General features: G+C 36.9%; 1 protein-coding gene and 1 pseudogene across 1 annotated transcript; both read left to right on the top strand.

Moving 5' to 3' along the window:
- Window positions 1-12,768: 12,768 nt before the first annotated feature.
- LOC116593612 lies at window positions 12,769-26,133 on the top strand (annotated as a pseudogene).
- A 4,827-nt stretch (window positions 26,134-30,960) lies between these two features.
- On the top strand, window positions 30,961-39,075 carry LOC116593611 (casein kinase II subunit alpha'-like). Its single transcript, XM_032347887.1, is given in 6 exon segments — window positions 30,961-31,010; window positions 33,133-33,203; window positions 37,403-37,750; window positions 37,834-37,878; window positions 37,881-37,910; window positions 37,913-39,075. Coding segments are annotated over 6 exon segments (1,467 nt in total). The 3' UTR covers window positions 38,836-39,075.
- The last annotated feature ends 33,014 nt before the right edge of the window (window positions 39,076-72,089 follow it).

Here is a 72,089-nt window from a genome sequence, read left to right as displayed (position 1 = left end):
CAAAGGCAAATGCATAACCAACTTACCCACCTGGGGAACTCCTTTTAATACTGTATGAACTGAGTTCAGAGCCAAGGGAGGAATCTATGGAGGGACTAAGCCATGGATATACATGGTTTATAAACAGCCTTTAAGATTCATTCCCCACTTTGACATCCAGAGCCTGTAACATCTCAAACCCTAGGATGCACGGCCTCCAGTAGAAATGACACAGGGATTTGTCCCACAAGGCCTCTAGAGGCACACTTCATCAAAAGCGCCTTTATTTCAGGAACTTGCTGAAAGTGGTTCTCCTGCTGAAATAATTCTGGGGATGAACATTTCCTGGGAAGCTGGATTCACAGACCTAAGATGTTCCACAAGGAGCAGTCTGCATTGTGGCTTGGGACCAAAAACACCGGTTCTTGGGAAAGAATGCAGGCCCTGTCACGACGTGGGAGCCCACACTGACAGAGAAAGATGGCCCTCAAGGGGACGTGGAAACTGAACAGGAAGAGCTGCTTCTCAGGGTCTGATACCGACTGCTTCCCTTGCCAGTTTAAAGGAAAGAGAGAGAGAGAGAGAGAGAGAGAGAGGAATATCTCAAATGACAATCCCTGAGAAAAGAAATGAAAGACTCCCAGCCCCTACCACATCCTCGTCCCACAAAAGTGGTAAACCTTATATTATCAAATGCAACCTCTTTTGAGGTGTTCTCTCAAGGGTTTTAAAAGGACTCATTTACAAAAACCAGGCTCTGAACTATAGAGAGCAATCAGATGGTCACCAGAGGGGAGATGGGTGGGGGGATGGGTGAAATAGGTGAAGGGGATTAAAAATGCTCTTATAAAATTTAAAAAAAAAAAGGAAAGAAAGAGTGCACTTATCATGAGCACTGAGTAACGTATAGAAGTGTTGAATCATTGGGCGCCTGGGTGGCTCAGTGGGTTAAGCCGCTGCCTTCGGCTCAGGTCATGATCTCAGGGTCCTGGGATCGAGTCCTGCATCGGGCTCTCTGCTCAGCAGGGAGCCTGCTTCCTCCTCTCTCTCTCTGCCTCTCTGCCTACTTGTAATCTCTCTCTGTCAAATAAATAAATAAAATCTTTAAAAAAAAAAAAAAAAAAAGAAGTGTTGAATCACTATCTTATACACCTGAAACTAATTTAACTCTATGTTAATTACACTGGAATTAAAATTTAAAAAATAAAATGATTGAAATTAAAAATGACTGAGCCACCAGGTGCCTGATTAAGATATATATATATACATATATGTGTATGTATATATATATATATATATATATATATATATATATATATAAAATTCATGGTTTAATATCAGTGATTTTCAGTATATTAACTATCACTATTGCCTGTTTACCATTAGCTAAAACCAGTAACAAATTCCAGAATATTTCCATCACACCAAAAAGAAACCCCACATCTATTAGCAGTCAGTCACATTTCTCTCCACCTTCACTACATGGTAATCACTAATCTTCTTTTTATCTCTACAGATTTGCCAATTCTAGATAGTTCATATAAATGGAATCATACAGTGTGTAGCCTTTGTGACTGACTTCTTTCACATCAGGATAATATTTTCAAGGTTCATCCTTATCGTAACATGTAGCAGCTCCCATTAGTTTTTAGCAGAATAATTTTTCATTGCATAGATGTGCCACATTTGTTTATCCACTCATCAGTTGTTGGCATTGGATTGTTTACATTTCTTTTTAGACATTTATTTATTTATGTATTTGAGAAAGAGACATCAGCGGGGAGGGGCAGTGGCGGAGGGGGAAGGAGAGAAGCATACTCCCTGCTGAGTGCATAGCCTAGCAGAGCTCAGTGGAGTGATCCTGAGACCAGGACCTTAGCCAAAAGCAAGAGTTGAGTACAACTGAGCCACCCAGGCACCCCTGGATTTTTTGCATTTTTTTTGGCTGTTATGCATAACGTTATGAACATTCTTTTTTTTTTTTTTCCAAAGATTTCATTTATTTATTTGAGAGAGAGAGAGAGCATGAGAGGAAGGAGGTCAGCGGGAGAAGCAGACCCCCCACCAAGCAGTGAGCCCAATGCGGGACTCAATCCTGGGGTTCCAGGATCATGACCTGAGCCGAACACAGTCGCCCAACAAACTGAGCTACCCAGGTGCCCTACTATGGACATTCTTGCGCAATCCTAATTGGGTTTTGGGGTCATGATCATAGGCCTCAGACAAGCAACATAGGTTGACTAGTAAAGTTGAAAGAAATACTGTTCGGATACTTTTGAGTTTCTATTATGACTTTTGATGACACTAAGTGCTGAGATTTGGAACATAATTCTGTTTGGATTAACTATCCTAAGATTTGGGGATTGTTTTATTTTTGTTAATGTGTAGGTGTGAAAAATGATTGCTGTGTAATTTTATATGCTTTAGATCCTTCATAGTGAGGCTAATGAGCTGTGAAGTAAGGAAACAGACACAAAATCTGAGGTTCTGAACTGTAGCCACTCTAGAGAAAGACAGTACAGGCTGCAGCCGCTTAAAGAATGAAGACATGGAAAATTTATCTAACAAATTGAGCAGAATGAGCAGTTGATGAGAATGTGAGAATGATTATTTAGACTTTAAACAGAAATTTGGGACTTTAATTTCTTGAATTCGTAATGCACAGGAACAGCAGAATTTTAGCCCTTTACACTTTAGCCCTTTGGGACTTCAACTAAAAGATTTTGGATTTTAATTTTTTAAGATTTATACCTTTTAATTATATCACTGGGAAATTAACAATGGGAGGGTTTTTTAATTGAATTTAGGAGTATCACGGTATGTTGATATATGATTTTTGGAATATTTTAATTTAATTTGGAATATTTTATTTCATTTTAATGTTTTAATGTTGTTATTTAACCTCATTGTGGAAACTCTGAGAGGTTATGTTGGGCAATATAGCCGGGCAAAATTTGGAAGAGAAAATAGAACAGAAGTGAACGTTCATCTTTAAATTCAGAACGACCACTGAGATCATTCAATTAATATACCATTCAGTCCCATTTCAGAGCGTAGAGCAAAATCTAATTCTATTAGCGGTAAGAAAGGTCCTAGAAAGTCCCAGAGAGACCCACAGATGAGTGTGGAAGGGCAGTTATTTTCTTCTAACAAATATTTTCTTCACTATGGTAAATGTATATTAGTTCTATGCTAATAATGCCTCATGAACTAATTTTTAGAAGATATCTAAAAAAAATCATATACCTACATTTAGAATAAAAATTTTTAAAAATGCAGCACAAAATAAGTCTTCTATTCAAAGGTAAAGAAAAAATACAAGGAATGATGGTTGTATTATCACTTACTCTTCCATCTGGGAGATGGAAAATTTCTTTTGCTGTAGATTTTTTAAGCAGTTAGATTACAGAGACATTCAAATGTGAAAAAAATAGTTCTGGATTTTCCTCTCTTAGCTGAATCACTGCTACTTCCACTGCCAGGAGTGTAAAAATGGTGATTGGACTTTGGCCCTGCAGTTTTTTCTCCTTGGGCCAAAGTGGAAGATAAATTTGGTCGTTTTTCCAAGTGTGGGTCTTGAGCCCTTTCCTGCCAGCCTGGGAAAGAGGCTGGAAACCAGCTATGCTCTTTCTGCCCTGACCTGTCAGCACTGAGTGTTTCCAGAATTTTCCCACTGGCTGCTACTTTGCATACTCTTCTCTGGAAAGGGAGTCACTTTTGTGACATTATATCTTAATTGGTGCAAGGTTGTGGTATAAGATTGGACCTTTTGTTTGTTTGTTTGTTTGTTTCATCATGGAAGACCTGTTCTTTACTGTGTTTATTTTTTAAGTTCATGTCATTCACTTTTAAGAGTGATTTCAAAAGGGATTTCAAGAAGGGCGCCGGGGTGGCTCAGCTGGTTAAGCATCTGACTCTTGATTTTGGCTCAGGTGGTCATCACATAGGTCGTGATCTCATGAGTTGTGGAATTGGGCCCCATGTCAGGTTCCATGCTCAGTGGAAAGTCTGCTTGAGATTCTCTCTCTCCTTTCCTCTCCTTCTGCCCCTCCTCCTGTTTGCACGCACACGCACTCTCTCTCTCTAAAATAAATAAAGAAAGAAAGAGATTTCAAAAATTTGTGCGTATATGGCCATTTTATCCTGTCTTTAGAACATTTAAAAATGTTTCAGTGTCTCCTTTTTAAAAAGTATGGCATATTTGTTTTGTTTAGTTAATGTACAGACACAATGCAAGGTTTTGAAGCAGAATGTCATATACATTAAAAGCCATCTCTGGAATTTTGAAGTTAGAGAAAAATTCTGCAAAAAATCCCATCTAGCCATCTAATTCTAGTAGTGTTAGGAAGCTCACCTACTTTTTTTTCTTTTTCAAAGATGATTAAATATTACAGAGTCAGAATTTCACATTCTACCTGGCATATGGTGAGTGTTCAACAAATGTTGGCTTTTATTGTTACTACTCTTTAATTTGCTCAGCCACATGTGATCATCAAACAACGATTTTACCGATTTTACCCTATGCTTACGTAATACCTTTTTGCCCTCCTTCTCTCTGCCCTCCCTGGCTCTTTCATTCTTCACTTTTTTTCTTTTCTTCCTGCTGTGGTCAGCTCCACAATCATCCTTTAAGTCTGCTACTATTTCTATTCTCATTGTTCCTTTCAATAACTCCATCAGGCAAATAGTGCAAATTTGTATGTTTACTTTAAAAAAAGATTTTATTTATTTATTTGAGAGAGAGAAAGAGAGCAGATGACTGGTGGGGGTTGGGCCGAGGGAGAGAAAGAAGCAGGCTCCTGGTTGAGAAGGGAGCCCTATGTGGGGCTAGATCCTAGGACCCTGAGATCATGACCTGAGCTAAAAAGGCAAATGCTTAACTAACTGAGAGACCCAGGCACCCCGTATATTTACTTTCTAGTTTTATAAAGTACAAATGTGTTTCTTCTTTTTTTTTTTTAATATTTTATTTATTTATTTATTTATTTGACTGAAAGAGACAGCAAGAGCAGGAACAGAAGCAGGCAAAGTGGGAGAGGGAGAAGCAGACTTCTTATTTTCTTATTGAGGCATATTATTAAATTTAAACATAAACTATTTAAATTACTATATCAACTTACACTAGGAGGTCCTATATGTTAGTATAAACACAGACCACCCAAATATTATTGCTTATGGGCTATGCCTTTAGTCTTTCATGGACTGATGTGAAGTACCAGATTGCATTTATAATGCAGGAGAAGGCCTGCTTCTGCTTTCCATGGCACCATTTTGTATTTAAAGTAAGGATGCTTGTTAGTTACCTCATGGCATTTTCCTTTGGTCTAGTCTATAAGATGTGGGGCATTTGGGATGACATTTTGGTTCATGCTCACTTTATTTCTTTGGTCACTCCAGACATTTCTGGGAAGAAGGATTTTAACACTTCTTATAGCATAATGTTTTCTGGAAGTCAACCTATACTATCATGGACTCTTCAAAAATCAAGTCATATGTTGTTTCGAATGCTTGGAATCATCTCTCAAAGACATTTGCTAATTACCATGTTAATGCCTAAAAAATGTTTTGAAGTTCTTTTCCATGAATGAATTACCTTAGCATTCAGAATTAAGATGTATCTCTGATTCAAAATCAAAGTATAATCATGGAAACTATTTTTTCAGGAAATTAGATTTTCCTGGCTGAGATAGCAATAAGTCTGATTGTCAAGGAAAACCCTCCACATGAACAATATTCTAAAGGAGGAATAAATAGGTTTTATCTGAGAATTTCAGAACACTGAAGGAAACTATTGTTTAAGGAGAGCCTGATTTTGGCAGTGATTCTTTAATATATTGAAAAAGTGAGATAAAATTTTTATTTTTACTTCTTCATAACCACAAGATGGCACCAGTTTCCTATTTTTAAAAGTTTGACACTGTTGTTTTTCATTTTTAATGTTTTCTTTTTTTAAAGATTACAAGCTGTTTGGGGACATCTGGTTATAACTTTCCCTCAAATACAGGCTCGTAGATTATAAGGCTAGAATTACGGCATTAAATAAGAATTTGTAGGTGGAATAAGATTTCTAATATACGTCACTTATAACAAAGCTTTAATGTGGAGAGAGTTACTCATGAATAAGCTGGGGTACTGCAGTAATTTTGTCCACAAATGTTAAACTATGGAGTTTCAAACTCAAAACCTCATACTGGCAATTTTATGAGCATTTTCTCATACAAAGTCACATAAATGAGTATAAACTAGCAACTAAAATGCAATAAATAACACAAATCTATTTACATGCTTTAAGATCTGGCTATGTTAGGTCTTGTCTTCGTTACCAGAATTATAATGCATTTGTGAGTTTGAATGGCCAAGACCAAGAATCAAAGCAGATTGTATCTGATTGCTCCCTGCTAGTTTTTTCTAGATTACCCTATAAATAGATTTCTCAAAATGACTACAGAATAGATTTTGGCTAAACATTCCATAGTCACACATTTTTTGTGATGTTGCCTTGAAATAACTTGAAGTTGAACTTTTGAGACTCTAAGCCCTGGCGAGTTTGGGATAGGTCCCAGGAATGATAAGATGGCATTGATGATGTGTGTCTGTTATAATCGCTTTCCACATTAGTTTACAAGTGTTAGAACTGTTCCAAAGGACTTAAGGCTAAGTTTATTTTATAAAGGGTCAACCCATTATATTAACATGATAACTGTGCTTTTCTTGTGGAAAACTTGGAAACAGACTAATAATAAAATGTCCCCTTGCCCCCGACTATGAAAACTAGATTGCTTTAATTTGAGAGAATTGATCATAGTCTTACAATGACAGTTTCTACACTATTTTACACAACATTCTCAGTGTATTTAACATTTACTTTGACAGCAAAGCTGTGGAAAGAAAGGTTCTGACTGCATGGTTATGAACCAAAAACCAGGTAAGAAGTCTGACTTTAGGGAATAATTTCTACCCTGTTAATTGTCCTATGGGTCTTAAGGAAATGAGATAGACAATAATCCATTCTTAGTGGGTTAATGAGGCACAATGTCTGAAAAGTTAGCACGTATATTGGAACTTCCTTGATGATGAATGATGTCCAACATCTTTTGTGTCCAACCTGTTGGCCATCTGTATGTCTTCTTTGGAAAAATGTCTATTCAGAGCCTCTACTCATTGTAAAATCAGACTGTGTTTTGTTTTGCTTGGCTATTGAGTTGTATGAGATCTTTATGTATTTTGGATATCCACTCTACTCCAAGTCCTATTTCTATGTTCCCTGTTCCTTGACTGGCACCACCATTCATTTGGACAGGCTAGTTTATCTCTCATCCTAACCACTGAATTCTGAAATTTTTACCTTCGAAACATCTTCTTCTGTCAGTTTCCACCATAGTCTGAACAACATTTTTTAAAAATGTGGAATACTGCATTATTAGCCTTAAAAATGGCTTTCTTGTATGCAATCTGACCTTCACTCTGGCAGAATAACCCTTTCAAATAAGAATCTATTGATACCACTGATTGGACAAGACACTACAGAAATTCCCCTTTATGTTGAGGATAGAGACTCTATTTCTAAACATACATCACCAGTGCCTGTATGATCTGGCTCCTCCCTCAGACTCTGGATTTCTCCTGCACCACCTCCCTCACTCCTCTATGCTCTGACCTCTCTGGCCATGTTCTCTCTTGACACAGAATCTTCTTACATGAGGCTTCTCCTATCTGGACTACTCTTCTACCTCTCCACTACATACCAAGTTGTCTCCTATCTTCCCGCAATATAAGCTCAAGCTTTAGCTCCTCAAGCCTGCCTTCGTGGACCTGCCTTGCAGCTCTTTCTTGGCTCCTATCACTGATAATTTTACATTTGCTTCTATTATTATTCTTAGCCAATAATGCCTGTCTTCCCTACGAGGTCATGATTTATGTCTGCCAATCATTAATTCCATAGTCCCAGGCAAGAGAATGTAATAGGAGCTCAATAAATAGTTGTTAGATGAAAGATTGCTTATACTGCTTTACAACTTACTTTTCTATCTAAAAGAAAGCGGTGTGTGATTACTGTTAGGTTTGGGCTGTCTTGAGCATTGTTTTGAAGCGGCCAGCAGAAACTTCAATGGCATACATGAAAGGGATGTAGCAGGCTACTGTGTATGTTCTTTCAGAGGAGGTTGTGGATAGAGTAGCCCAATTTCTCAGAAGAAATAGATGTTGCTCCCACCTTATTTCCTCTCTAGCCACACAAAAAGCAGACTAAATGGAGCAAGTTAATTTCAGATGAAGTCTCACACTGTTCCTGGGTTGAGATAGCATTATAGGATAGTCAAGGTGGTCTGAGATTGGCTGTGGACAGTTGCAATTGGTGTTCTTCCATACATATTGGGAAGCATGAAAAAGTTTCCAGAAGTGTTACTCGAAATAAAAATCTTGTTTGCTTACCTAAAAGCTGTTCCCACCTTTTCTTGGGATGTAGAACCTTTATTGCGTTCCAGTGTGTAACCCTAACTCATGTGCCTTGAGAAAGATACAGTATCCAGACCCCAGCAAGAAATTCTAATGGATCTAAGCCAGTCATTGTGACCCAGTTCCCTTGTCATTGAATCTGATACGGGCATGTCACTGCATATGAGAGGCCTTTGAGTGTTCTTGGAGAAAAGGCTCTTCTCTTGTCATCATAGGCATGTGGATAAGCAGTCTCCCTCCTTCTGCTCAATGCTGTTGTGTCTGAATGGGGTCCTGAGAAGGCTGCAGCCAGCTTGTAACATGGGAACTAGTCTGCAGATGAGAGACATGGTGAGCATGGCAGAGAGGCAATGTAGAAAGCTCTGAGCTGCAGGCTAGTTCTCCAGACTCCATCCTCTCCAGACTGCAACCAACCCACCATCTGTCTAAAATGTTTTAATGTAATAATTGTATTCCCCTGCTTTCTTGTCAGTTTCCTGCTATAGTATCCATTTGGCCTCTGCCAACTATCTTTCTGTTCTCATCTTTAAATACGGCACCCCCCCCCAACCTCTACTCCGCTTGTTTCTTGGCATTTAAAGTCCTGTCATACAAGATCACTTGCAGTTCCTGAGTGCTAAAGCCTGTTATTTCATGGTTCTGTCAGATTGTTTATGCTTAATGTTCCCTGTGGTTTAGAAATCCTATTCTCTGTGATGCCTCTCTTGACTTCTGAGGTAGCATTTATTTTACCACCAGACCTAGAACCTCTTTTTTTTTTTTCTTTTTAAGATCTTCTTTATTTGAGAGAGGGAATGCATGCGACCAGAGGAGGAGCAGGATAGGGGAGGGAAAGAGGGGAAAGAATCTTCAGCAGACTCCTTGCTGAGCTTAGAGCCTGATGTTGGGCTTGATCCCATGACTCTGAGATGATGACCTGACCTAAAACCAAAAGTCGGTTGCTTAACCACCCAGGTGCTCCCAGACCTAGAACTTCTAACATAATATCAAAATGATTTCAAAAAATTAGTTATTTGTTTATCTCTCCCCAGTAGACTGAGAACATTCTGATCATTGGTTATTTATCTTTACATTTTCACAATCTATACAAGTCCAAGTTTGTAAAAGGTACTCAGTAAACATTTAATAAGTTAATGAGGTTTTTCCTCTAGTAGAGATAAAGGAGTGTGGTCATCAAACCATTGGAACCCTAAGTCCACATGCGACCTACTGTTTCCAGTATAGTGTTCTTACAGACAGTTTCTTTATTAATCGATGGATCAAGTGTAAGTTCCAGAGTTAGTTTACTTGCCATTGAATAAGTAATTTATTTTTGAGTCTTAGTGTAATTCTTCTGATGGTCAACAAAAACTAGAAATTCTAGAATTTTTGAAAGGATTTTTTTGTAAGTGATCATTATATTATTGGGCAGTGTTATCTATATAATAAGTTAGTACTGATGCCTTGTTTGTGTATTAAGGAGTTCCTGTTGCGGGACAGGGGATCAGATGTTGAGAGTTTGGACAAACTCATGAAAACCAAAAATATACCTGAAGCTCACCAAGATGCATTTAAAACTGGTTTTGCAGAGGGTTTTCTGAAAGCTCAAGCCCTAACACAAAAAAAACAATGGTAAGTTGATTAGACACCATCCATATTTGGGAAGAATATCTAAAAGGAAGTCATAGTCCTAACTTTAAGTGGTTACACATACTTTTTCTAACACATATGCACCTTTTTATTGGTTATATTCCATTATATTTGTAAGTTAAGCTGTGTCAAAATGGAAATACCTGTTGACACTCTCCCTTTTCTCAAATGAGAACCAAAGTCAAGGACAGAAGCATGAGTGCCTTCATGAGGTTTTTGAAAATAGGGTGCTGAAGGAAATCATGGCAATTATACAAAAGAATGCCAGGTTCCAAAATTGCATTCGATGGAATATGATTACTGTCAATAACCTAATTATTGCTTTTCATCAAGGTGTCATTTGTCATTGTCGTTATTTAAGTTTTTCTTTGTTTTCCTCCTCCAGATTCTCTGAGATGAACTCATCTGATTCTCTTCATTCTGCTGTTGTTTGGCATTTACAGACTCTTAAAAAATCCATTTTTATCTGGTAAAGGCACTTTTTATTTATCTGGCTTTTTAATCTTTTCAATACACGACTTTTTTTCATAGTCTGTCTTAGACCGGAAAGAAAAAAGCATTTCCTGTTTTGTTTTTGTTTTTAAAATATTTTATTTATTTATTTGACACAGAGAGAGAGAGAGATCACAAGTAGGCAGAGAGGCATGCACAGATAGAAGGGAAAGCAAGATCCCTGCTAAGCAGAGAGCCTGATGTGGGGTTCAATCCCAGGACCCTGAGACCATGACACCCCTTTTGGAATGAGCCCAACTCTGATTATGAAGCTAAAGAAAACATATTGATAATACTAGAAAGGGGTCATTACAAAGTTTGTAGATTAAATTTTCTATGCTTATCTAAACAAATATTATAATTGCTATTACAATTTTATATTGCCATCATCGTTATAGAATCTAAATTTATATAGACCAATGTAATTTATAACATTTACCAAAATAGGTGGGTCAGTAGGTGGTAACTGTGATCAGTTTTACCAACTCTTGAAGAGCTAATATAGGAATTTCTTTTCCTTTCCTTTCCTTTTCTGGTTCTGTAGGAATAATTTTACATATAGTTGCCTTAAAAATACTAATAAGGGCTTTTATACCTTCATTCATTGTCTTGATCCCTCAACTCTATTCTATATAGATTTTATATACCTCAGTTGGGAATTTTTTTGACACAAAGTTTGGGCAGAGGAAATGTAGCTTTAGTAGTAGATGACACCTAATCTGTTTCCCTTTTTCCTACAATTTAAAGTTATTGATTACCTTGTCCAAATGTCTTTTGTCCTTCTTTTAGCATATGGATATCTTTGAATATTTAAAAAATGTATTTTAATAGATGAAGGGCTAGATCTCTTTTTATATACATATTTGTTTTTATTTTGGGGGGAATGCTATTTTTTTTAAGATTTTATTTATTTATTCAAGAGAGAGATCATGCGAGAGCACAAGCAGAGGGAATGGCAGATGGAGAGGGAGGATCAGGCTCCCTGCTGAGCAGAGAGCCTGATGTAGGGCTTGATCTCAGGATCCTGAGATGGTGACCTGAGCCGAAGGTAGCCACTTTACTGACTGAGCCCCCAGATACCCCCAAATCTCTGAATAAACATAAATTTTGAAGTTTAGCATTCGCACAAAACTGTACAAATCACAAATCTGTACCTTTGTAAGTTTTCACACAGTGAACTCAGTATATTATTGGCACCCAGCTCAAGAAATGAAATATTACCAGAAATTTCCTAGTGTCCCTTTCTTCCCACCGCAAGCATATTGTTGTTCTGACTCATAAGACACATTAATTGGCCTGAGTTTGAATTTTACATAAACATAGTACATGTGGTGTATATGGCTTCTTTCATTCAAGGTGATGTTTATGAGATCCATCCATGTTTATAGATGAAGTTTTACTTCATTCATCCCCACTGCGGATTATTCTATGAATCACAATATTGTATATTCCCCATTAGGTAGACATTGGGTTGTGTCTAGTTTTGGCCTAAAAAGTGCTCTTGTGAATATCTCTTATGTTTCTTGGTGAACATATGTATACATTTCTCCTTAGGGGTGGACAGAGCTTTACTTATAACTGTTAACTTTACAAACATTTTATTAAGTTTTAATAATTTAATCAGTAGCTTTCAAAGACCATTCTAAGCCTAATCAAAAAAACTCGTTTACTCTTTAATGATTGTATACATCCTAGAGAAAATCCTAGAAAATGATTTAGGAATCTAAGAGAGTCATGAGTTTAATTCTAGATTTTCATAATGCCCTTCAGCCCAGAGATGTTTCATGTTTTAGTACACTTCTTGTCAGGTAGTTTCTTTTTAACCCTGACCAATGTACTTGAGTTATTTTTTTCCCCACTGAGAACTATTTAAAGTTGTCTAATACAGGGTTGCAAATTGGCTGCAAACGTATTATAAGACCAGTGTAATTTATTTTTTTTTAAAGATTTTATTTATTTATTTGACAGAGAGACATCACAAGTAGGCAGAGAGGCAGGCAGAGAGAGAGAGAGGAGGAAGCAGGCTCCCCGCTGAGCAGAGAGCCCGATGCGGGACTCGATTCCAGGACCCTGAGATCATGACCTGAGCCGAAGGCAGCGGCTCAACCCACTGAGCCACCCAGGCGCCCAAGACCAGTGTAATTTAAAATAAATACATAAAAGTACACACATAAATGCACTTTTAATTTAAATTGATAGCTAATATTTTTAATGATGTCTGTTGGATTCTTGACAAATCCATAGAAATTTACTGTGCTTGGAGGTAAACTTCCAAAAGGCAAGGTACCTTCCCTTTACCATGACTTGACATTAAAAACAAAATACAATAATCCATTGCTAATTTAATTTTTACCGATTTAAAAGCTTAAGGTTTAGTTCTTAACAGCTATTTTACAAATAAGTCTTCATTCTAAACATGCCATTGTATAACCTTTTTTTTGAGAGGAAGGGGATTTTGAATTTTATTACAATTTCAGATTTTAAATTGTGAGAATAGTACAGATAACTCTCTGCACTCTTAACCAGACTGAGTAGTTTTTTAGCATTTTGTCCCATTTGCTCACTTTCTTTACATAAATGTATTTTTAAACTGTTTAAGAGTAAATTGTAGAGCTCATGCTCCTCTAACCCCAAATACCTTTTTATGCATCTCCTAAAAAATAGGAATATTCTATTACATAACTCCAGTATAGTTATTAAAGTCAGGAAATTTCACACCATTCCATAACTAATTATGAAATTTAGTTATATTCAAATTTCTACATTTCTCTTATTAATACCTTTTGTAGTGAGGTCCTCCCATCCCCCACCCCAAATCCAGGTTTAGGACACAATCCAGGTTTACACATTTAGATTTTTCTTTAATCTTTTTTAAAAAATTATTTTAGAGAAAGAGAGAGAGGGAGAGCAGGCAGTGGGGAGGGGCAGAGGGATAGAGAGAATGAAAATCTTCAAGCAGACAGATCATGATCTGAACCAGAATCAAGAGTTGCTGCCTAACTGACTGAGCCACCCAGGTATCCCTAGATTTTTCTTCAATCTGAAAAAGTTCTTTAGCTTATTTATTTATTTATTTATTTATTTATTTATTTATTTGAGAGAGAGAGAGTGAGCACATATGCAAGTGCAGGAGTCAGTCAAGGGGAGGGCAGAGGGAGAGAATTTGAAGCAGACTCTGCACTGAATGTAGAGCCCCATGCAGGGATCAATCTCACGACCCTATCATGAAGTAAGCCGAAGTTTAATGTTTAACTGACTAAGCCACCCAGGTTCCCTTCCTCACTCTGTTATTATGAGAGTGGATGTGGATCTTTCATGACCTTAAAAATTAGTATACATACTAATTTGTGGAATAGTCCTGTTTGTCTTTGGCATTTTCTCTTTTAATGACTGTTGTGATTTATAATTAGAAATACATATTTAGGGGCACCTGGGTGGCTCAGTGGGTTAAAGCCTCTGCCTTTGGCTCAGGTCATGATCCCAGAGTCCTGGGATCGAGCCCCGCATTGGGCTCTCTGCTCAGCGGGGAGCCTGCTTCCCTTCCTCTCTCTCTGCCTACTTTTGATCTCTGTCTGTCAAATAAATAAGTAAAATCTTAAAAAAAAAAAAGAAATACATATTTAGTTTTAGTCCCATTTCTTGTAGTTTTATAGTGATGACAGGAATAGATTTGTCTTCTGTTAATGAGTCAACTTTTAGGGCACACCTAAGGTTAGCAGCTGGTTGCCAGGAGAATCAACCATGTGATAAGAGGGCTGGAACTTTCCACAAATTAGTATGTATTTTGCAGTCTTTTGGGATGAAGTCCTTAACTTACGGTATTTGGTGCTATCTTCAGGTGGGTAGCATCAGAGTTGATTTGAATGTTAAGGTGGCCGACTGGTGTTGGAAAATTGTTTATTGGTGTGAGGGAAAACCATATGCTAGAATTGGGTACAAGATTGTAATGACTTTGTGGTGTCCTTGGACTATATGATCATGCTATGCTGTAATCACTTACATTAAACTTTAACAGTTTCCAGTGTTTTGTGGTTAAAATTAGCAGTGTGAGGGCTGGGCAAAAATGTATATAGAGGAAAGAGAGAAACATGCTTTTAGTTGTCGAATGAGTAGGTCAGAGGAGTAAAAGGCATAGGAAATATAGTCAGTGATACTGTAATAGTGTTGTATGGTGACAGAGGGTAGTTATACTTGTGAGCACAGCATAATGTTTAAACTTGTCAAATCACTATGCTGTACACCTGAAACTAATGTAACTGTGTGTCAACTATGCTCAGACATTTTTAATTAAAATAATAAAATCAACACTGTGGTGATCATCTTATTATCTCAAGGCTTTGCCTACATCCTTGATTATCTCTTTAGAATAAATTCTAGATTTACTCATTTATTTATTCATTATTCTGGATTCTAATACTAGAAGTGGAATTGGTAAGTTAAAGGTGGCACTCATATTTAAGGTTTGTTTCTATACTGCCCACTATCCGTACTGACAATGTTCAGCAGTATATAAAACTATTTGCATGAATCTCTGCTACTGACAATGTTCTGTACTGACAATGTTCAGCAGTATATAAAACTATTTGCATGAATCTCTGCTAATTTGGGATTCATTTATTAAAATCAGTACTATAACATCAAAAAGTTTAAAGTTTAAAGTCATAGAATAGTTAAACACTTTTCTTTCTAATCACAAGAGATATTTTGTAAAATTGTTGGAATATTCTCAGTTACAAAAATACATTCTACCATTTAAACCAGTTAAGAATAACAATAACATAGCAATACAAGGGGTAGTCTTAAAGGTATTTTTCAACAACTTTCCTTTAAAAATAGTTTTTTATGTTAAAATATAGCATTAATACAGGGTTTTTTGCCTTTTTAAATGAAAAATGAAAAGTTGTGAAAACCAGAGAAATCTGTTATTCCAACTTATGAAAAATGCACTGCTGTTATGAAAATTTTCTAACATAGGAAAAGTTACAAAGCTTAGCATGAACTACTTTACCTCTACATACTTTGTTATGTATCACCTAAGATTAAGGACATTATCCTAAAGAGAATAATTTATCCTACCAAATGAAATTAAATACTGTTCCCTTAATATCTTGTACTCCGGAATTTCTTCAAATTTTCATCAGATGTCCAAATCAAATTTTCATCAGAGTTTCTGAAATATGTTTTATATGTGTCACATTTCGTTGCTTAATCTTTTAATTTGTGTTTATGTGAATTTTATCTTACTTGTTTAATGACAGATAATTTTATTATGTTCCATTCTCTCAAGATATAAATGGTAGAGGGAAATTAGTTTTAAAGAAGTTCCTGAAGTGAATCATTACTAGAGACATGTGTTTTGCTTTGTTTCAAAATAATAGTCATGTGCTTTCAACCGGAAAACTATGTATACATTAATCAATAACTACTTGTTTCATAGGTTCACATCGGGTTTTATTTTTATTTTTTAAGTTGAATCAGTGTATTTGTTTTCTCTTTTAGGAATACTTTTAGTTAGACCACCAGGGACAGGAAAGACGCTTCTTGCTTGGGCTGTGGCTGAAGAAGCTGATGTTCCTTTTTATTATGCTTATGGATCAGAATTTGATGAAATGTTTGTGGGTGTGGGAGCCAGCCATATCAGAAATCTATTTAGTATGTTTTAATGCATCTTTCATACAATACAAAATTTTGTTAATTTTAGGGGAAGAGGGATTCTTACCCTTGATTTGTTATTCGATTATGATTGATAGCTGACCTCACCATTGTGGGGTTTTGTTTTTAGGTAACTTAATGTCTAACCTAAAACAGAACTGTACTTTCCCAAACAGAGGAGCTAGAAGTGTTAGGTAAGGTTTGGGTCTGTTGAAAAGCTGGGTTTTCTGTTGTTGTTGTCCTTTTTATCTTATTCATTAATTCAGTAGTTTTAGTTAAGGAATAGTTAGCCTCAAATCTGACTGTGCCTTGTACAGTCAGAAGAATGAGTACTTGGTTATTTTTATTATATATCATTTTGTATGGTACAGTTTTTTTCCTGAGGCTGCTGTTCTTAAATCAGTTTTAAAAGAAAGAAAGAGATCTCATTTTATGTACTTTCTCCTTAATGAATGTCTTTTGTTGCCTTTGACAATCTTACAGGTTTTTAATACTTACATGATTTTGTTAAAAAAAAACATTGATTTCATTAAACTTATTTGTATCTCTTCTCTCTTCCTAGGGGGAGCAAAAGCAAATGCTCCCCGTGTTATATTTATTGATGAATTAGATTCTGTTGGTGGGAAGCGAATTGAGTCTACAATGCATTCATATTCAAAGCAGACTGTAAATCAGCTTCTTGCTGAAACGGATGGGTAATTGAATCTTCCTCTGTCTTTGGGATATTGTAATATATTTGGGAACATTCAAGAAATAGCGGGGCATCTGGCTAAGTCAGTGGAGTAAGCAGCTCTTCCTCTCTGAGTTGTGCATTTGAGCCCCATGTGGAGTATAGAAATTACTTAAAAATAAAATCCTTAAAAAAAAAAAGAAAAAAACGAGGAAAAATGTAGGCAACTGAGTAGTCCCTGCGCATGAAGTCAAGACAAGCTGCATTCTCTGTATTGTGTTCTTTCAATTACTAATGGGCTGACTGAGGTATCAACTCTTCTTAATTGGTGATCTCTATACCTTTTTTCATTGATTGTATCATGACAGGAAAATGATTCCCATTTAGAATACCAGTCTGTTTGGATACGTAAAGAGTGTTTGCTGGTTCCTACAGAATCTGTGACTCGCTTTTAGTGTTGTGGTAGATTAAAAGTTTGCATCAGTTTTTATAATATAAAGAGCAAGAAGTGGGGTTGCTTTGCAATGGCCACGGTCGCCAAACTATGGAAAGAACCAAGATGCCCTTCAACAGACGAATGGATAAGGAAGATGTGGTCCATATACACTATGGAGTATTATGCCTCCATCACAAAGGATGAATACCCAAATTTGTAGCAACATGGATGGGACTGGGAGAGATTATGCTGAGTGAAATAAGTCAAGCAGAGAGAGTCAATTATCATATGGTTTCACTTATTTGTGTAGCATAACAAATAGCATGGAGAACATGGGGAGTTAGAGAGGAGAAGGGAGTTGGGGGAAATTGGAAGAGGAGGTGAATCATGAGAGACTATGGACTCTGAAAAACAATCTGAGGGGTTTGAAGTGGCGGCGGGGGGAGGTTGGGGTACCAGGTGGTGGGTATTATAGAGGGCACGAATTGCATGGAGCACTGGGTGTGGTGAAAAAATAATGAATACTGTTATGCTGAAAATAAATCAACTTAATTTAAAAAAAAAAGAAGTGGGGTTGCTTTGGAAGAAGGAAAGCCTTCTTAAAACCAAACAGGAAGTCTAGGAGCAAATAATTTGAACTGGTAAGCTTGAGAGTATTTTTTCACAAATTAGGTTCCCTAGCCTTTTCCGTCAGGTCATGTCTTCCTAAGTAGAACAAATACTGTGAAGGCATGTAATCATAGATGACTTTGTGATTTATTGTTAGCAGTTTTATTGAAGTCTACTGGCCTAGTAACATTTGTTCTTTTTAAAAAATAATAGAGATGTCTTATCACTTTGGGTATAAAAAAAATCAGTCCCTTTTCTTTACTGTTACAAAATTTAATGATAGTTTTGTGTAGAGCATTTCTATATGTGTATTGTTTTAATTTTCAGTGAAATGTTACTTTCCTTCTTTTTTTTTATCATTTTTTTTAATATTTAATTTATTTTTTATTTTTTTTTTATTTCCAGCATAACAGTATTCATTATTTTTGCACCACACCCCGTGCTCCATGCAATCCGTGCCCTCTATAATACCCACCACCTGGTACCCCAACCTCCCACCCCCCGTCCCTTCCAACTTTCCTTCTTTTTTTACTAGTTTTAAACCCAATGAAGGAGTTATAATAGGAGCCACAAACTTCCCAGAGGCATTAGGTAAGTACGTATTAAAAGACTGTTTTTACAAGTACTGATACATACTGAAACATGGTTGAACTTTAAAAGAGAAGGAAGCCCATCACCAAACATCACATATGATTCTGTTTATGTGAAATGTCCAGAATAAGCAAATCGGTGGCAACAGAAAGTAGATAAGTGGCTGCCAGAAGGAGGGAAGAATGGAGAGTGACTATTGGTGGCTATGGGGTTTCTTTTGGAGTGGGGGAATAAAAATATTCTTAAGTTAGATTGTTGGTAATTGCACAACTCTGACTATATTAAAAACTACTGGATTATCTACTTTAAATTCTGTGATGTATGAATTAAATTTCAGTAAAGTTGTTAAAAGAATCTTCTGACAACTTTATATCACAAAAGTTTGGGGGTGGTAGAGAGCATTTTTAAAATAAAATTTATTACAGTTTTAATTTTTTATTTTATCATAGAAGTTATTCATATTTTAATTTGTTCTAATCATTTTTTTTTCTGTAGAGAGAACTTTTTTTATTTTTTTTTATTTTTTTTTTTATTTCCAGCATAACAGTATTCATTATTTTTGCACCACACCCCGTGCTCCATGCAATCCGTGCCCTCTATAATACCCACCACCTGGTACCCCAACCTCCCACCCCCCGTCCCTTCAAAACCCTCAGATTGTTTTTCAGAGTCCATAGTCTCTCATGGTTCACCTCCCCTTCCAATTTCCCCCAACTCCCTTCTCCACTCTAAGTCCCCATGTCCTCCATGCTATTTGTTATGCTCCACAAATAAGTGAAACCATATGATAATTGACTCTCTCTGCTTGACTTAAATCTTGTCTAAGTCTGTGGTTTAACATTTTATACTTATAGCAGTTGTGATAGGAAGCTATCACAGTGTAGCTCTCATCATAGACTGCTGCAGAGTTATTGTTCCTTGAGTGACTAGTTTGCATGTTTTTGCTTATGAGGGCTGCGTACTATCTATCTCTATCAACTTTTGTTCTGCCTTCTGGTTATTGAAACTGTTACTTGAGCCATGTTTTACAAGGAGTTATCTGAATATTTATATGCAGAATTCCAGTCTAGGGTGGAATAGGTGATGGGGATTAAGGAGCACACTTGTGATGAGCAGTGGGTGACATGTGAAATTGTTGAATCACTGTATTGTACATCTGAAACTAACATAGCACTGTATGTTAGCTGTCCTGGAATTAAAATAAGAAATAAAACTCAATCCAAGATGATAATCCTTCACAAATATTTAATGTTAATGGATATGAGAGGCATTAACTTGCAACACGTAGTCATATTTACTCTTCCAAACATGAAAATGTCTATCAAATAATACTAGAATATTTTTTTAATTTTTTTAATTACTTTTCAGTGTACTGGAGTTCATTGTTTATGCACCACACCCAGTGCTCCATGCAATATGTGCCCTCCAAAATACCCACCACCAGGCTGGCCCAACTTCCCACCCCCCACCCCTTCAAAACCCTCAGGTTGTTTTTCAGAGTCCATAGTCTCTCATGGTTCACCTCCCCTTCCAATTTCCCTCAACTCCCTTCTCCTCTCCATCTCCCCTTCTCCTCCATGGAGGCTAGTAAAATTTTAGGTCATAATTTGAAAGTTTATAAATCATGTCTGGCAACTCTGCATTTCTTTATTTTTCACAAAGTTATTTAAATTTAAGAACTTTTGTGATGTGTCCCAATGGGGCTTTAATGATCTATTCAATGGCAATTTGGGTTTTCCTTTAGAAAAGGTAAGTTTATTTTGTAGTTACAGTGATATAAATATTTTAAGTGTTAGTTCAAGATACCTGTTTTCAGGGGCACCTGGGTGGCTCAGTGGGTTGAGCTGCTGTCTTCAGCTCAGGTTGTGATCTCAGAGTCCTGGGATCAAGCCCTGTGTCAGGCTCTCTGCTCAGCAGGGAGCCTGTTTCCTCCTTCCTCCTCTCTCTCTGCCTGCCTCTCTGCCTGCTTGTGATCTCTCTCTGTCAAATAAATAAATAAAATCTTTAAAAAAAATAAAAAATATTTTTAAAAAAAAGATAGCTCTTTTCTTTTTTCTTTTGGAATATGAGTCATTTGTGAAGAGTTGTTTTGGAATTTTAATATTGTGTTTACCTACGTAGCTGTGGATCCAGAAATTATAGCTCAAGGTAGTGTTGGTTTTTCTGGAGCAGAGTTGGAGAATCTTGTGAACCAGGCTGCATTAAAGGCAGCTCTTGATGGAAAAGAAATGGTTACCATGAAGGAACTAGAGTTTTCCAAAGATAAAATTCTAATGGGTAGGCTTTCTCTCTTTTTTATTTTCCCTGTCTTACACTGTTCATTATGTTAGAGAATAAATTCTTTTTGAGAAAAATGTTATAAGAAAGAAAGGTATAGGAGCAAGAAAATATTTACTCAAAAGTAGCCAAGCAACTGGGCCTCTTACAGAACAAATATAGTTTATATGATTATACAGTTTGGGGGCAGGAAGTGCCCATGTGTTTACTCTTGTCTGGTATAGCTGATAAAAGAATAATTGTACTGATAAAAGAAAAATTTTGCTAATTTTCAGTATTTGATTTTAAATCTTGAATCAGCTTCAGAACAAAACTTCTTGTTTAAATTTATTTTCTGGAAATAGAACTAAACTTTCCTGGTTGATAGTAAGGAGTAAGAGGACAGCTCTTACAATTTTGGTTGTCAGTTGGCAACTTACTTTGGCTTAAAATAACTTATTAACGCTATTAAGTCATGTCACTCTAAGAATAACTTAAAGGCAAATGGGTTTCATTCATCTAAATATACCTTCTTAACAGAATAATTTTATGCAATTAAATTTTTATCCTTAGGGCCTGAACGTAGAAGCGTGAAAATTGACAATAAAAACAAAACCATCACAGTTTATCACGAATCCGGTCATGCTATTATTGCATATTACACTAAGGACGCAGTGCCTATCAACAAAGCTACAATCATGCCAAGAGGGCCAACACCTGGACATGTAAGTATCTCGTTTTTTTCTTTTCCTTCAAATAACACTCTCCAAAAGCTTTTGTAGGAAACTGTTGAGGAAAATAATTAAAAAGAAAATTCAACTATGTTCTAAGTTTGCCAGTAAGTTTCTTCTTTAACCTTCTGAACCATTGTGAGATCAGAGATACTCGTGAAACTTATCTGCTAATAAAGAATACTAATAGTTCAAATATTATATATTTACATGATGAAATTTAAGTCTGGAATGACAACAAAGTGTCATTCTTAAATATGTCATTGCTTTTTTTCCCTCCGCAAAGAAACTAGATTAGTGGTTCCACAGTCTTTCTAAGATTTTTCTGAGTATAAGTTTCATTTTCTTTCTAACGATAGACATTTTAAGCCTTTCTTGGCACGTGGGTACAGGTCCATCCTATTGCAGAATTATCCTATTGCAGGATTATATAGCTATGGCATGTAAAATAAACTTTTGCTTTATGAAGAATTTTTTTCCTTTGTATAAGGCCACTTTTGTCGTTAGTTGCCTACGACCATCTCTACTAAATGTCTCTGAGCTGTCAGCATCATGATATTAAGTACTATAGCAAGGGCCAGATGACAATTCTGATCATTAATGTGAATATTCCCAACTGTGTCTGGAGTTTTTCTTTGTTTTCAATTGTCTAGGTGTCCCTCTTGCCTGAGAATGACAGACAGAATAAAACTAGAGCTCAGCTGCTTGGGCAGATGGATGTTAGTATGGGAGGAAGAGTGGCTTGAGGAGCTTTTATTTGGAACTGACCATATCACAACAAGTTGGCTGTAAAGAATGGCTTTAGTTCAGATTGTGCTTGCTGATTTAAAAATATTTTAAAATAAAGTCTATGTATATTTTTAAATTTTAGATGCTTCCACTGATTTTAATAATGCAACTAAAATTGCAAAGTGGATGGTTACCAAATTTGGAATGAGTGAAAAGGTAATACCTAATTTTACCCCTCCCTCATGTATCAAATGATGACTGCCAAGTGTCTCCTTATGAGACAGGGTTCTTTTTTTAAGACTTTATTTTTTTATTTGAGAGAGTGAGCATGAGAGGGGGAATGGCCAGAGGGAGAAGCAGACTCCCAGCTGAGCAGGGAGCCCAACGCAGAACTTGATTCTAGGACTCTGGGACCATGACCGGAGCTGAAGTCAGCCTCTTAACTCACTGAGCTACCCCAGGCACCGTATGAGAGAGAGTTCTCGTTATAAATTGGTAACATTTACTTTTCCCCTGTCTTATTCCAAGTAGATTTGTCACAGCTCATTCTAAACTAAACTTTTTTTTTTTTTTGAGTACTAAAATATAGTATTCACTTTCCATTCTGGCTGCTTGGACAATAATAGTGTCTCATGAGTTAAGCAAATGATAAGATATTCTGTTTCTGTTCATATGACCTAAAACTTCTGTTTGCCGAGCTTGCTTATTTTACCCTTCCCACGTATTTCACTCTCCTACGTTATCACTGTGACTTCACACAGCACTTCTAATACACTACATTGTGAATTTCTAGATTTGGAATAGTGGCAACGGTTTTCTAAGAAGGTATTCAGAACCATACTTAGGATTTTAAAGTTTCTCTCTTGTTCATACTTTTTAGTCTTACACTTTCAGAAGAATGATGAAATTTCTATACTGAATTTCTTCCTTGCCCTTGATGAGGTTTCCTTAAGTATAGGATAGTACTTCCTCTGTTAACATTTATTAGTGGTTTGGGGTGTTTCTGTTCAATTTCTTTTCGTTTGTTTTAGCTTGGAGTTATGACCTACAGTGATACTGGGAAACTGAGTCCAGTAACTCAATCTACTATTGAACAAGAAATTAGAATCCTTCTAAGGGTAATAATTCTGTTTTTCTGTGCTTATTCATCTGTTTACTCATTAATGTGCCTAAATAGTTAGGTGCTACCAGAAGATAATGGTTATCCCCTGCTTAGAACTGTCACTATATATAATCAAGAGAATGAGTGCACCATTGAAGCCATGATTTCAGTATGTAGTTGGGAGCCTCTGGTCATAGACTGAATCTTTATTTTATTCTGGCGATAGGCTAGGAACAGTTAATATCAGTAATTATAAATATTCTACTTCAGCTGTAAAACCATAGTGTTGTTAGACTAGGGGGGATATTTGATTATTTGAGTCTTTATTATTTTCACTCTGACATATATTTTATTCAACAAATATTAGTTGCTTTGTGCCTCGCTGTGTACATATGCTGAGAATGAAGCATAAAGGGCTTTGAAAACAAAAGTCTTTTGGATTGCAGGGTCCAGAACAGAATACGTGAGCATCGATTCAGTGAGATGAGTCAGTAGGTACTGTGGAATCTCCTTAAGGTACAGCAGATGCTTGGATTAGGGCAGTGAGAGGGGAAATTGAGAAAAATGAATGCATTCAAGAGATACTGATCTAGTAGAATCAAATACCTTTCTGATGTTTGGGTGAGAGAGCAGCTAAATTAAGTAACAAAGCTGTGTTCTCGATTTCTGCCTGGTGCAGCCATCTAGTTGTGTGTGCCGTTGACTGAGAAAACAGTGATGATGGCCTAAGGTGGGGAAGTGTGTAGATTATGAGCTGAGTTTTATACATATTGAATTTGAAGTATTTTCTTTTTTAAAGGTTTTATTTGTTTATTTGAGAGAGAGTGAGAGAGCATGAGCATAAAGTGGGGTAAGTGAGGAGCAGAGGGAGATGCAGACTCCCGGTTGAGCAGGGAGCCTCATGTGGGGCTCGATCTCTGGACTCTGGGATCATGACCTGAACTGAAGGCAGACACTTAACCAACTGAGCCACCCAGGCGCCCCTGAATTTAAGGTGTCTTAGTGAAGATTTCAAGTGGGGAAGGATACGTGGGTCTGGTGCTTAGTGCAGATGTTGGATATGTGCATTCCATTTGGATGTACATGAAGGCAGGTCTTGGAATGGAAAAGACTGAGCTAAATGGCAGAAAGTCTAGTGAGTGAGAACTGGAATTAGGGTTGTAGATGGCCGAATGAAGGATGTTGAAGTCAGATGGTGTAAACTTCAAAGAGCTCACCTCTTTACCCTGAAATATCTGGGATAGAAGGGAATCACTTGAGGGATTCAGAGTCTCCCCAGGAGAGCCAGGTTTGATTAACTCAAGGATGTCAAAGCTTTAAAGTCATTAAGTTTATGAAAAGTTTATATGATAGAAAGGTTTAGAAGGTGTTTCAGAAGAGGAATTCTCTCTCCCTTGCCTGAATCTTCATTCTCTCTCTCTCTCTCTCTTTTTTTTTTTTTTACAATTTATGTTATTTCGAGTAAATTATCTCTCCTAGTATTAGAACATTGGAAATACTCTTTCTTTGCTCTTAATACTTTTCTGAAATGTTAAGCTTGCGAGGGCGGTAAGTATTCTTTCCACTAGATGGCACACTTACATTGTTAATAAGGAAAATGATGATTAGCTAGTGTACATTTTAAGTTCAAATGCATATGAAACTTAAAGATATAAAAACCTTATCATAGTCTTACATGTTACAGTGTAAGAGTTTCATTCCAATGGAGTTTTTAAAGTCAATACTAATTCATCCTAAGTTATTAGTTTCAATATTCCATGACATATTTATAATACTTTATATGTTATCTTTAATTTTATATTTCACTTGACCATAACAGTTTTGTTCAGAATGTCTAATGATGTTTATTTTTAATAATTGTGTTATTTTTATATGATGTATGCTTCTTGGTGTTGGTAAACTCATTTTACAATGGTATAGTCACTGACTGACAGGTAAGTTGTTACCAAGTAAGAGTAGAAAAGTAGATCTTTCCTCACCCTTTAAAGTGAATAAATTGGTGAAATCTCACAAGGCAAAAGGAGCAAACCTGCCTTTCCTTTTTAACGTGTATATTGAATAAAGAAATAGATTTCTTTGTTCGCAGACCTTATTTAAAAAGCAGATAAGTGTAGTATATACTTATATATTTTTAAGTATAGCTGCCTAAGTAGTACTCACTTATCCATGTGATACATTTTGAGGTTAAATATAGAATGTTTGCAAGTATGAAACTAATCTTTGAGAACCAAGCTTGCCTTATCTATCCATCAATCAATCAAGTAGGCTCCATGCTGGGTGTTTAAAAGCTCCATGCCTTAAGATACTCTTAATCTCACAAAACAAATTGAGGATTGCTGGGGGAGGAGGGGGGAGGGATGTGGTGGCTGGCTTATGGACATTGGGTAGGGTATGTGCTATGGTGAGTGCTGTGAAATGTGTAAGCCTAATGATTCACGGACCTGTACCCCTGGGGCAAGTAATACATTCTATGTTAACTTTTAAAAAGAGCTTCATGCTTTTATCTTTTATAAATAGAAATGAATATAGTTCACATTTTTTAAGGCATATACTTTTTTTTTCTTATTTATGATTTTTGCTTCTACTAAGTTTTCTGCCTCTTTGATACCTCCTTTTTTTCATTTCAGGACTCATATGAATGAGCAAAACATATCTTGAAGACTCGTGCAAAAGAGTGTAAGAATCTAGCAGAAGCTTTACTAACCTATGAGACTTTGGATGCCAAAGAGATTCAAATTGTTCTTGAGGGAAAGAAATTGGAAGTGAGATGATAACTCTTAAAATGGATGCATTGCTGGTTTTGCTGCAGGAATATGTAAGTAGCATTTCGGTAGTTTCCTTCTGCAACGCTTTTCTCCCATTCTTGCCTTGGTATCACTCAAGAGTGTGAAACACTTTGTCTCTCTTTTGTCACATTTAATCTAATTCTGGTTATTCTCATGATGACACCTATGGCAAATTATCAGCCCATAGCAAATATGTTAAAGAAAATAAAGAACTATTGGGATTGGAAACAGCTTATTTGATAAATGTTAATCAGTTATTCAGTTGAAAATAAGTAATGATTTTAGGGTTGATTCCTCTACTAGATGTGAATAAAAATTGTGCCTTTAGCTCTTGGGAAGTACTTTTACTTGGCAATGTAAAATTATTGAAGGATTATCTTTGTTTTTAGATAGTACCATTTATCTTTGATGAAGAAATGCTGCCATTTGGATCAAGTGAAACATATTTCTATATAGGTTAGTGGAAACTTCATTAAGATGCACTTTATTATGTTTCAGATTGTCCATATATAAAATAGTTCTATTTTTGTCTATCTAAGAGAGAATTGTAAATGTACAGATTTAATCAGAATTTAAGTGGCTACAACCTTTTAGAAATGCAGCTTGCATTTTCATGGTCTTTTTTCTTTTTAAACATCATCATTTACTAATGAAATTTACTTCAGAGCAGCAAATATTTTGTTAAATAAAAAAGGAAATTTACTTCAGAGCAGCAAATATTTTGTTAAATAAATTATTAAAAAATAAGAAAAAGTTAAATTAAATATTTAGTTAATTCAGATTTAATTTTGATATACTTGTTTCCACACCTCCCATTTTGCTTTTTGTTTCCTGTTTTTCTCTTCACTTCAAAATCTGAATAACTATATAATTATGCTTGGTATTAAAAGAAAGATTAACCCCAAATCTCAGTCCTTTCAAAGTGAACTTTGAATTATCCTCCTGGTTATGGAAAGTCATGTTTGCTTTTCATTCAGATTTTTTGAATATGAACATGTTGTTACAGGATTTACAGATGACTTTATTTAACTGAATAGAGAATTATTTTAGAGCTCATTGTATTGGCTTTACAGCCAGATTATATTCTTAAAGTGATTTTATTAAAATTACTTACAGTTTTCTAATAACTTTTAAGCTGTATATGGTCTTCATTAAAGAAGTTGATAGAGGGAGTTTGCTATACAGTATCTTGCCTCTTTTTTTTTGTAGCTTTAAATTTTGATCTAATTTCAAACTTACAGCAATGTTACTTGAATAATACAAGGAACTCTCGTATACCCTTGGTCCAGATTCATTGTCCCATTTTTTAATTGCCCACTTCCCTTTCCCCTTTCTCTCCTCTTTCATCCTTCCCTGTCCCTCTCTCCTTCCTTCCTTCTCCCTGTGTGTATACATGTCTTTGCATGTTTTTATTTTTCCTAGATAGACTTCTGGGGTTGAAAATGCTGGGTCATGTAGTAAGTTTCTGTATACCTTTTTATGGACCTAATGAAATGCATCATTCTCCATATCTTCTACAGCATATTCTTAGGGTCTTTTTGATAAAGTCATTCTGGTGTGAATGAAATAATATCTCATGGATTAACATACATTTATCTATACTAGTGATATCCTCTCCTATTTTATTGGCCATGTATATATTTTCTTTGGAGAAATGTCCATTAAGAGCACCCTCACCGTCACTTTTGGGTTGTCTTATTATGTGGTGTAAGAGATCATATATTCTGAACACAGGTTCTTTATCAATCTTGCTTATTTTTAATCCCATCGACAATCTCTGTTGAGTGGAGTGTTTAGTTAATTCAGATTTAGTTTTGATATACTTGTTTCTACACCTCCCATTTTGCTTTTTGTTTCCTGTTTTTCTCATATCTCAAGAGATTCTTCTGTTTCTCCTTTTTTGAGTTACATCTTAATGATTGATCTAGGTATGACTGTGTGCATCTTATCAGTCTACTCTAATTCTGGTCAAATGTAGGAACTTTGTTTCAATATATCTCATTTTCTTTTCTGTGCTCCTAGTGTCATATGTTATATCTGTGCATGTTACATCAACTCAGCAATATGGTGACATAACTAGTGCTTTATATAATCTTATTTCCACAGTCTTTCTCTGGGAATGTCATTTATTTTTGCCTTTGTTTTTTTAAGAATCGTTTTGCTGGATATAGAATACATGGTTGCCTTTTTTTTTTAATCTTTAATCATTTAGATTATGTTATCCCATAGACTCCTAGCTTCCATTATTTTTTTTTTTTCATTTTGATTATGTTATCCCATAGACTCCTAGCTCCCATTATTTTTTGGTAAGAAGTCAGCTGTTAATCATAATTTTGGTCTCCTTTTGTGATAGGTTGGTTTTTTTCTCTTGCAGATTTCAAGGTTTTCTTTTTGTTTGCTTATTCTTGTCTTTTAGCAGTTTGACCCCATGATGATGTGCTTAAGTGTGGATGTCCTTGTTTATTTCCTAGTTAGGATTTATTGGGCTTCATGGATCTGCAGATTAGGTTTTCATCAAATTTAGGCAATTTTTGGCAATTACTTCTTCAAATATATTTATTAATCCTTTTCTGTCTTCCTTCTGGGGGTCTCCTTATATATGTGTTGGTACACTTATTGTTGATCTGGTCTCAGGCTTTGTTCATTTTCTTCATTTTTTTTTTTCTCCCTCTCTGCTTGAGATTGAATAATTTCTGTTGATTCTTCAAATTCACTGATTCTTCTGTCATCTCAAATCAGTTGAATTTTCCATTTCAGGTACTGTATTTTTTAGCTGTAAGTTTCATTCAATTCTTTAATTTACTTTGTATCTTTTTATTGAGACTCTTCATGTGTTGTGCCATTTTCATCATGGTTTTCAACACTATTTCCATTAGTCTTTGACCATGTCTGTATAGCTGTTTTTAAATCTTTGCTGAATCTACCATCTGGAAATACTCAGACAGTTTCTCCTTAATGCTTTTTGTAGTAAGGGTCACTTTTCTTGTCTCTTTGTTTTAAAATCTTATTGAATTTCAGGTAATGTAGCAATTAGGGGTTCTGATTTCCTCCCTAGAAGGTTGTCTTGTCTTGTTTTGTTTAGTAACTTGCCTCCTGTAAATTTATGAAGTCTGTCTCTACTGCAGTGTGCATCCACTGATGTCTCTATTCATTTCTTAAATTTTTAAATCTTGCTTCCTACCTGTTGCCGCTGTGCCTGCATCCTTTAACATTTAGCCAAAGATTGGGCAGATGTTGCGTGCAGACCCCATTATTCATGCTTTCTCCTCTGCTGATGGATCTGTGTGGGCTTATAAGCCCATTCAACATTTGGGTCATTTTCAAGGCTGCCTGGTTTTTGCTTTCTAACAAGCTTTTTGCTTCTTTGCGTGTGTGCGCATGCTTTGGCAACCATGGGTATGCGGGTGGCTTGAGCCAGCTTCAGTTTCTACTCTGCATGCCTCTGGTAAATCTAGAGTTCATGTGGAGTGCTTATCACATCCAGATGGCTCTCTGACCTCTCAGAGTTTACAGTTAAATACCTTGCTACTCTCATCTTGTTTCCCTCAAACAGCATTGCAACCCCAGGCTAGAGAACTCTGTGTGCTTAGCATGGAGGCCACCTCTTTGACTTACTCTGCCTCAGGTTAAGCAAGTCCCTTCTCTAAGTGACAAGTTCTGGCATGGGAAATGAGAGCACAGCACAGACTCACACAAGCTCTAACCAAACTTCAGTGATTTTCATGAGTAAACACTTCTTAATTTTTTGTAGGTCTTCAGGGTCTTTAAAGTAATATTATCCAGATTTATAGCTTCTTTTTTTAAAAGTGGGGATGATTTGTCAGTTTCCTCACCTCATGGTACTGAAAGTGAATTTCCCTCTCTTACTTTGAATCATACTCCAACCAAAGCAGTTTAATGAGAATAGACCTAGAGAGGACTGGTAAACTTTTCAGAAGTATCCATTCAAGGCTCCCAGAATGCCAGAGTTTGACATGTAACCTTTATCTATTAAGTTGATTACTTTTGGTAATGGATACATGTTTTATTTTTAGATATTCTTTGTGTTTATTCATATTCATTTTAAAGTAAATACTGAGTTACTTCAGTCCAGCTGGTTATGAGTACCTTATTTGATGTAAGTATGTAGTATTTTAATAAAATATGTTAGAATGTAGACTTGATCTTTGGATTGAAAAAAATAACACCTAGTCATAGACATAAGAATGGGGAGTTGGTATACTTGAACTAAGGACTTTATTTCTGTGCAAATTTTCTCCTGCCCCCATTCTGTCACAGGTGAATCCCCATTCTTTTAGGCAAGAATGTGGATCCCCACCCCATATAGACCATGGACTTTAGTTATATATAAATGGTATGTTATATATAAATGGTAATATAATGGGTTGGTAATCTGTTATGAATTTGAGAATGCATTTAATGGGAAAGAAAGCTAATTACAAAGCTGCCAAAGTGGGAAGGCGAGAAGGCACTATGTCTCATAAAACCTAGTTTGGAGAGCTTGATATGAATCTCTTGCAGTTCTGGAATTATAAATGTTTGGCTTATATTCAGGAAATCTGGAACCTGCGAGGACTGGTAAGGTGCATTGGTTAATGAAGGGAGAAAGTCTAATGTTAGTTGAGACTGTTCTGCACACTCAGCATTTGGTTTGACAAAAAGTGCTCGAGTGCTTTTGAAGGACCAGATGTTTGTCAAGTGTAGGGAGTGGGCCCTTGTGGGGGAATCCATTTTAGACACTGTACAAAAGGGTTGCTTAGAGGTACAGGGAGGACTCAGAAGAAGACAATCCAAAATGGATCTCTGGATTCCTTAAGAGTTAAGAAGAAAAAAAGCCCGACAGAATGGATTGCGTTCACTCAGGCAAGGGAGTTGCCGGGGCGAACAGCCATGGGTACAGAAGTGCCTGTGCGAGGAAGTCGGCATGAAAATAACTGCTGGGCACCTGGCTGGCTCTGTCAGTAGACCATGTGACTCTTCATCTTGGGATTACGAGTTTAAGCCCCATATTAGGTGTGTAGCCTACGTTAAAACAAAAACCTAAAACAATAAAATGATTGCCAAATGCAGCCCGTTCCAAAGCATCTTAGCCAAGTAAGAACTCAGTCACCCCCGACAGTTTTAACTCTGGCAAGGTCAAGCCATACACAGCCAACTGAGAGGAGGAATGGAATTAGGCAGGAAAGAAGAAAAGGACCATGCCGGCCTTCTAACCCTACTGCAGGTAGTTAGCCTGTAGCCTGGCTTGGGTTATGAACTCTTGACATTTGGTGTTTTTATAATTTTGTGGGGCTGACATTCTGTTTTAGTGCCTTACAAGTTCAAACAACTCTATGGACTTTATATTAAAGTAAGCTTTTTCAATCTGGATTGGTAGAAAAATATCTGAATATTTAAGAGACTAGTGGGAGATGATTTTGCTGTGTGATTTTATCCCGTGAGTTTAAAACATCAGTTATGGGGGCGCCTGGATGGCTCAGTGGGTTAAAGCCTCTGCCTTCGGCTCAGGCCATTATCTCAGAGTCCTGGGATTGAGCCCTACATCGGGCTCTCTGCTCAGCGGGGAGCCTACTTCCTCCCCCTCTCTCTGCCTGCCTCTCTGCCTACTTGTGATCTCTGTCTGCCAAATAAATAAATAAAATCTTTTTAAAAAATAGTGGTTACATATATTAAGATTTTTGGGGTGCTTGACTGGCTCAGTCAAGAGAGAGTGTGGTTCCTGATCTTGGGGTTGTGACTTGGGGCCCCAAATTGGATGTGGGGATTACTGAGAAAAAAATAAATAAACTTAAAAAAAAAAAAAGAAGATGTTTGAGCATTTTTTTTTTTTGGTGCTATAATTCCATTCATGTGATTATTCAAAACCTGAAATAGTTTTGTCACAATTATATATGGGGGATATGTGTATATATATATATATATACACATATATATGTGCATATACATATACACATATATATATGTGTGTGTATATATATATGTGTATATAAAAAGTTAACAGTGACATATATATATATACACACATATATATATATACACACATATATATATGTGTGTGTATATATATATATGTCACTGTTAACTTTTTAAACAAAGCATTATTGTTTTGGTATTTTTTTTAAAAGATTTTATTAATTTATTTGACAGACAGATCACAAGTAGGCAGAGAGAGAGAGAGAGGAGGAAGCAGGCTCCCCATTCAGCAGAGAGCCCGATGCGGAGCTCGATCCCAGGACCCTGGGATCATGACCTGAGCCTAAGGCAGAGGCTTTAACCCACTGAGCCACCCAGGCGCCCCTGTTTTGGTATTTTTAATAAGATTTTTTATTGTACTATATTACAGCTTCATATTCTTTCCCCTTAAAATCGCTATGAAATTTTGTTCTGTTATCTTCCCATAATTGCTACCAGAATTAATACTGCTAATACTGAAAGAGCTAATCCAGGAATTTGGTAGAACAATCTATTTTTATTTTTATTTATTCTTTTAAAGATTTTATTTATTTGACAGAGAGAGAGAGAGAGATCACAAGAAGGCAGGCGGGGGGTGGGGGAAGCAGGCTTCCTGCTGAGCTGAGAGCCTGATGCGGGGCTCAATCCCAGGACCCTGAGATCATGACCTGAGCCAAAGGCAGAGGCGTAACCCTCTGAGCCACCCAGGCACCCCTATCTATTTTTATAATTTATAATTTATTTATTATATAGTATTATTTATTATTTATTATTATTTTATTAATAAGGCAAAAGAAATCCTTTCTGATGATTGCTTTTAGTTGGTCATAGCTCTTATTTCCCCCTTCATTCTGTTGATAACACTTCTTTGATTATGTTAAAAATTCAGGAATTATCTTGTGGCATACTTCTTTGCCTTTTAATATTGGTAAACTCTGATTTTATTTCTTTGGGTCTTTCAGCTTCTCTCCATTTTCCTATCAACTAGATGCTTTTGATTTCTTAGTCTTTCTCTCCAACCCTTCTGTTAAGGCTGTATGTCCCCCTGTTCTCTGTTTCTCCAGAGCACAACACGTGTACATCAGCAATAACCTGTCCTCGAATTTATTCTGTGTCAACCTCTTGCCAACTGATGGTGAGTTCTAGGAGCAATCTTGAACATATTTGTATCTCTAGGGCTAACTGAGGCGCTGTATAGGTAGTCAGCTAATAACATTTTCTGTGAATGACACAATGCTAGGCATTCAGTAGGTTAATTCTTTTCATTTCCCTCACCCTCAGGTAGGAGGAATAGAAGTGAACTGGAATAGAAGGTTCAGATTCTCCATAGAAAGTTAAATAATGCTGTAGAGACTATTATGTGACTTTCATTCCTGAAAATATCCTAGTGAGTAGAACAGAAACAGGAGATACCCTTCTTGTAGAGGAACATCTGATTTCTTTTTTAGAAGATTAAAAAATGCAAGGTCGGATTGTATGCCAGGTTTACAACGTATCTGATATGCAGAAGGACCTGTCAAAAAGAAGAAGATATCTAGCATATGAAATTCTTTAAGGTATTTTGGATTTCATATAAGATGTGTTTTATCTTTTGGTCAACCAGGTGCTGCCATTCATATTCTAAATTAAGTGTCTTAACATAAATTTATTATTAATGAAATTCTCTTAAAATTCAACCTCAGGGGACAGAGTTTCATGAATCTTTCATATATTTGTTTGTAGTGCTGGGAGATACCAGAAATCATTTTAAAACTAGAGAGGGTGGACTTAGAGAGAGGGGCAGAGGAAGAACAGGCGAATGAAACTCAAATTTAAAGATTTCCTCTTTACAATGTGAAATTATACTTCATCCCTTGGGTGACATCTAGAGTGACCTGCCATTTCCTGAGATCATTATGTAGCAGAAAGGATTAATAATTATTATTTTAGACACTGAGCCTATTCTGTTTCATGTAGACAAATATTTCCAAATTGCCCTTCATAGGGAATATACAATGTTTATGCCTACAAAACCAGTCTATTTTTTATTAGGTTCGGTTGGCTATGTGTAGTACATCCTTAGTTTTTGATGTAGTGTTCAGTGATTCATTAGTTGCATATAACACACAGTGTTCATCACGACATGTGCCCTCCTTGATACCCATCACCCAGTTACCCCATCCCCCCTCCCTGCTCCTCTCTGAAACCCGGAGTTTGTTCCTGGAGCCCATAGTCTCTCACAGTTTGTCTCCCTGATTTCTCCCCCTTCAGTTTTCCATTCCTTTCCCTTTGGCCCTCCATCTTATTCCTTATGTTCGACATATAAGTGAAACCATGTGATTTTTGTCTTTCTCTGCTTCACTTATTTCACTTAGCATAATCCTCTCCGGTTCCATGCATGTGGATGCAAATCCTTTCTGATGGCTGAGTAATATTCCATTGTACCACATCTGCTTTATCCGTTCATCTCTTAAAGAGCATCTTGGCTCCTTCCACAGTTCAGCTATTGTGGACATTGCTGTTATGAACATTAGAATGCACGTGCCCCTTCTTCTCACTATATCTGTATCTTAGGGGTAAATACCCAGTAGTGCAATTGCTGGGTCATTGGGTCGTTATTTTTAACATCTTGAGGAACCTCCATACTGCAAAACCAGTCTTTAGAATATTGATCTTCTTATGTCAGATTTTAAAAGATGTACTACAATAGAGCTGTAATTGGTATTTTCTTTAATTAATATGGAGTGAAATTAAATATCTTCTCCTATATTAAAAAAAATACTTTCTCTAGTAGTTAATCACATCCTTGCCAAATTCTTTACTCGCCATGCTTGCACACGTAAAAGCCACAGGTTCCATTAATTATGAGTTAGGACCTTGTAAAGTGGGTGACCTTGTTCTTATTTTCCCTTAGGAAGAAAGTATTAAAGCTGAGTTTTTTTTACGGCACACCTCTAACAGATTTTTCAGTTGAATTGTACCATTAGTAATCAGATGTAGTCATTTTGGGGAGTTAAAAATAATGAAATAGATTATTTGTTGTTACAAAGAAGTGAAAAATCTCCCATTTTCCAGATCCCTTGTTTCTCTTATATTGCCCTGTGAACTTACCAAGTGATCAGATAAATCAGGATGTTTTTGTAAATAGATGGGCATCTCCTGAATGGGTCCTGGGTATAAACAGATGTGGTCAAAATTCCAAAAAAAAGTATGTGTGGGACACCTGGGTGGCTCACTTAAGCATTTGCCTTTGGCTGAGGTCAAAATTCCCGGGTCCTGGGACTGAGTCCCACACTAGACTCTGCCTGCTGCTTCCCCTGCTTGTGCTCTCATGCTCTCATGCTCTCTCTGGCAAATGAGTAAATAAAATATTTTTTAAAAAGTGTACATCACATGAACTCTCAAGGAAACAGATGTATAGTGAGCCTCTCTGTAGCTGCCATCTTACTGTGTTTAAGTGGATACATTTCACTTAATGAGCCTATCCTTCATGTTTCGTCCTTTCTGTGCTGCAGAAATGATTTTAGGCTCTCACCTCAAATTTTGCCACCCTTCACAGTCCTGAAAGTATGTTAAAGACCAGCTATTCTTAAACCTGAGATGTTATGTCTAGGTAACTCCTAGAAATTACGAACTAGGTGATGACAAAGAAAGAGGTGTCGGAAGTAAGGAAATGAGACAAAATAGAAAGATATTTGGAGAACTTGGTTGCTAAAGGATTTTCAAGAACAAAAGAGAGACTCTTGTTTTTTATTATTTTGAAATAATCACAATTAGCTAAAAAGCCATAATCAGTTGTAAAAATGTGAAATGACAATGATAATAAGAAATTTGTGGTTCAAGTAATGTGAAGCCTCCTGTAAAATCTTCATGGATGTGGAAACACAGCCCTCACTAGTTAGAATGGCAAATTGCCAGTACTACTTCTGCTATGACAAAGGTTCAGTTTTTAAAAATTTTGATGAAAAATCATGTTTCATGCTACTATAGCAGAAAACAACAGACTTCAGAATTTACGCAGCTGATATCATATGCTTTGATTATTATATAACCAATTTTTTTTTCCTGTTTGGGAAATTAGGCAGATGTGTTTGCCTGTACCCTCTCTCCACATAAGCTAATGCCTTTTGTATGCTTTTTTAAAAAAAATTTTGTTAAATTTTAAGATGCTTAAGTTTAATGATTCTTGGTGTTATAAAAGATCTTCACATCTTCTTATATAAAATGTGAAGAATTATTAGAGGAATAAATAAAGGAAAAAGAATGTTAGGCTTTATAAAAATACACTATTTCCAAAAATGAGATATTACTATGTGCCTATCCCAAGTCCCCAATTTAGTTTTATCCACCAGAACTTTTGGTCTCTTAGAACTGATATATTGTTAACATGTCTTATCAATCACATGTGATACAAAAGCAGTGTCTTGAATTTATGCTTAATTTGGGGGAAGTATTTCTTTAAATGAATAATGCTAATTTGTTTTTTGAAAAGATTTACATAAATTGTAACAATGGGGAAGATTTTTTTCACAAGGATTTTCAGACTGTTTCCTAGGTACCTAATAATATTTGCATGAAGTAATCCATATAACGGGTAAGTATGATGATCTGTAAGGTAGTGAGTATATCAAGATTCCAGTGGACTAAATTATGACAGAACTAAAGGGCAAATGTCTTGAGGTAAGATGATGAAGTTGAACCTACTGTCCTGATCAGATAAAAATAGAAGGCTGGTACTCATGGTTAATTTATGAACTGGTTATATCCTGTGATCATTTACAAAAATTTTTAGTTCCTTTATTATAAACAAAGAATGTTTATCATTCATGCTAATCCTTTTTTCCTATATTTTCACTTACATTACGTTTATTTGGTCACAGATTTTATATGGCCAAATGTATTGATACTTTCTTTTATAACTTCTGTTGTTTGAAAAATCTGTCACTCATCAGTAATACCACTCATATATGTTTTCCTCTGAAATACTTAATGGTTTAATGCTTTTGTTAAAAAGAGTAAACACGGGCGCCTGGGTGGCTCAGTGTGTTAAATCCTCTGCCTTCGGCTCAGGTCATGATCCCAGGGTCCTGGGGTCAAGCCCCACAGAGCCCCACATCCAGCCCCACATTGGGCTCTCTGCTCAGCAGGAAGCCTGCTTCCACTCTCTGCCTGCCTCTCCGCCTACTTGTGATCTCTGTCTGTCAAATGAATAAACAAAAATCTTAAAAAAAAAAAAAGAGTAAACACTTTTACTAATAGGGTTTATTTTGGTGTATGTGTTGAGATGCGTAGGTAGGTTTTTCTCACTAATTTTTTCTAGAGTATTTTTATTTTCCATCGATTATTCTTTTGTAGGCAACATAGCATTTAATAATTATATTTTTGGCGGCAGCCACCGCTGCCCCTTTCCCGGCCGGCGGCCGCCGCTGCTGGTGCCTCCCCTGCTGGTGCCGCCGCCGCAGCCGCAGCTTCCGAGCTGCAAGCTGAGCGGAGGCCCGGACGGAGCGCCAGCGCCGCCTGCCCAGCCACCCCGCCCGCCGCTCCACGGCCCGGCCAGCTCTGCCGGCGCCCCCGGCGCCCCCAGTCCGCCCGCCCACGCGGGCCCAGCCTGGCGTGACCGCCTGCCGCGGCGCTCCTCCTCCTCCCGCGCCCCGCGGCCGGCCGCCTCCTCTGCCCGCCCCCGCTCCGCGCAGCTCGCGGCTTGCGGCGCAGCCACTCTCTGCGCCCTGCAGCGCCCCCCCCCCCCCACCCCCTTTCCCCGTCCTGCCCGCCCTGTCTACGCGCAGGTGAACGGCTGAGGAGCCGCAAGTACTGGAACTATGAGGCTCACGTCCTTGGGGTGATCAAGATGATTACCAACTGGTTGGAAACTTGGTCGAGGAAAGTATAGTGAACTATTTGAGGCCATCAACACCACCAACAATGAGAGAGAGGTTGTAAATATTCTCAAGCCAATGAAGAAAAAGAAGATAAAACGAGAGGTTAAGATTCTGGAGAACCTCCGTGGTGGAACAAATATCATTAAGCTGATGGACACTGTGAAGGACCCTGTGTCAAAGACCCCAGCTTTGGTATTTGAATATATCAGTACTACAGATCTTAAGCAACTTGACCAGGTCCTGACAGACTTTGATATCGGGTTTTATATGTATGAGCTACTTAAGGCCCTGGATTCCTGCCACAGCAAGGGAATCACGCACAGGAATGTGAAACCTCACAAGGTCGTGAGAGATCACCAGCCGAAAAAGCTGCGACTGATAGCCTGGGGTCTGGCAGAGTTCCACCATCCTGCTCAGGAGTACAATGTCCGTGTAGCCTCGAGATATTTCAAGGGCCCGGAGCTTCTTGTGGACGATCAGATGTATGATTACAGCTTGGACATGTGGAGTTTGGGCTATATGTTAGCAAGCATGATCTTTCGAAAGGAGCCCTTCTGTCACGGAAAGCACAACTATGACCAGCTTGTTCGCATTGCCAAGGTTCTGGGTACAGATGAGCTGTATGGGTATCTGAAGAAATATCACATAGACCTAGATCCGCACTTCAACGAAATCCTGGGACAACATTCACGGAAATGCTGGGAAAACTTTATCCATAGTGAGAACAGATACCTCGTCAGCCCCGAGGCTGTAGATCTTCTGGACAAATTTCTGCGATACGACCATCAACAGACACTGACTGCCAAAGAGGCCATGGAGCACCCGGACTTCTATACCCTGCTGAAGGAGCAGCCCCAGCCTTCTGCAGGCAACACTGTGCTTTCCAGGGGCCTCCCAGCAGCCCGGTGAAGACTTGGAAGGCGATGGGTCATGTGGCATTGATGCTCGCCAATAAAACCGACCAACCAAACCCAAATCTTGAAGGAAAACTACAATGTGATAAAATGAAATTCTAGTCATTCCTTCTAAATGCAAAGAAGAGTAAAGACCTGTCTGTCAAAAAGAAAGAAATCCCCCAGTACTAGTCTACAGGGTGCTGCCGTTGTGGCGGCAGGACGATGCCCAGAGTTCAGGATCTGAGGGAGCACTCCCTTTGGAATGCATGGGAGAGGAGAGACCTGGAGTTGTTGTTGTTCATTTACCTTTATTTAACAGGAGCCTACTGTTGAATTAACCCGTTCAGTCAACAAGCTCTGAATATCTGACTTCCTGTCTATTCCGCTATGGTCTGGGTTTCCTTTGGTGTGAGATTCAGGCTCAAGATTTAGCAAAACGTCAGCAGTCTATACTGACACACCAGCCTCATTTATGAAAAAAAGATATTAAAACAGTGACAGTATTTTTTTAAGCTTTTACAAATTCATGTTTTTTTGTTTTTTTTTTTAAGATTTTATTTATTTATTTGACAGAGAGAAATCACAAGTAGATGGAGAGGCAGGCAGAGAGAGAGAGAGGGAAGCAGGCTCCCTGCCGAGCAGAGAGCCCGATGCGGGACTCGATCCCAGGACCCTGAGATCATGACCTGAGCCGAAGGCAGCGGCTTAACCCACTGAGCCACCCAGGCGCCCTACAAATTCATGTTTTATGTATTTTTTTATGACATGAGCTCTCTAGGAAATGGGCCTCACCCCTGCAGTTTTCTTCTAAGTGTATTCATTTGGGAGCAAACTGCAGGCGCTCACAAGAGGCCCCTTTGCCGTCAGCAGGCATCACTTGAAACCTTGTGACACCATGAACAGGTCCCTCTGTCTCACTAGAAGTGTGATGCGAAGTGCATAACTTGGAGCTCACTGTAACCTTTGTTGATTTGCCTGGTCATAAAACCTTGTTGCTATTTTTTCCGTGTAGCCTTTTTTTTATTTTTTGCAGACTTATAAGGAAAATGTCACCATTTCCCAGCACATCCATCCCTATGTGTGCACCTGTTTTCATGCACCTCTCTAAAATAGAGACTTTCTGGTTATAACCACAATGAAAGCTGGAAAGTCGGTCTTCAGGCAGGTTGGGGAATAAGGGAAACATCCTATTAGAATGTATTTAGGAAAAGACCTACTGAGTGACAAAAATGTACTCTTCCCCCAGCCCCTACCCTTTTTGCCTTTTTATCCCCATGAAAAGCAATTTCCCTCTATTGTCAGGGTAAGCTGCATTTGGAAGCTCCAAGAGGTCATATGTGAACGTGATGGCAGAGCTGTCCTTCTTACGGGCAGGGATTGGGGTCGTGTGTACAGGTCCAGCCCGTTCCCTAGTGACTGAGCAATTATCATCTGGGAGGCCTGAGGGGTTAGTTAGAGCTCCTGGAGCCAGTGTCAAAGCTCAGGATCCATTGTGCCAGCCTTCGTGTTAGCAAAGGAAGCTAAATTCTGTCTTAAAAAGTAAACAGGCTGATTTCATTTGGGGGACTTAGCACCAGTCTGATTTGCAAGCAGTCTCCTCCCCCAGCTACAGAGCCATGCCACAGCTGTGGGACTTCAAGCTAGGCTAGAGCTCGAGGTGTCGACCCACAACAGACCGTAGGATTTCTTTATTAATTATTTAATAATGCCACACATTTTTATAAGGTTAGATTGTTTGTTTGAAAACATCTGTATATTCCGTATTCCAATAAAATTGTATTGGTATTGGTAGTAAAAAAAAATGTATATTTTTATATTTGTGAATTATATATTTTATACTTTATTATCTAATGCTGAAAGCTTCATTTGTTAATCTTTTTTTTAATTTAAAAAAATTTTTTTATAAACATATAATGTATTTTTATCCCCAGGGGTACAGGTCTGTGAATCGCCAGGTTTACACACTTCACAGCACTCACCATAGCACATAACCTCCCCAGTGTCCATAACCCCACCCCCCCTCCCCCCAGCAACCCTCAGTTTGTTTTGTGAGATTAAGAGTCACTTATGGTTTGTCTCCCGTCTGATCCCATCTTGTTTCATTTTTTTCTTTTCCAACCCCCCAAACCCCCCATGTTGCATCTCCACTTCCTCATATCAGGGAGATCATATGACAGTTGTCTTTCTCCGATTGACTTATTTCACTAAGCATGATACCCTCTAGTTCCATCCACATAATTGCAAATGGCAAGATTTCATTTCTTTTGATGACTGCATAGTATTCCATTGTGTATATACACCACCTCTTCTTTATCCATTCATCTGTTGAGGGACATCTAGGTTCTTTCCATAGTTTGGCTATTGTAGACATTGCTGCTATAAACATTCGGGTGCACGTGCCCCTTCAGAGCACCACGTTTGTATCTTTAGGGTAAATACCCAGTACTGCAATCGCTGGCTCATAGGGTAACTCTATTTTCAACTTTTTTAGGAACCTCCATGCTGTTTTCCAGAGTGGTTGCACTAGCTTGCATTCCCACCAACAGTGTAGGAGGGTTCCCCTTTCTCTGCATCCTCGCCAGCATCTGTCATTTCCTGACTTGTTAATTTTAGCCATTCTGACTGGTGTGAGGTGATATCTCATTGTGGTTTTGATTTGTATTTCCCTGGTGGCGAGTGATATGGAACACTTTTTCATGTGTCGGTTGGCCATCTGGATGTCTTCTTTGAAGAAATGTCTGTTCATGTCCTCTGCCCATTTCTTGATTGGATTATTTGTTCTTTGGGTAAGTTTGCTAAGCTCTTTATAGATTTTGGATACTAGCCCTTTATCTGATAAGTCGTTTGTAAATATCTTCTCCCGTTCTGTCAGTTGTCTTTTGGTTTTGTTAACAGTTTCCTTTGAGGTGTAAAAGCTTTTGATCTTGATGAAATCCCAATAGTTCATTTTTGCCCTTGCTTCCCTTGACTTTGGCGATGTTTCTAGGAAGAAGTTGCTGTGGCTGAGGTCGAAGAGGTTGCTGCCTGTGTTCTCCTCAAGGATTTTGATGGATTTCTTTCTCACATTGAGGTCCTTCATCCATTTTGAGTCTATTTTCATGTGTGGTGTAAAGAAATGGTCCAATTTCATTTTTCTGCATGTGGCTGTCCAATTTTCCCAGCACCATTTGTTGAAGAGGCTGTCTTTTTTCCATTGGACATTCCTTCCCGCTTTGTCAAAGATTAGTTGACCATAGAGTGGAGGGTCTATTTCTGGGCTCTCTATTCTGTTCCATTGATCTATGTGTCTGTTTTTGTGCCAGTACCATACTATCTTAATGATGACAGCTTTGTAATAGAGCTTGAAGTCTGGAATTGTGATCCACCAACTTTGGCTTTCTTTTTCAATATTCCTTTGGCTATTTGAGGTCCTTTCTGATTCCATATAAATTTTAGGATTATTTGTTCTATTTCTTTGAAAAAAAATGGATGAGATTTTGATAGGGATTGCATTAAATGTGTAGATTGCTCTACGTAGCGTGGACATTTCCACAATATTTGTTCTTCCAATCCATGAGCATGGAACATTTTTTCCATTTCTTTGTGTCTTCCTCAATTTCTTTCATGAGTACTTTATAGTTTTCTGAGTATGGATTCTTTGCCTCTTTGGTTAGGTTCATTCCTAGGTATCTTATGGTTTGGGGTGCAATTGTAAATGGTACTGACTCCTTAATTTCTCTTTCTTCTGTCTTGTTGTTAGTGTAAAGAAATGCAACTGATTTCTGTGCATTGACTTTATATCCCGACACTTTACTGAATTCCCGTACAAGCTCTGGCAGATTTGGAGTGGAGTTTTTTGGTTTTCCACATATAGTATCATATCATCTGCGAAGAGTGATAATTTGACTTCTTCTCTGCCGATTTGGATGCCTTTAATTTCTTTTTGTTGTCTGATTGCTGAGGCTAAGACTTCTAGTACTATGTTGAATAGCAGTGGTTATAATGGACATCCCTGCCATGTTCATTACCTTAGCAGAAAAGCTTTCAGTTTTTCTCCATTGAGAATGATATTTGCGGTGGGGTTTTTATAGATGGCTTTGATAATATTGAGGTATGTGCCCTCTATCGCTACACTTTGAAGAGTTTTAATCAGGAAGGGATGCTGTACTTTGTCAAATGCTTTTTCAGCACTAATTGAGAGTATCATATGGTTCTTGTTCTTTCTTTTATTAATGTGTTGTATCACATTGATTGATTTGCGGATGTTGAACCAACCTTGCAGTCCAGGAATAAATCCCACTTGGTCGTGGTGAATAATCCTTTTAATGTACTGTTGGATCCTATTGGCTAGTACTTTGGTGAGAATTTTCACATCTGTGTTCATCAAGGATATTGGTCTGTAGTTCTCTTTTTTGATGGGATCCTTGTCTGGTTTTGGGATCAAGGTGTTGCTGGCCTCATAAAATGAGTTTGGAAGTTTTCCTTCCATTTCTATTTTTTGGAACAGTTTCAGGAGAATAGGAATTCTTCTTTAAATGTTTGGTAGAATTCCCCTGGGAAGCCGTCTGGCCCTGGGCTCTTGTTTGTTGGGAGATTTTTGATGACTGTTTCAATCTCCTTACTGTTTATGGATCTGTTCAGGTGATCTTTTTCTTCCTGGTTCAGTTGTGATAGTTTATATGTCTCTAGGAATGTATCCATTTCTTCCAGATTGTCAAATTTGTTGGCGTAGAGTTGCTCATAGTATGTTCTTATAATTGTTTGTATTTCTTTGGTGTTGGTGTTATCTCTCCTCTTTCATTCATGATTTTATTTATTTGGGTCCTTTCTCTTTTCTTTTTGATAAGTCTGGCCAGGGGTTTATCAATCTTATTAATTCTTTCAAAGAACCAGCTCCTAGTTTCGTTGATTTGTTCTATTGTTTTTTTAGTTTCTATTTCATTGGTTTCTGCTCTGATCTTTATGATTTCTCTTCTCCTGCTGGGTTTAGGCTTTCTTTGTTGTTCTTTCTCCAGCTCCTTTAGGTGTAGGGTTAGGTTGTGTATTTGAGACCTTTCTTGTTTCTTGAGAAAGTCTTGTGTCGCTATGTATTTTCCTCTCAGGACTGCCTTTGCTGTGTCCCACAGATTTTGAACAATTGTCTATCCAAATTTCCTCTTGTGATTGAGTTCTAGCTTCAGAGCATTGTGGTCTGGAAATATGCAGGGAATAATCCCAATCTTTTGATACCAGTTGAGACCCGATTTATGACCCAGGATGTGGTCTATTCTGGAGAATATTCTATGTGCACTAGAGAAGAATGTGTATTCTGTTGCTTTGGGATGAATATTCTGAATATATCTGTGATGTCCTCCTGGTCCAGTGTGTCATTTAAGGCTTTTATTTCCTTATTGATCTTTTGCTTGGATGATCTGTCCATTTCAGTGAGGGGAGTGTTAAAAATCCCCTACTATTATTGTATTATTGGTGATGTGTTTCTTTGATTTTGTTATTAATTGGTTTATATTGTTGGCTGCTCCCATGTTAGGGGCATAGACATTTAAAATTGTTAGGTCTTCTTGTGAGACAGAGCCTTTGAGTATGATATAGTGTTCTTCCTCATCTCTTATTACAGTCTTTGGCTTAAAATCTAATTGATCTGGTATAAGGATTGCCACCCCAGCTTTCTTCTGTTGTCCATTAGCATGGTAAATTGTTTTCCACCCCTCACTTTAAACCTGGAGGTGTCTTCAGGTCTAAAATGAGTTTCTTGTAGGCAGCATATTGAAGGGGTTTTGTTTTTCTATCCATTCTGATATCCTGTGTCTTTTGATTGGGCATTTAGCCCTTTTAAATTCAAGGTAACTAATGAGAGATATGAATTTAGTGCCATTGTATTGCCTGTAAGGTGATGTTACAATGTATTGTCTCTGTTCCTTTCTGATCTACTACTTTTAGGGTCTCTCTTTGCTTAGAGTACCCCTTTCAATATTTCCTGTAGTTTGGTGTTTGCAAATTCTTTCAGTTTTTGTTTGTCCTGGAAGATTTTAATCTCTCCTTCTATTTTCAGTGATAGCCTAGCTGGATATAGTATTCTTGGCTGCATGTTTTTCTTGTTTAGTGCTCTGATTATATCATGCCAGTTTTTTCTGGCCTGCCAGGTCTCTGTGGATAAGTATGCTGCCAATCTAATGTTTTTACCCTGTATGTTACAGACTTCTTTTCCTTGGCTGCTTTTAGGATTTTCTCTTTGTCCCTAAGACTTGTAAATTTTACTATCAGGTGACAGGGTGTGAACCTATTTTTATTGATTTTGAGGGGGGAATCTTTGCATCTCCTGGTTTTCAATGCTTGTTCCCTTTGCCATATTAGGGAAATTCTCTACAATAATTCTCTCCAATATACCTTCTGCTCCCCTCTCTCTCTTCTTCTTCTGGAATCCCAATTATTCTAATGTTGTGTTGTCTTATGGTGTTATTGACCTCTCAAACTCTCTTTATGGTCCAGTAGTTTGTCTCTCTTTTGCTCAGCTTCTTTATTCTCCATCATTTGGTCCCCCCCATATCACTAATTCTCTCTTCCATCTCATTTATCTTAGCAGTAAGAGCCTCCAATTTTTATTGCACCTCATTAATAGCTTTTTTTGATTTCAGTTTGGTTAGATTTTAGTTCTTTTATTTCCCCAGAAAGGGCTTTTATCTCTCCAGAGAGGGTTTCTCTTATATCTTCTATACCTGTTTCGAGCCTGGCTAGAACCTTGAGAATCATCATTCTGAACTCTAGATCTGTCATATTACCAAAGTCCATATTGATTAGGTCCCTAGCCCTTGGTACTGCCTCTTGCTTCTTTTTTTGTGGTGAGTTTTTCCACCTTGTCATTTTGTCCAGATAAGAATATATGACGGAGCAAATAAAATAATAAAAGGGTGGCAAAGGCCCCAGGAAAATGTGCTTTAACCAAATCAGAAGAGACTCCAAAACGTGGGAGGGAGAAAGGGGATAAAAAAGAAGTTCAGAAAAAAAAAATTTTTTAAATTTAAAAATTTTAAAATTTTAAAAAATTTAAAAATTTAAAAATAAAACAAATAAAGAAAAAATATTAAAAAAGAAAATATATATATATACATATATATATATATGTATATATATATTAGACTGTTGACTAGAACAGGGTCACTCACGTAATTTTGAGAGTCTTTTGGTCTCTTAGAAGAAACTACCTCTCAAAATTTTAAAGGATGAAAACATATATAAGGGTAGACACAATGAAGGGATGGAATAAGCCTATAAAGATGAGAATATATTTTTTTTAATTTCTAAAAAATGAGTTGACAAAGCAAGTTGGTTGGGAGAAAAAAGAAAAAGAAAGTGGAGAGAATTTGCTGGGGCTGGAGACTAGAACAAGCCTGGAGCTAGACTTAGGGTATATTTTGATCTATTAGGAGAAGTTGTACCCCCAAGTTTTTTAGAAGAAAAACCCCATGTGTATACAAAAAATATGTTAGATACAATGGAGGATAAAATGTGACTATAATAATGAAGGTTCAAAAACGATTATTATTTTTTTGAAAGGTATTGTTAAGATAAACTAGTTTTAAAAAAACGTTAAAAGAGGAAAGGGTAAAAGTTGAAAAAAAGAAAAAAAATTAGCAAAATAGAAAAAAAAATATTAACTGCAAGACTAAAGAATCATGGGGAGAAAGCCATGAATTCTTTGCTTTGCTTTATCTTCCTCTAGACTTCTGCTGTTCTCCTTGTTAAGTGAACTTGGTCTTGGCTGTGTTTCTTATTGATCTTCTGGGGGAGGGGCCTGTTGTAATGATTCTCAAGGGTCTTTGCCCCAGGTGGAATTTCCCCAGCCTTATCAGGAGCCAGGCTAAGTAATCTGCTCGGGTTTGCTTTCGGGAGCTTTTGTTTCCTGAATGCTTTCTGAAGAGTTCTGGAGGACGGGAATGATAATGGCAGCCTCCCAATCTCTGGCCCAGAGGAGCTGAGAGCTTGGGGCCCCATTCCTCAGTGCACCCTCAGAGAAAAGTGCTCAATCACTCCCATCTCCCTGGCCTCCGGCCGCACTCCGAGCTGACCCAGCCTGTGACCAGTTCAAGGTAACCTAGGGTTGAGAGTTCACTCCTTGGCTTTGCCTCTGTAGCCAGCTTCCCCGCTCTAATACCTGTGAGTTCTGCCACACTCAGATGCCCCTGGTCCTTCTGTGACCCTGCAGGATTTGGGGCTATGCTCATCCTGCGTGGACTTCACCCTGGTTTAGCCTCTGTAGCGATGTCCCTCAGTGGAGCAGACTTTTTTAAAAAGTCCTGATTTTGTGCTCCATTGCTCCACCACTTGCTGGGAGCTATCCTGTCCCCCTGCATTCTATTTTCCCGTAGCTTTGGATTCACTTTTCCGCCAGCCCTACCTTTCAGAAACTGATCAATTTTCTGTTTCAGAATTGTTGCTCTTCTTCTCTTCGATCTCCTGTTGGATTTGTAGGTGTTTGCAATGGTTATATAAGCTATCTAGCTGATCTCCTGCTACCTGATGTAGTCTCAGCCTGTTAATTCTCTGCCATCTTGACTCCTCCCCCAATTTTTAAATTTTTATTTTATTATGTTATTTTGATAAATAATGTTTATCAGAAATATTATTCCATGATAAAAAATTACTTTAGGAAGGGTGTAGTGAAAAAAGAGAAAATCTGCCTTTGTTGTACAGCCATTTACTTTGAAAAATTGTTCAGAAACACTAGTTACTGATAAAGGTCATTTTGATAAAAGTCAGTCCTTTTGAAAGTACTTTTTTTTGCTCTTATAAAAAGATATGGGTATTTATCATCTCTCTACACTTAGTATATTTTATAAATATTTAGGGGACATTTTGAAGTAGTAGTATTTATTTGTAGGTCAAAAAGCAAATTGATTCTATGGATGACCTTGATGATTTAACTCCATCATCTGAAACAATTTTGGAGGATTTCCTCATGCCTTGCTCTAATTATATGATTTGCATGTCTCTAATTGAACAAATTGGCATGGATTGTAAAGGTAAGCCCATTGTGTAGATATGAAGCCTTTGTATATACATAACTATAGTAATATGTGCACTTCCTTTCTAGTGCTGTACCATACAACACAGATGTGTTATAGAGCTACTCATCTCAGAAATACATTTTATATGAAAATAGAGAAATGTTGAATACTCTTAGCCAAAAAGCTGTAATTTCCACTATACTTTTTGTCATAGGAATGGCACACCTGATGTGTGTTAACTCTCCTCTTCTGTGCCTTCACCCAGGGTCAGGTTACCACTATTTTTGTCCTAGAATACTGAAACGACCTCAGGACTGTTTTCCCTGTCATTCCACCTCCCAGAATCTTGGTCTACACTGCAACCATAGTTACCATATATTTTAAAATTTATATTTCATCACATTACCCCCTTGCTTAAAGCTTAGCTATTACTTACTGTTCTGGGGTGAAAGACCACAGTTCTCAACTTCATCTTGGATTGTTTCATATCCTTCTTTCTGTATTTTAGCCACTGTTTTAGATATTTTTTCTTATAATAGAGCTTTTTTCCCCTCAACAGCTTTAGTTAGGGCAACTGCACATGTATGAAGTGTATAATTTGATAGTTTTGACATATGTATATGCATATGAAACCATAACTGTAATTCAGGCAGTTAATAACCCTTAAGTCTCAGGTCTCTTTGTATTCCCTCATTACGAAACTGCCGAATGGTTTTCTAAAGTGGTTGTACAATTTTCAATTCCCACCAGCAATGTATGAGAGTTCTGATTTCTCCCTATATATTCATGAACACTTAGTATTGTCAGTTTTTTAAATCTTAGATGTTCTGATGGGTATGTAGTATATTTCCCTAATAACTTATAATGTTGAGCATATCTTTGTGGGCTTATTTGCCATCTGTATATCTTCTTTGATATACAAAGAATCCTTTGTCATTTTAAAAATTAGGTTTTCTTACCTGTTGAGTTTTGAGAATTCTTTGTGTATTCTAGATATAGTTCCTTTATCACCTGTATTTTTTTTTTTGAAAAGATTTTCTTCCAGTCTGTGACTTTTCATTCTCTCAGCAGTATCTTTTGAAGAGCAGTTTTTCTTTTTGATGAAGTACAGTTTATACATTTGTTCTTTTATGGATTTTTGCTTTTAGTGTTCCTATCTAAGAAATCTTTGCCTAGCACAAGGTCAGAGGTTTTCTCTTGTGATTTCTTTTAGAAGGTTTGCAGTTAAATAACAAAGTTTTATGTTTTAGGTCTTACATTTAGATCTGTGATCCATGAGATCCAGTTTGCATTCTTTTTTTTTTTTTTAAGATTTTATTTATTTATTTATTTGACAGAGAGGGAGTGCATGAGCAGGGAGAATGGCAGGCTGAGGGAGAGGAAGAAGCAGAGAGCTTCTGCTAAGCAGAGAGCTGGACACAGGGCTCGAACCCAGGACCTGAGATCATGACCTGAGCCGAAGGCAGCTGATTAAGAATTCTTTTTTATTTATGATACAGAGTATGGATCCAGATTCATTCTTGAAATTGGTAAGTTTGCTTATTAGTTTTAGTAGCTTTTATAAAATTCTTTCAGATTTTTCTACATTACCAAAGTTTATCAAACTTTTTTTAACTATTATTTTACTAATTTCTTAAGGTGGAGCCAAAGGTCATCAATTTGAAACTTTTCTTCTTAGTATATACATTCAGTGCTATAAATGTTCATGTGAATGCTGCTATTGCAGAATTCCAGAAATTCTTATGTGTTATATGTTCATTTACATTCAATTCAGAATATTTTCTAATTTCTTTTTTCTTTACTTCTTTGACCCAGGGGTTATTTAAAGATTTTGTTTATTTGAGAGAGAGAGAGAGCATGAGCTGGGGGGTAAGCAGACTCCCCTCTAAGCAGGGAGCCCGATGTGGGACTCGATCCCAGGACCTGAGATCATGAACCAAGCCGAAGGCAGACACTTAACCGACTAAGCCACCCAGGCACCCTGACCCAGGGTTTATTTAGATGTGTGTTAATTAGTTTGCAAATATTTGAGTATTCCCTAGAGATACTTTTATTCTTGATTTCTAATTTGATTCCTTTGTGGTCACAGAACACACTCTTATGACTTCAGTTCTTTTGACTTACTCCTTTTATTATAATTTATTTTATGACCCAGAATATAGTCTCTTTTGGTAAGTGTTGCATGGATGCTTAAGAAGAACGGTGGTGTTCAAGTCTACTATATCCTTGCTGATTTTCTGCCTATTGAAATCTCAGACTATAATTGTGAATTTGCTTGTTTCTCTGAGGTTCTGCCAATTTTTACTTTATGTGTTTTGAACCTATTAATAGATGCATAAACATTTAAGTTTATTATGCTTCTTTCAATTGACCCTTTTATCATTATAAAATGAACTTACTTATTGCTGCTAATGTTTTTTGCTTTGAAATCTGTTTTGTCTGGTATTAATGTAACTGCTCAGGCTCAGCATTCTTTTGTCAAGTGACAGTTTGGTCTGTCATATTTCTGGTCTCTTAACACATTTTTTTTTAATTTAAAGTGCATTTTTTAATAGGTGACAAATAGCTGGGTCTTCCTTTTTTATCCATTTTGGCAGTCTGCCTTTTCATTAAGGATTTTAAACCATTTTCATTTTATGTGATTATTAATGTAGTTGATATGAATCTGTCATCATGTTGCTTGACTTCAATTTGTCCTTTCTGCTCTTTGTTCCATTCTCTTCTTTTTCTGCTTTCTTTTAATCAAGTAATTTTTATGATTTATTTTTATTTATGTGTGTATGTGTTTGCATGTATTTTGCTTACTAGCTATAACTCTTTAGCTTTGCTATTTTGGTGATTAGAGCTTAAAGTATGTGACTTAAGCATCATAGTCCTCCTTCTAGTAATGTTATAACACATCGTATGTCGTTTAAGGATATTATAATGGCTTACTTCCTTTTCTTCACTCCTAGACAGATCCTTCTGGATCTGTCGGTTTATAGTTTTCATTAAGATTAGAAAGATTTTGGGGGCACCTGGGTGGCTCAGTGGATTAAAGCCTCTGCCTTCGGCTCAGGTCATGATCTCAGGATCCTGGGATCAAGCCCTACATCGGGTTCTCTGCTCAGCGGGGAGCCTGCTTCTCTCTCTCTCAGCCTGCCTTTCTACCTACTTGTGATCTGTCTGTCAAATAAATAAATAAAATCTTCAAAAAAATAAAATTAGAAAGATTTTGGACATTTTTTCTTTTCTTTTTAAAAAGATTTTCATTTATTTGAGAGGGAGAAGGAAAGAGAGAGAGTGAATGTGCGAGCCACAGGGGAGGGGCAGAAGGAGAGGGAGAGGCAGACTGTCCTCTAATCGGGGAGTCCAATATGGGGCTTGATTATAGGACCCTGAGATCATGAGATCATTGACCTGAGCTGAAGGCAGACGCCCCCTGATGAATCCACTCAGGTGCCACCGTCATTTTTTCTTTCCTTTTCTCTGCCTCTTTGGGGAACTGTATACTAGCTACTTGAAGTTTTCTCACAGTTTTTTGATGTCAAATTTCAGTCTTTTATTTTGTGCTGGCTAATATGCGTTTATTCCAATCCAGTGTGTTTTTCATGTCTGACATAATTTACATCTCTATAAGTGCTATTTGGTTTTTTAAAAATAGCTTCTATGCCTCTACTTACGTTTTTACACTTTCTTTGGAGTTATAGCTAAGTTAATTACAAACAGTTTGATCCTTTCCAGTCCTGCTCTTATGAATTGTTAGGTGAATCCGGAGTAGTGTTCAGCCTAGAGCTCATAATTCTCCACTGCTGAGGCACTACCTACTTACTCTATTCATTGTGCTAGGGGTTATGGGTTTTTCCAGCATGGCTAATGGGGATAGATACTGCCCCTGGTGCCATGTGAGTAGGGTTTCCTCTGCTCTTTCCAGATGGATCTCTCCCCTGGTCACAGGAGATTTCCTTACGTGCATGCATCGGTTATTACTCTTCTGATCTCCGGGGCTCGCTCTTTGTTCTGCTTTCTCCTCACCCATGCTTTGACCTCTGATCTCATCTGTCTTGGTTTCACCGAACCCAGTTTCATCACCTCAACTCAGGGAGTCTGGTGGAGTCTATCTCAGTTTTTTCACATGTGTCATGGCCTAGAAATTGTCCCAAGCCAGTGAGCTTAGGTATGTGTTGGGCTAACTTCTTGTGTTTTCAGGGATCATTGTCCTTCATTGCCTGAATTCCTTTTTCTTGAAAATGATTTTAAAGTGTATTTTACCTGTTTTTGTTTGGCTTTTTCCAGATAGGAAGATAAATCAGTACCTGTTACTCCATCTTGGCCAGAAGCAGATTGCAATAGAACTTTGGCTTGTGCTGTAGACTGTCTTTAATGCTCTCCTTTCTCTGCTCATGAGCTTCCTGCTTCTCCTTCATTTCTCAGAATAGTTATCTCTTCCTCAGGGAAATCTTCCCTTCCTACTGTAGATCAAGTTATGTTATGTGATCACAGAACTCTTTTATTATAGCAACTATCTGAATTTATAATTGTTTTCTCCTTCACTAGACTTTAAGCTAAATAAAAGCCAGAGGTATGCAGAGTTTAGTGTAATATCTTTTTTTTTTTTTAATTTGAGAGACAGAGTGCATAAGCTGGGGGGAGTGGCAGAGGCAGGGGGAGAAGCAGACTTCCCACTGAGTAGGGATCCCATTGTAGAGTTTGATCCCAGGACCCTGAGGTCATGACCTGAGCTGAAGGCAGATGCTTAACCAACTGAGACACCCAGACGTCCCAATAATATATTTTATATTGAAATCATTCAATATATATTTGTTTAATGTATGAATGAGTGAATGTGAAAGCATACAGCCCTTCATATGCAAAAAGTACTCATATATTTTATTTCTTTTTCTTTTTTAAGTAGTTAACTTATTGGAGAGAGATTGGGGGTGGGAAAAAACAGAGGCAGAGGGAGAGAGAGGAGAAAGAATCTCAAGCAGACTCCATGCTGATCGGAGCCCGATGCAGTGCTCAATCTGACAACTCTGGGATTATGACCTGAGCCGAAACAAAGAGTCAGATGCTTAACCAGCTGAGCCACCCAGGTGCCCTATATATTTTATTTGTTTTTGTTTTTTCTCTGATGTAGATTCTGTCAGTTTATTGAAAATCCAGGATGTGGTTCTTTCATATGAAAGATTAATAGAACTTTAAAAAATCACTGTGGACAACTTAAAAGAAAAAATTTAAAAAATGGAAAATAAGGCTAAAGGACTACAAAAGCAGCTATCAGAAACAAAAGAAATGATATCGAAGTTGGAGTTTGAAAAAGTAGGATGGGAGCAAGAACTCTGCAGTTTGAGGTATGATATCTTGGTTTTAAGGAAGTACTTGAACTACTTACTTTTTTTTTTTTTAAATAGGCTCCACACCCAATATATGTGGGGCTTGAACTCACAGCCATGAGATCAAGAGTCACATGCCCTACCAGTTGAGCCAGCCAAGCACCCCTTGAATTATTTACTTTTATACTACAGATGTATAGAAGTTTTGAAATTGCTAACTTACCTTCTGGGATTTTATAGGGAAGAAAACTTCTTTACTATTGTGAAGTATGAGATTCTTCAAAATAATACAGCAAATTCTTAACGTGAATACTTCTAATAATTTAATGAATATACCAAATCATAATTTTAATGATGATATAGAAGTCCACCATGTGGAAACCTCATTATTTAACAAATTGAATTTTGGGTTTTCCCCCAACTTTTCTATGCTTTAATTAATGCTGTAAGGAATGTCTTTTTTATAAATCTGTTTCTACATTTCTGGTTACTTGGGATAAATTCTTCAATGTAGTGTTATTTTCTTAAAGTATAAAAATTTTTTAAAAAGGTCTTTGATCCTATTTTTAAATTGGACCCATCAACAGTATAAAATGGCCATTTTTCTCAAGACAGAAAATTTTTTAAAAATTAGTTTTAAACATACAGTGTGACTAAAAAGTAAAATGGAAAATGATTACTGCTATGTTTTTTCAGCATCTCTTATATGTTGATAAAGTTAATTCAAAACTCTATACTGCAAGCACATATTACTCTTTATTGTCTACTTAATATAGACCCTGTGTTGTTATAAAAGGGTTTTCAAATGATTTATTAAAGGGATTGTAGGGGAAACAAATAATACATTATATATTAATTTTTTAAAAAACGGATAAGGGGCACCTGGATGACTCAGTTGGTTAAGTGTCTGCCTTTGGCTCAGGTCACGATCCCGGGGTCCTGGGATTGAGTCCCCCATTGGGCTTCTTGCTCAGCTGGGAGCCTGCTTATCCCTCTCCCTCTGCCTGCTACTCCATCTTTTTGTGCTCTCTCTATCAAATAAATAAATAAAATCTTTTAAAAAATGAAATGAATAATAATCAACAAGGTAAATTGAGAGTATTGCAGAAGAAGAAACATAAAAATTATAGGGCAACAGATATTCAACTCCCTAGCCTAATCCTGGATCACAATAATCTGTGGGGGTATGTCGTGTAAATGCATCTGCAGATGCTGTCTTACACTGCAATACCTGTGACGTTTCGTGAAGTAGCAATCTACTTGTAGAGAATTATAACTTCTTTATAAACAGTAACTTCTCTTTTTAAATAGTAACTAAATTATCTCTTCTATTGGAGGAGTAATTATGACTATGTGGAAAAAGCAATAATTTTCCATTCTTTCTTGAATAATTTCAAAATTCCTTTCACTACAGTATCTCCCAGAGATATCTCCCAGAGGTATTAGTACTAAGCAGATAATGCTTTTTCATTGCTTCTCTTCAACTATATATATCTTTTGGAAGAGATTAAAATGAGAAATTAAAAACATGAGCCCTAGAAAGAAAAAAAAATTGAGAATGTAGAAATTTCATTTGGATAATAAACCAACATATGTGGAACCAGATCATAACATGTGCTTTTTATTGCTTACAAAACAAATTTTAAAATAAACACATTTATTTGCAGATTTACTTTAAAACAAGAAAAAGAAAGAACAACAAGTCCTGAAATGTTATATGAAAAGATTGAGGAGCAACTAACAAGAAAAGAATAATAAAGAAGAAAAAATATAGAAGTATAATAAAGAAGTATAATAAAGAAGTTGAAATGAAACAAGAACTTGAACATAATCTTAGAACACTAGATATGGAATTGAGGACTGTAAAAAATAATTTCAATCAGTTAAATCTTTGATAAAAATTGCATATTTCCATCACTATTATTTATAATATCCCTTTGATTTAATGTATATTACTTAGGTATAAAATAGATAAAAAATTAGTTTTATACTAATAGGAACTATGATATTTATAGCTAAAATCATTAATTTATTGGAATTCTTGGCTTCTCATATAAGCCCTATATATTATTTCTGAATGAAGGGATGGAGGATAAATTGAGATAAATATTCATGTTGGCTTCCTTTTTTATGATTTTATTTATTTTTAGAGAGAGAGCATGAGTAGGGGAATGTGTAGAGGGGGAGGAAAAGGGAAGGAAAAGAATCTCGAGCAGACTCTGAGTGCAGAGCCTGACTCAGGGTTGGATCTTAAAACCTTGAGATTATGACCTGAGCTGAAACTAAGAGTAGGATACTTAATCAACTGAGCTACCCAGGAACGTCAGTTTTGGATTTTTTATATTAAAATACAGGCTAAATGACCTTGAGACTATGATGGACTTAGTTAAATGTTTTGTAAAGAAATTTTATTTCACATACTATATATCTACCTGTATTTTTACCCTATGACAAATTTAGCTGTCATTTAAATTAAAATTTGAGTTATTCATGTAGGATAAAAATCCTTGTATTTAAAAAGGTTACTTCTTTTGAACATTTTTTTTAAGTTCTTTTAAACTTTTGACTTTTTTTTTTAATGGTGTCATCCAAAATCCTAATGAAAATATGTCTTTAGGCTGTGGAAGAATTGAATGATACTAAGAAACAACTTTGTCAAGAACAGGATGCCAGGATATTACAAGATGGAATTCTAAACAATCACCTCTGCAAACAAAAGGAGGTAGAAATGGATAACAAAAGGAGTTCTGGGGTATTTTCTTTAGTTATTTTGAAGTACATGTGTGTAGGTATTTGTATGTATATATATTTTATTTTCTTAAATTATTATTTTTTCTCCATGCATATATATATATATTCTTCATATATATGTGTATATATATTTTTTCTCCATGTATATATATTTATAAATATATATATATATATATATATATATATATATATATATATATATAACCAGCACTGCCGATCATGGAAAGCATAGAGGATTTTTAAAGCATGTATATATGTATATATACATATATATGTATATATATATATATATATATATATTTAGGGGGACATAGGGGGTCAGTGGCATTTTGGGTCCAGTGGATAAAGTAATATTCTTAATTTAAATGCATTTGTCCGCCAGAATCAAATAGTGACATTCTTAATGTCTTCATCCAAAGGGAGAGGCTTTTATTATTTTCCATAACCATAAGCTCAAAACTGTTGGAACTAACAACATATGTTTCAGTTTTTGGCAGTTATTTCCTCACCTCTCTCTCAATAGTTTAGCTTAACACTTCCACCGATGAACAGGAGGAAATGTATAGCCTGTTCAGAGACTTTATTTTGGATGTTATCTCTTACTTTTGAGAAAAGTAGCAATTTCCTCTAAGTAGTATCTTGTTTCATTATAAGGTGCCTTTGAAACAATCATATGCTAATGATAATTTATTGATGAGTATTTTATTCCTAATAAAGTAGCTTAGTGTATTTTTCCCTATTTTGTATTTATTACCATTTTAAACATCATGATGAGGGAAAAAATTTATTGCAGCAGCAAATAATCTCATGATTTTTCTAAGAGTTGTATAAATTTTACCTTATTTACCATCAGTATTTTGTGTGAAGTATGAGGCTTCTTTTGTCATTATGATTTATTCTAGAGAAGAGCTCCAGTTTCGTGCATGAGCACTAGTAATGGAGTAAGAAGACCTGTGGGAAGTCCTGCAGCTCACTTAATATTTTGAACCTCTCCATTCTAGAATTGAACTAAAAGAGTTCATTGATGTATGTGGAAGTGTTTATAGTATAGGGCCTAGATTTGTCAGTTATCAGTAGATTTAACTCTTATAACTGACTGTAGAAATGTTAGAAAAGTAGAATTTCTAATGACTATTGAGAGGAAACAGAATTTTAGGAAATTTCATCTGTTGAAATAGTTGCAGAGCTAAGGATTTTACTGTGGCACACCTGTGTTAGATGTCAGACTGTAAACTTGATTCTTAGTGTAGTCAGATTTATTAATCTTTTATTTTAGGCTTTCTGGGTTTGTCATAAATTGGAGAAAGACCTTTCCAATTCTGAGATTCTTAAAATTTTTGTCTTGTTTTCTTTTTTCCTTTCATGCATTCATTGTTTTCAATTAAACTTTTGAAGCTTTGGGAATTTATGCTTGTATAAAATTTGAGGTTTAGACCCAACTTTATTTCTTTTCCAGTTCAATATCTACTTACTGCAACGTAGTCATTGTATAAACATAGTTTGTTCTTTCATTTCAGAGAAAAATCATCATAATGCCATTTTATTGTGTTCCAACTAAAAGTATCCTTTGTTTTACTTAGATTTCTAATAGTCATGAAAATGAAAAATATCTGTTGTATTAAAAAATACATGTTGAAGGATCAAATCGCTATGCTAAGACTGGTAGACACAATAAATAACCAGAACCAGGAAAAAGAAAGGAAATACTGTGAAGACATGGACATTTTAAAAGAAAAGCATGTCAATCTTCAAAAGACCTTAAAACTGAATGAGGAAAGATTAACAAAAACAATACTCCAACACAGTGGACAAATGAAGCTCTGACCATTGAGAACACAATGCTAAAGTCTAACCTGGAGAATGAAAAGCAAAACAAAAAAGACTAGACGAAAAAGTTGAATCATACCGCGCTAGACTAGCTGCTGCTATACAGGATTATGACCAAAGTCAGGTGTCAAAAAGAGACCTAGAACTTGCTTTCCAGGGAGGAAAAGGCAAATGGTTTTGTGTACAGGACAAACTGAATTTTGATGTGTCTAACCTAAAAGATGATGAACTTCTTTCTCATAACCTTTCTGAAGCTGAAAGTAAATTTAATACTCTGGAAACTGAGCTCCATTGCACAAGAGATGCTCTCAGAGAAAAGACTTTGGTTTTAGAACGTGTACAAAGAGACCGAAGTCAAACACAGTGTCAGAAAAAGGAAATTGAACATGCTTATCAAAGTGCACAAGATAAAGCGAGTAAATACATTGAGAAGCAGGAATCCTTAAAGGAGAGATTATCTCAACTACAAAGTGAAAATATGTTGCTTCAACAGCAACTAGATGATGCTCACAACAAAGCTTCCAGTAAAGAAAAGGTAGTAATTAATATCCAAGACCAGTTTCAAGATATTATAAAAAAAAAAATTCAAGCTGAACGTCAAAAGCAAGCTCTTGTAATAGAAGCAAGCAAGAAAGAGCAAGAAGAGTTAATCAATGAACATAATCTTTTAAAAGAAAGAAAGTAAGTATCCAGAAAGATAAATATTTTTCAAGCTTCCTGAGGAAATTCAAAGCAATATTTGATTATGGGTTATTGTTGATATTATTATTATTTTAGAGAGAAAGAATGCATCTGCACATGAATGGGAATGGGGCAGAGGTAGAGGGAGACAGAATCCCAGGAGGGCTCCACATTGGAGAACTCCACCTCATGACCCCGAGATCATGACCTAAATGATTATAGCTGAATTTTGAATCTACTTGAATATAAAAAATATATAGAATGCAAGTCAGCATAACTTGTATCCAACCAATAAAAATTAGACTTGAGAGGTGCTTTAATTTGAATAAAATTGTTCTGTCTTCTATGAAAGTTTAAGAAGTTAAGTTATAAATTGTTAATAGATAGTAGGCTGATATTAATAATTTAATCTTATACTGCTAAAATGATAATTTTAATCCTTGTCATTACATTTTGATACCATGACAAACAGATAAGTGGAAAATGCTCAAAATACTAAAACGAGTATTTTAAAATTGAGACTCAATTAAGTGGATTAACTTGACAGTTAGCTCCAGATTTCCCAAATGAACTGAATAAAAAGTACAGTATCTCAGTACTTTTTATACATATATACATAAGTATAAATATATGTATATACATATATACTTTTATACATTTATATATTTATGCAAGCTATACATGATAGCTTTTTACACATTTTAGGTTGGTATTATTTTATTCTTATTTATATAAATTTGAATTTTTAATCTGAAATCATATGTTCTTATGACCTTTTAATCCTTTGAAGGGACTTACTTTTCATTAAATAATAATTTGGGACAACTATGGTGAGCTTTAGCAAAACTATATTTGATTTAATCTTCCCACTGCTATTTATAACTTTTTAAGCAATTTTACAAATAATTTGCTCATTTCAAAGCTCAATTACTATCATGTGGGCATAAGTTTGTACAACACAAAGAGAATTGTATCTCTGTAATTTATTAATTGGGCATTGGATCTTCATTTTCAGATTAATAAGGGGTGGCAGGATTCTTGTGTAGCAGGAATGGAGGTCAGGGAGAGAGGTGAAAGCCAGGTTATCTAGGATCTTGAAGGCCATTAGAATGACTTCACTTATGTTCTGAGATAGTTATCTATTAAAAGGATTTGAGCAGAGGATTGAATATGTGAGGAAATCTGACATTAATTGAAGCCTCTAATAAAAAAGAGGGAAAACATTTCATAATGTAGAATTTACCAATGTTAGTTCCACCTATATATTCATTTCTTTTTGAGACTTTGGGAAAATTCATCCACAAGGAATGGATAGTGGGGCTGAATTAATTATCTAAGTAACATAATACTGACTAGGCAGGATAACACCTTTTTGTGTCTTTAACCAAATTCATTTAACAGCCATAATGTGTACATGTTAGGAAAAGGAGATGAATTAATGTTTATAGTGAAATTTTCCAAGAACATAGGTTAAAGTTATATATTGTTAACATAATTTAGTAGTAAGATGATTTTTAAAACCAGTAACAAAAATGTCTTATTAGGTAGCTGTGAGACAACTTCAAGAAGAAATGGCCGATACCCTAAAAACACAATCTATGTCAGAGGCTTCACTGGAGGTGACATCACGTTGTCGTATGAATTTAGAAGATGAGGTACAGGACTTAAAGAAAACACTGGCTCAGATTAGGAATCAGGTATGTATGAAATGTAACATGTCAAGTTAATCTGTAGTTGGTCAAATAATGTGAAGTGTTTTAGGATGCTTATTTCCATGGACCACTTCATTATAATTGTATTTTCATTATAATTAATTTAGTATAATTTTAGTATCTTCACAATGTACTTATTTCTTAAAATTTGACTTTCATTCTGCTATTTGTGTTATACTGTTTTTTCTTATAGTAGTTACCCTTAGGAAAGTTGAAACTTACACATCATTCCTCACAAAAATTGAGACTTTTTTCCTATTAAAATTTTTTTTAAGATTTATTTATTTATTTGTGTTGGAGGAGGGGCAGAGAGGCAAAGGGAGACAGAGAGAATTTCAAGTAGACCCCTGCCCAGCACAGAGCCCCCCACGTTGGCTTGATTCCATGACCCATAAGATCATGACCTGAGCTAAAATCCTGAGTTGGATGCTTAACCAACTGAGCCACCCAGGTGCCCTAAACAATGTTTTTTAATGATATCTCTGTTACCATGATGAGCTAAGCTGTGTAAAAGCAGAAGATAATGTTTAATGGAATGTTTCAGAAAATTGTCTTATTTCTCATCTTCACTTTTTTGAATGGATACAGAATCTGTACTGATTTCAGGATAACTTGTAAAGAAAAGTGATTTCACAAACCAGTTGAACTTAGGCATTTCCTTCATTTTCTTTTCCTTTTCAATATATAATAAATGCACAGAAATATTTAGATCATGTATACTATATACACCTAAAAGAGACAATTAAGAAAATTATCTAGGCCTTGCCATTGGATTTTTTTTAAAGCTTTATTGAGATAGAGTACACATTCCATACAATTCACCCATTTAATATGTGTAGTTCAATGCTTTTGAGTATATTGATAGAGTTGTGCAACCATTACTGCCATCAAGTAGAACATTTTAATTACCCTGAAAAGCAGCCCTTAGTCCTTTCCCCCAGGTTCAGGCAACCACCAGTCTACTTCCTGCCTCTATAGAGTTGCCCATTCTGAATATTTCATATATAGGGAATCACACAATGTGTGGTCCTTTGTGACTAGCTTCCTTTGCTTAATGTTTTTGGGGTTCATCTGTGTCATAGCATATATCAGTGCTTCTTTCCTTATTATCAAACAGTACTTCATTGTGGGCTAAAACCCTTGTTCATTCATCATTTGATGCACCTTTGGGTTGTTTCCACTTTTTGGCCATTAATAATGATGCTGTGAACATTCATTTAGTTATTGTCTGGACATCTCTTTTTATTTCCCTGCCATCACAATTTATCCTCTCAGTTAATTGGGTTGATTTCACCCTCTCTTAGTCTTTTTTTTCAGGGGTACAGGTCTGTGATTCATCAGTCTTACACAATTCACAGCACTCAGCATAGCATATACCCTCCCCAATGTTCATCACCCAGCAACCACATACCTCGCATCTCCCTCCCCTCCAGCAACCCTCAGTTTTTTCCCAAGATTAAGAGTTTGTCTCCCTCCCCAGTCCCATCTTGTTTCATTTTTTCTTTCCCTACTCCCCAAACCCCCCACGTTGCCTCTCAAATTCCTCATATCAGAGAGCTCTATCATAATTGTCTTTCTCTGTCTTGACTTATTTCCCTCAGCATAATACCCTCCCTCTAGCTCCAGCCACATCATTGCAAATAGCAAGATTTCATTTCTTTTGAAGGCTGTATAGTATTCCATTGTGTATATATACCACATCTTCTTTATCCATTCATCTGTTGATGGACATCTAGGTTCTTTCCATCGTTTGGCTATTGTGGACATTGCTGCTATAAACATTCGGGTGCACGTGCCCCTTCAGATACCTACATTTGTATCTTTAGGGTAAATACTCAGTAGTGCGGTTGCTGGGTCATAGGGTAGCTCTATTTTCAATTTCTTGAGGAACCTCCATGCTGTTTTCCAGAGTGGCTGCCACCAGCTTGCATTCCCACCAACAGTGTAGAAGGGTTCCCCTTTCTTTGCATCCTTGTCAACACCTGTTTCCTCACTTGTTAATTTTAGCCATTCTGCCTAGTGTGAGATGGTATCTCAGTGTAGTTTTGATTTATATTTCCTGATGCCAAGTGATGTTGGGCAATTTTTCATCTGTCTGTTGGCCATTTGGATGTCTTCTTTGCAGAAATGTCTGTTCATGTCTTCTGCCCATTTCCTGATTGGATTGTTTGTTCTTTGGGTGTTGAGTATGGTAAGTTCTTTATAGATTTTGGAAACTAGCCCTTTATCTGATATGTCATTTGCAAATATCTTCTCTCATTCTGTCAGTTGTCTTTTGTTTTTTTTTTAACTGTTTCCTTTGCTATGCAAAAGCTTTTGCTCTTGATGAATTCCTAATAGTTCATTTTTGCCCTTGCTTCCCTCGCCTTTGGGGATGTTTCTAGGAAGAAGTGGCTGAGGTCAAAGAGATTGCTGCCTATGTTCTTCTCAAGGATTTTGATGGATTCCTGTCTCACATTGAGGTCTTACATCCATTTGGAGTCTATTTTTGTGTGTGGTATAAAAAGATGGTCCAGGTTCATCCTTCTGCTTGTGGCTGTCCAATTTTCCCAACACCATTTGTTGAAGAGACTGTCTTTTTTTCCATTGGACATTCTTTCCTGCTTTGTTGAAGATTAGTTGACCATAGACTTGAGGGTCCATTTCTGGGCTCTCTATTCTATTTCACTGATCTATGTGTCTGTTTTTGTGCCAGTACTATACTGTCTTGATGATGACAGCTTTGTCATAGAGCTTGAAGTCTGTAATTGTGATGCCTCCAGCATCAAGCCCTGCGTTAGGCTCCCTGCTCAGCAGAGGGCCTGCTTCTCCCCCTCCCTCTGCAGCTTCCCCTGCTTGTGTTCGCTCTGTCTGTCAAATAAATAAATTAAATGTTAAAGAAAAAAAACACAAAAACTTAATTATGTTGAGCATCTCATCTTTTTATGTGTGTTATTATCCATTTCTATATCTTCCTTAAGGACTGAATCAATTACTTTGCCCATTTCTTTCTTGGATTGTCTTTTCATTATTGTAAGAGTTATTTGTATATCCTAAATACAGATCCCTTATCAGATATAAGATTTTCAAATCTTTTCTCCTATTCAGTAGCTTGCCTTTTCACTTTATTGATGGTGACATTTGAAGCAAAGAAGTTTTTAATTTTGATGAAATACACTTAATCTTTTTTTGTCTTTTAGTGTCATATCTAAGAAACTGTTGCCAAATCCAGTCACAAATGATATACCTATGTTTTTTTTCTAAGAGTTTTATAGTTTTAGCTCTTACGTTTTGAGTTAATGTTGTATATATGCTATAAGGTAGAGGTCTAATTTTATTACTTTGCATGTGGATATCCATTTGTCCCAGTACCATTTGTTAAGAAAAGACTATTCTTATTCCATTCAATTGTTTTATACCCTCATTGAATGTCAGTTCACCATAATATAGCAATTTCTTTTTAGATTGTCAATTCTAATACATTGATCTATATGTCTATCCTTATGTCATTGTCCAATCAAATTTTATGATCTTCCCTAGTTGTCTTGCAAATTACTCACTCACTTATGTAATAATAAAAAGTCATTGTAGTATAACTTAACTTTACTCCTGTAGACATTTTTTGCTTCTTAAAAATGAGACTTTTACCAATTATGCCTTGCTGACTCCATGATATGATGAGAAGTTAGGCTCAAAAAGATAGAGTCCTTGGGGCACCTGGGTGGCTCAGTGGGTTAAGCCGCTGCCTTCGGCTCAGGTCATGATCTCAGGGTCCTGGGATCGAGTCCCGCATCGGGCTCTCTGCTCGGCGGGGAGCCTGCTTCCTCCTCTCTCTCTCTCTGCCTGCCTCTCTGCCTACTTGTGATCTCTCTCTGTCAAATAAATAAATAAAATCTTTAAAAAAAAAAAAAGATAGAGTCCTATTTCTTTTCTCCATTCATATCTTTAGTCTCTCACTCAGTGCCTAGCATATCCATTTTCATCAAATCTTGGTTGTAGGATCTGCTGTCTACTATTTACTTCATTATGTTTTATGAACTTGTTATAAAGTGTAGACTCATCCATAAATTTCACCATATAGGAAGGAAAAGATGAACTCTGGGCCTTCAGCTTTCCTGTTTTGAAATCTTGCTAATCCAAAATTGCAACTCACAGTTAGATACTCTTTTGACCTGGTTCTTATGTATAACACTGGTTTTGATCCTGTCCTTGGCACAGATCCTACATTCTTAGAAAACACAGTTGTCTTTATCCATCTTCTTTTAGTTTAAATAAAAAGATATGTACTTTAATAGCTCAATATGCAATTAATGGAATAAACATTTATTACATTATTTCAAGAATACAGCTATAAATTATCAGGTTTTACTTAATGGAGTTATCAGAGACAAATGGTAGATAATCAGTTTGAATTCCAAAAAAAATTTCAAAGCCTGTTTGTATGATATGGGAAAGCTCTGTGGCACAACATAAAGATGAGATGGTCTTACTTACCTCCCCACATAAACAAGCTTGGACTAAGATAAAGGAGAAGTTATATTTAATTTAAATAGTGTCAAAGGACAGTACTGTTGGGTTGCTACTGAAAAGATTAAAAATGATTCCATAATGTTCTCTTTATTTCCTCACTGATGAAAGCAGAATAAAGATTGAGTATTAGATTGATTTTAAAATACTCAAAGCTGCCTATTCTTTTAGAATTTCAGTTAGTGGAGATCAGGTAAAAGATCAAATTTTGGTTATTAAACTATATCTAGTTTATCAGCTATTATATTTCAAATCCTATTGTTGCAACTGCCCCTCAGAACAATGTATTACTTAAACTATAACCCCTGGAGGATTTTACTGGTTACCAGGCACATTAGATAAGGCCTTAAGAAAAGCACATACTGGCAACAGGTCTTTGGGGGAAAGGACAATATATGACTGTGAAGCGGAGCAGCTGGGGATACCCAGCTCACTCAGGGCAGAATGCTGCCCGCTTCACAGAAGCGGAGCAGCTGGGAATGACTGGCCTGCTCAGGGTGGAACGAAATACCACCTGCTTCCCTTTTCCCTTGTCTCTCCTTTCTCTTCCCAAAAGCACCCGATGTTAGTTAGATGAGTCCTTTGAATGTGCTTGGTTAACTATAAACTTTACCCTCCTTCTTGTTTGTCTACAAGACAGGCGACTAATGTTTGACCCTCATCTGCTCTTCTGTGGGCTATTGTTTCTCTAATAAAAGTGAGACTGATTGCATGGAGCACTGGGTGTGGTGAAAAAATAATGATACTGTTATGCTGAAAATAAATAAATGAAAAACAAACAAACAAACAAACAAAAAAAGTGAGACTGAGGAGTTGCTTGGTGCAGCAGTCTTTTCGACTGTTGTCCCCTGCTCCCATTCTCTTGTAGATGACTTGTTTGTGCCTAATTCTTCTCCCATTGGCAGACTGGAAGTGGCATATTGTCTCTCTGCTTGTGAGTTTTTCTTTTCCCCTAACTTGAGGGGAAATTCTGTAAAGGTGTTCCTGCCTGTTATAATAATTTGTAATTGAAGGGAATCTTGGAAAAATATCTTAAGAGAAAGGAAGATGGTGGCAGAGTAAGAGGAGCCTAGGTTCACCTAATACCTGAAGACTAACAGAACAAAGTCCACTATTAGAGAGAAGGTGCCACATCAAAGAAGGTAGGAAGTACAGAGATGTGGTTTAGGAGAGAAACAGATCCTGGCTGCTGCAGAGGAGAGGGAGTCATGGTCATGGAGAAGGGCAGGAGTGAGACATGGGACTGCACAAAGAGAATGTTTCCCAGTAGCCACTGGCTTGGAGAGTGAGAGGAGCTTAATTTCATGAGTTCTTACATAGGGGGGCTTAAAACCTGGAATTCTAAAGGTCATTGGGCTTGGCTGGGATAGAGCCTGTAGGGCACTGTGCTGCTCTTGGAGAGAAGGCAGGCAAACAGCCTGGGAGCATACAGCATGGAAACAGTGATCTGAACAGTGTCTGGGGCATACAGTAGGGAAATTACTCACTCTTCTCAGAGCATTTCCCTGAGAGGCAGTGTTCACAGAGATCCCTCTCTAGGAACAAAGGAACCAGCTGGTACCATTTCCTTCCACTGCCCCTCAGCACAAGTTTACAGAGCCATTTGTGGGAAGCAGTGCAGCTCTGACACTGGCTGCCTAATATGCTTATACCTTGTGTCCAGTGGAACTGCCCTGCTCAATCATTCTTGCCTCAGTTCCACCACAGTAGGCTTTTCCCCCAGAAAATCAGCACAAGCCCCTGCCCACACCACATCTGAACAGATTCGGGAGGGCCTCAGTTCAGTGGAGGTGGTGACAGGTCTCATTTCACAAGCACACCAGAGCACACCTAGTTAAAAGTTGCTACATTCAGGCCAGGTACCAAACACTGCCCACAGTAGTTAGGGAGAGCCTCTGCAGATGTCTGGCCTGAAGGATAGAGCAGCCAGAACACAACATCAGAGTGCATGCAGCACACACTAAAGATACTCCCCTAAGCATGAGACCCTGGGCACTACATGATGTCTTTTTTCATAAGTCCATTACTTTTGGGAGCAGATGACATAACTGGCATTTCTAACACAGAGAAGCTGGTAGAGACTTAGATAAAATGAGAAAACAGAGGAATTTATCTCAAATGAAAGATCAGGATAAGGCTACGGATCCAGAGATTGAAGTGAGACAGAGGTAAATGTCATGCCTGTTGGAGGATTTAAAGCAGTGATCATAGGGATACTCACTGTACTTGAGAAAAGAATGGACAACATCAGTGAGACCCTTACAACAGAGATAAAAGAGTTAAAAAAGAATCAGAGATGAAGAGTGGAATAAATGAGATAAGAAACTCACTTAATGCAATGAACAGCAGGCTAGAAAAAACAGAGGAACAAATTAACAGCTTAGAAGACAAAGTAGTGGAAAGCAATGAAGCTGAAGAAGGGAGAGAAAGAAGAATTATGCAAAATGAGACCAGAACTGGGGAACTCAGTGACTCCATCAAATGTAATAACATTCATGTTATAGGAGTCCCAGTAGAAGAAGAGAGAGAAAAGGTGTAAGAAAATTTATCTCAAGAAATAATAGCAGAAAACTTCCCTAATCTAGGGAATGCAACAGACATCAAGATCCAGGAGACACAGAAAACTATCAAAATCCACAAAAGCAGGCCATCACCAAGACATACTGTAACTGAATGTGCAAAATATACTGATAAAGAAAACATCTTAAAAGCAAGAAAGCAAGTCAGTAACTTCCAGGGGAAACCCCTTAAGGCTAGCAGGAACTTTTTCAGCAGAAACTTTGCAAGCCAGAAGGGAGTGGCATTATCTATTCAATGTAGTGAATGGGAAAAATCTGTAGCCAAGAATTCTCTATCCAGCAAGCCTATAATAGGAGAGATAGAGTTTCCCAGATAAAAACTAAAGGAGTTTGTGACTACTAAACTAGCCCCACAAGAAATATTAAAGGAGACTCCTTGAGTGGAAAGAAGAGACCAAAAGTGACAGTATAAAGGCACAAAACACTAAAGTAGCAAAAATGAAAACTTATATAAAAAATAAGTTAAGGAACTCAGATAAAGAGGTTATAAAATATAATACCTTATCTAAAGCATGGGGAGAAAAAGAGAAAAGAATGGGCTCAAACTTAAATGACCAGAAGCTTAATATAGACTGCTATATGCAGAACAGGTTATATACAAATTATATATCAAAAACCACTAATAATGGTACCTGGCTGGCTTAGTTGGTTAAGCATCTGACTTGATTTCAGCTCAGGTCATAATCTCAGGGTTGTGAGATTGAGCCCTGCACTGCACTCTATGTCAACCATGGAGTCTGCTTAAGATTCTCTTTCCCTCTCCCCACTCTACTCGTGCCCTCCCTAAAAAGAAAACAAAACCACTGATAAACACTCAAAGAGGAGAAAGAAATCCAAATATATCACTAAAGAAAACCAGTAAAACTTCGAAGACACAGAAAATGATCAGAGAAAATCTCCAGAAACAACCACAAAGCAAGTAGTAAAATGACAAATACATATCTATCAATAATTACTTTGGATATAAATGGGGTAAGTGCTCCAATCAAAAGACATAGGATGTCAGAGTAGATTAAAAAAAAAAGAAGAAGAAAAAACAAGATCCATCTATAAGCTGCTTGCAAGGGTTTTATTTTTGTCATAAGGACACCTGCAGATTGAAAGTCAGGGGATGGAAAAAAACGTGTGTCATGCAGATGGATATCAAAAGAAAGCCAGAATAGTAAAACTTATATTGCACAAAATAGAGTCTAAAAGAAAGAGTGTAGTAAGAGACAATGGCACTATATCATAATAAAGAGGACAGTCTGACAAGAAGAAGAGCCATCAATTGTAAATATTTATGCACCCAACATGGGATCACCCAAATACATAAAACAATTAATGACTAACATAAAATAACTAATTGATAATAATACAATAATACTAGGGTACTTTATCTTTATTATATAGGTTTTAAATGAAATTCATTGCTTTTATTCCTAATTGCAAAAGTATCCATGAAGACAACGTACAATTTGGATATTTTAGGAAGGAATAGAAATAATCAATAGTTGGTACTTTAACACACCACTTACATCAATGGACAGATCAGAAAGTCAAAAAGGAAACAGTGGCTTTATATGATGCACTAAACTAGATGAACTAAAGAGATATATTCAAAATATTCCATCCTTAAACAGCAGAATACACATTCTGGAACATTCTGTAGAATAGATCACATATTGGGCCACAAAACAAGCCTTTTTTCCGCTAATTTTATTTTTTTTCAGTGTTCCAAAATTTATTGCTCCATGCAATACTCACCCTCCATGATACCCACAAACCTGGTCTTAATAAATACAAGAAAATTGAAGTCATACCAGGCACCTTTTCTAATCACAATACTATTAAATTAGAAGTCAGCCACAAGAAACAATCTGAAAGACCAAAAATATATGTTGGTTAAGTAACATTCTACTAAACAATGAATGGACCAATGAGGAAATAAAAGAATAAATGTAAAAATACATGGAAGCAAATGAAAATGAAAAAACAATTGCCCAAACTTTTGAGATACAGTAAAAATGGTTCTAAGAGGGGAAGTATATAGCAATACAGGCCTACCTCAAGAAACAAGAAAAATCTACAACAACCTAACCTTCACCTAAAGAAGCTAGAAAAAGAACAAAAAATGAAGCCTAAAGTCAGCAGAAGGAAAGAGAATAAAAATTAGAGCAGAAGTAGGGGTAGCTCAGGTGGTTAAGAAGCAGACTTGATTTCAGCTCAGGTCATGATCTCAGAGTTCTGGGATTGAGCCCTGCTTCTGGCTCTGTACTCAGGGGGGAGTCTACTTGAGGATTCTCTCACTCCCTCTCTACTTGACCCTCTCCCCACTCTCTCTCTCAAATAAATCTTTTTAAAAATTAGAGTAGAAATAAACACTATAGAAACTTTAAAAAGAAAAAAATAGGAGAGATCAATGAAACCAGGAGCTGGTTCTTTGAAAAAATTAATAAAACTGATAAGGCTTTAACCAGAGTTATCAGAAAGAAGAGAAAAAGGACCCAAATAAAATCACAGATGAGAGAGGAGAAATAACAACCAACACCACAGAAATGCAGACAATTATAAAAGAATATTATGAACAACTATATGCCAACAATTTGGACAATGTAGAAGAAATGGATAAATTCCTAGAAACATACAAAATTACCAAAACTGAAACAAGAATAGAAAATTTGAACAGACTGATAACCAGCAAAGAAATTGAATCATTAATAAAAAAAACTATTAACAAACACAAGTCTAGGACCAGAGGCAAATTCTACAGAGCATTTAAAGAAATAGTACCTATTCTCAAGCTATTCCAAAAAACAGAAAGGAAGGAAAAACTCCAAATTCATTCTATGAGGCCAGTATTACCCTGATACCAAAACAAGACAAAGACACCACAAAAAGAACTATAAGCCCGGGGCGCCTGGGTGGCTCAGTGGGTTAAGCCGCTGCCTTCGGCTCGGGTCATGATCTCAGGGTCCTGGGATCGAGTCCCGCATCGGGCTCTCTGCTCGGCAGGGAGCCTGCTTCCTTCTCTCTCTCTCTCTCTGCCTGCCTCTCAGTGTACTTGTAATTTCTCTCTGTCAAATAAATAAATAAAATCTTTAAAAAATATCTTTGGTGAACATGGATGCAAAAATCCTCAACAAAATACTTGCAAACTGAATCCAACAATACATTAAAAAAATCATCACCATGATCAAATGGGATTTATTCCTAGGCTATGGCAGTGTTTTAATATCTGCAAATCAATCATTATGATACACCAAATTAATAAAAGGAGAAGAATCATCTGATCATTTCAAAAGATGTAGAAAAAGCATCTGAGGGATACCTGGGTGGCTCAGTGGGTTAAATCCTCTGCCTTCAGCTCTGGTCATGATTCTGGTGTCCTGGGGTCTAGCCCCGCATCGGGCTCCCTGCTCAGCGGGGAGCCGGCTTCCCCTTCTCTCTCTCTGCCTGCCTCTCTGCCTACTTGTGATCTCTATCTGTCAAATAAATGAATAAAATCTTTAAAAAAAAAAAAAAGCATTTGACAAAGTGCAACATCCATTCATGATAAAAAAGTACAACATCCGGGACGCCTGGGTGGCTCAGTTGGTTAAGCAGCTGCCTTCGGCTCAGGTCATGATCCCAGGGTCCTGGGATCGAGTCCCACATCGGGCTCCTTGCTCGGCAGGGAGCCTGCTTCTCCCTCTGCCTCTGCCTGCCTCTTTGTCTGCCTGTGCTCGCTTGCTCTCTCTCCCTCTGTCTCTTACAAATAAATAAATAAAATCTTTAAAAAAAAATAAAAAAATTACAACATCCATTCATGATAAAAACCCTCAACAAAGTAGGTTTAGAAGGAACATACTTCAACATAATAAAGGTCATATATAAAAAATGCACAGGTAATGACATCCTAAGTGGGGGAAAATGGAAAGAAAACTTCTTAGATCTTGCTTCTAGTTATGTGCTGCTTCTCATTAGCACTGTTTGTCATTAATAAATTAATCTTAGGGGCACCTGGGTGGCTCAGATGGTTAAGTGTCTGCCTTCAGCTCAGGTCATGATCTCCGGGTCCTGGGATGGAGTCCCATGTCAGGCTCCCAGCTCAGCAGGGAGTCTGCTTCTCCCTCTCCCTCTGCTTCTCCCCCTGCTTGTGCTCTGTCTCTCTGTATCTCTCCCAAATGAATAAATTTTTTAAAAATTAAAAAAAATTAATCTTAACATTTATTACTTCCCACTTTAAGGAGACCAATTTCTGCTATATAAATTATGTATCTTATTAATGGCTTTGTCATCCATTTTTCTGTTTATCTTTTTGTTTTTTCTTAACAAACTCCCCAGAGTTCAGTGGCTTAAATAAATAACATTTATTTTGTTCACAAATCTACTGTTAGGAAAAGTGTGGCTAGGACAGCTTGTTCTCTTCCCCTAGCTTCAGGTGGGGCAGCTGAAAGGCTTGGGGCTGGAACTGTTTGAAGATGTGTTCACTCACATCTGATGTTGCTGATGCTGGCTATTGCCTAGGACTATAGTTAAAGCAGGCAGCCTAAACACTTACACTGGCACACCTAGACTCTTTGTGGCCTGAACTTTCTTACAAGATGGGGGGCTAAATTCCAAGAAAGCTTCCTGAGCTGAATAGCAAAGCAGAAGGTCTATTGTCTTTTGTAACCTAGCCTTGGAATACACAGAGCATCACATTCACCATATTCTGTTAGAAGAAAGTCACGAAGGTAGGCCCATGGTCTTTTTTTTAATGGAATGAATATTTTAAAACCTATGGACACATTTAAAAAGCAGCACGATTTACCCACCAGCCACAATTTTTTGTATTCCTCCCACATGAAAAATACACTCACCTTCCCCCCCATACCTCCCACAAATCTCAGTTCTCCTGGCATTGGGTTTAGGCTTGAGTCCAAGATCTTGCCATCTTAATCAGGTACAGCAG

Source organism: Mustela erminea, chromosome 6 (assembly GCF_009829155.1).
Source record: "Mustela erminea isolate mMusErm1 chromosome 6, mMusErm1.Pri, whole genome shotgun sequence".
Classification (NCBI taxonomy): Eukaryota; Metazoa; Chordata; class Mammalia; order Carnivora; family Mustelidae; genus Mustela; species Mustela erminea.
This window is presented reverse-complemented; position numbering and strand designations above follow the sequence as displayed.